At 33.5% G+C, this 72,089-nt stretch overlaps 4 protein-coding genes across 4 annotated transcripts; 3 read left to right on the top strand and 1 right to left on the bottom strand.

The window, feature by feature from the left end:
• Positions 1-499: 499 nt before the first annotated feature.
• Positions 500-1,441, bottom strand: LOC100917686 (olfactory receptor 958-like). The gene has a single exon (XM_003766927.1). The coding sequence runs from the start codon at positions 1,439-1,441 to the stop codon at positions 500-502; it is 942 nt and encodes a 313-aa protein (XP_003766975.1).
• Positions 1,442-37,797: 36,356 nt separating this feature from the next.
• Positions 37,798-46,928, top strand: LOC100917427 (olfactory receptor 148-like). The gene is made up of 3 exons (XM_003766926.3): positions 37,798-38,705; positions 40,433-40,562; positions 46,923-46,928. The coding sequence occupies exons 1-3, from the start codon at positions 37,798-37,800 to the stop codon at positions 46,926-46,928; spliced, it is 1,044 nt and encodes a 347-aa protein (XP_003766974.3).
• A 7-nt stretch (positions 46,929-46,935) lies between these two features.
• LOC116422573 (olfactory receptor 148-like) lies at positions 46,936-49,632 on the top strand. The gene is made up of 2 exons (XM_031961335.1): positions 46,936-47,843; positions 49,596-49,632. The coding sequence occupies exons 1-2, from the start codon at positions 46,936-46,938 to the stop codon at positions 49,630-49,632; spliced, it is 945 nt and encodes a 314-aa protein (XP_031817195.1).
• A 9,724-nt stretch (positions 49,633-59,356) lies between these two features.
• LOC100927762 (olfactory receptor 148-like) lies at positions 59,357-60,295 on the top strand. The gene has a single exon (XM_003764105.2). The coding sequence runs from the start codon at positions 59,357-59,359 to the stop codon at positions 60,293-60,295; it is 939 nt and encodes a 312-aa protein (XP_003764153.2).
• The last annotated feature ends 11,794 nt before the right edge of the window (positions 60,296-72,089 follow it).

Genomic DNA, 72,089 nt, shown 5'->3' with positions numbered 1-72,089 from the left:
CTGAGGGTTTTTAATGGAGATAGTCATTGTTAAATACAATCAGGTATGTATGGGATGAAATGGGTAAATCTTGGTTTTCTATGACATCAAAAAAAAGCTGTTCTATTTCTATTGGCATACATACTCCTTAGTGTTCCTATACTGCCTAGACCAAATACCACTTATGCTTAGAACATCTCCCTCTTCCATTTAGCCTAATTCAAATTTTTGTATCAAAGGACAATTTATAAAAACAAAATCTTTTTCAAACTTTAAAGCACTAAGTAAAAACATTGGTTTATTATTAATAAGCATTGCTATTAGCAATTGCCAACACTGGAAGGGGGTGGTGGTTCTCAGACCCACTATAGCTTTTAAGGAGAAGTTGGAAGGTATCAAAACTTAGTGTCATAAGGAATAGCTTAACTATCTTTGATATAAAAGCCTCTCCAATTATTTAATACAGACACTTGATTTAATTTCAATTTTAAACCATTAGGGGAGGAGAAATTTACATCAACTAGTGACCTCCCTCTGATGTGACTTGTCCCCCAGTCAGCTTCTTTAGAGCTCCCTTGACATCCTTGTTCCTAAGGGTATAGATTGTGGGACTAAGCATGGGAGTGACAACATTGCCAAAAATCTGAACAGGAGTAACTAGTACTTCACTCAGAGATGGTTGGGTATAAATGAGAGCACAGGGCCCAAAAAACAGAGTGACAACAGAGAGATGAGACACACAGGTAGATGCTGCTTTGCGCCGGCCCTCAGCTGAATGCATCTTCAGAATAGCGATGACGATGCGGATGTAAGAGGCCAAGATAAGGAGAAAGCAGGTCATAGGCACAAGACCAATATTAGTAAAGCTCACTGTCTCAATGATGAGGGTATTGCCACAAGCCAACTTGACCACAGGAAAGATGTCACAGAAGAAGTAGTCTACCACATTGGAACCACAGTAGGGCAGCTGGAAGGTTAATGTGGTAAGAATAGTGTCATGAAAGGAGCTGGTAAACCAGGTCCCAGCAGCCAGCACAGCACAAACCCGGCGGTTCATGATGATGGTGTAACGCAATGGGTGGCAGATGGCAGCAAATCGGTCATAGGCCATGACAGTGTAGAGGAGACACTCAGTACTGCCCAAGAAGTGGTAGAAGAAAACCTGGGACATACAACCACCCAGGGAAATGACCTGATTCCTCACCAAAAGGTTTGCCAGCATCTTGGGGGTGCTGACTGAGGAGAAGCCAATATCTAGCACAGATAAATTGCACAAGAAGAAATACATAGGAGTGTGAAGGCGGGAATCAGACATCACAGCCACAAGGATAAGAAGATTCCCCAGCAGGGTACAAAGGTAGAAGATTAAGAAGACACCAAAGAGCACTTGTTCCTGCCCTTCTGTGTGTGGGATGCCAAGCAAGATGAACTCAGTCACAACAGTGTGGTTTCTTATCTCCATAGACATCAGATTTGTTCCTTTAGAAGAGACATTAAAAATACATATAGAACAAACAAATGAATCTAGAAACTTAATTTCCTCTCTCATCACTTCATCCTGAATTCTTGCTATTATTTGGGTTGGAAGAGTTTAGGAGATGTGTGGAGAAAATTTACAATAAAAGATATAGTCCATTGACTTTACACAGAGATGAAGAAGCTTTGAGCCTAATTTCACGAAATAATCCAGGAAAGGCTAAAGGAGGAGCCTAGTGTCACTTTTATTTTTCCAAAAGTTATGTATAGGAAAGAGGAAACAACAGTGTCCTGAGTACCCAGAAACTCACTATTAGCATGACAGTATAAAATTTGTTCAATCTGATTTGCAAATAGAGCCATCTATGGTAGATTCTGCTAGTTCAAAAGTCCCCAGAAAATAAAATTCAAAGCCTTACCTGGTGGTCTGGAAAATCAATTATCTCTGATACAATCTGCTGCAACTCTTCTTTTGATTTCTTTGTTTTTTTAATAGGAATGGGGCTACAAAAAGCAGGATGATACTATTCCACTTAGAAGTCTTGCTCTGCTCTCCCATAAAATGGAAGCAGATAGCAGATTGGATTAAAAACCAGAATACAACAATATGTTGTTTATAAGAAACACATTTGAAATAGAGAGATACATAAAGGGCAAAGGTAAAAAGCTTGAGTAGAATACATTACGCTTCCACTGAAGAAAAAAAAATTAAGGTAGCAACTCAGATCTCAAAGAAAAAACAAAAACAGATCTAAATAAAAGAAATAAAGAGGGAAATTACATTTTATTAAAAGGTACCATAGACCATGCCAATAAATTTTGAATGGAAAATGCCATCAGCATTGATTTTTCACCTTTTTTTCTTCTATTTTTTCCTCCTAGTTTTTCCCTTTTATTCTTATTTTTCTCTTCCAAAAATGACTCATATGAAAATATGTAAAAAAAGAATGTACCTGTATAACCTAAATTTTTTTAAGTGAAGAAAAAAATCAGCCAGTGGGAAAAAAAGAAGTCTTATTCTACCTACATAGCGCCCAATTTTGCTCAAGGACTGCATCAACAATCATAGAAACTATCTTCCTTAAAGAGAAAGTGCAAATACAGATGAAAAGTAAGGTTTTTGGCTTTGGTTAGGACTCCTGAATTTATTATTCAGGGTTTGTTATAGAAAACCCCTAAACTTTCTATTCTTTTTCAAACAACCATAGTTGTAGTCAACTGAAGAAATTTTAAAACTTTAGTGCTTGTTACTACTGGGCTTATATCCCAGAGATCTCAAGGAAGGGAAAGAAACCTGTATGTGCAAGGATGTTTGTTGCAGCTCTCTTTGTAGTGGCCAGAAACTGGAAACTGAGTAAATGCCCATCAATTGGCGAATGGCTGAATAAATTTTGGTATATGAATATTATAGAATATTATTGTTCGGTAAGAAATGACCAACAAGGATGATTTCAGAAAGGCCTGGAGAGACTTACACGAACTGATGCTGAGTGAAACAAGCAGGGCCAGGAGATCATTATATACTTCAACAACAATACGATGTGATGATCAATTCTGATGAACCTGGCCATCCTCATCAATGAGATGAACCAAATCAGTTCCAATGGAGCAATAATGAACTGAACCAGCTACACCCAGCAAAAGAACTCTGGGAGATGACTAAGAACCATTACATTGAATTCACAATCCCTATATTTTTGTCCACCTGCATTTTTTGTTTTCCTTCACAGGCTAATTGTACAATATTTCAGAGTCCAATTCTTTTTGTACAGCAAAATAACAGTTTGGACATGTATACTTATTTTGTATTTAATTTATACTTTAATATATTTAACATGTATTGGTCATCCTACCATCTAGAGGAGTGGGTGAGGGGAAGGAGGGGAAAAATTGTCACAAAAGGTTGGCAATTGTCAATGCTGTAAAAATTACCCATGCATATAACTTGTAAATAAAAAGCTATTAATTTTAGTGTTTCTATATAATATATATTTATATGTGGTGCAGTGGTTTCCACAGAACTTGATGTCCAGGGACCCAGATTTGAATATTAGCTTTTCCATTTATTAGCTTTGCTTCTCACATATATATATTATAAAATAATGGGCTTGGGAGATATGATTTCTTTTAGTTCTAACACTCATGTAAACATTTGTTATATCTGGGGAGCTAAAGCACTCCTCTCAGAGAGAGTCTTACAACAGTCTTCATATCACAAGTATAAATGTGATAGTATCTGAACAATTATCTTCTAATTGAAGACCCAATCCTAAAGAAAGTTTAAGCCTGCCCATCCTATCTTCCATACCATGTATAGTTTAACAAGTATGCCATTACAATACAGAAAGCAGTCAGAAGAGAAAACATAAAATGTAATGTCTCTTTACAAAACAAAAGAGTACAGCAGAAAATTTTCTAGAGAAAAAAGCCATGTAGTCTTGTCCTTTATGAACTCTAGCGTTTTATCTGAGTCTGACTCTCTCTTCCAACCACAAAATCTACCTACAGGTATTAAGTTTATATCCAATCTACTTATTCTTAGGTAATAGTTAATGCCCTTCTATGCCTTTGAGTATGATCATCTACTCACTACTTCTACAGACTTTTAAGGAGATTCCTTATACTTCCAAGTAATTTCTCTAATCAAAAGTATCCTTTTGCTAATATGATTCCTTATCCTATATTTCCCACCCTTGGAAAGGGATATGATTTGCATTTCTTACATGTATCTAAAAGGAATTTGTTCAAATCAACAAAAGCATGAAATTTTCCCATTGTGCATTACTGTACAAAGTAATAGCTACTCCATTTGCTTCACCTTACTATATATTAGGTGGGGAATCTATATTTTCTTTCACAACATAACTTTTTAAAAACATTTTGCATAACTTTACATGCTTTCTTAATGTGAGCTGGAGGTGAAGAAAAAGGAGAGAATCTAAAACCCAATGTATTAAAAACAAATGTAAAGAAATTCTTTTAAATGTAACTGGAGAAAATAAAAATATTAATTTTTTAAAAAGAATTAATCACCTGGTCCAGAGTCTTTCCCCATTTCTAATTCCAAACACACTTCCCAGCAGCGAAATATTCAAAGTTGGGGATAACAGGCATTTCTAGAGCTGCCAGTTGCTAAAGCTTTAGAGCCAAATTATCTCAACTGAGACTCTCATTCTATCTCCAACATTCTAGCTTTTGTGAATATTTAGCCATTTCTTGGAATGCAGTTCACTCTCTACCTCCTATTAGAAGTTTATAGAAGCCCTCATTGACTTTCTCCTAGTGCTGTTAATGATTACATACATTTTTAGTTCCACAAGTTGAACTTAATAAATCACACATAATTCTGTGGATAAGATCTCCCAAAGATATTATCATTGAGCTAGAAGTTTAAGGGAACACGTTGTTAAGGAATATTTCCTTTAAATATGACTATACAGTCATTCCTTTTTTAGCAGTGAGGAAGAAGTAAAGCATCATTTAATTATCAGACCTTTATGTCACCTAAAATTAGAAAAATCTACATAAAAATAATTTAGTTTTCATGACTCCATGACAATGTTTATTGATCACTTATTCACACAACAAGACTGGATAAATTATATACTCCTCTATTACTATTCTCTGGGTCCCTGCAACCCTGTCCTTGCTCCAGTCCCTGCAAAGTGGAAAAAGTAAACAGCCTCCTGCCTAGGGCAGAATTGAGCTTAAATAGGACAATGAAAATCTGAATGAAGAAACAAATGGAAAAAGCATTAAATGCTTTTCATGACTTGAGAAACATGATTAAATTTTCACATAAGATTGATTTTCAGTAAGTTTCAAGAAGTTGGTATGCTAACGACAGTTAGATGCCCCAGTGAGCAGAGTGCTAGGCCTGGTGGAATCAGAAAGAGCTGAGTTCAAAACTTTTCCTCAGATACTTAACAGCTGTATTATCTTGGGCAAGCCACTTAGCACGTGTTTCTCTAGGAGGCAGTTAAGTGACTCAGTGGATAAAGTGGAGTCTGGAAGATCTGAATTTAAATTAAATCTCAGAAATTCATTGGTTATATTATCTTGGGTTAGTCACTTACCTTCAGTTTGTCTTAATCACTTGGAGAGGGAAATGGCAAGTGACTCCAATATTTTTGCCAAGAAAATGCTATAGACAGTCCATGGAGTCATCAAGTTTTAGACATGACTGAACAACAATATGGTGGGACAAGGAAAGATGGAATCACTAAGACACAATGAAAACAATACTGGATTAGAGTCAGAAGACCTAAATCTGAGATCAAATTCAAGTTCAAGTTTAAGTTCTTCCATTAATTTTCCATTTAAACTTGGACAATTTATTTTACATCCCTGACTCCAGTAAAATGCTAGTGCTACCTTATATGATCTCTAAGGTCCCTTCTAGCTATAAAAACTTACATGCCTAGACCCAGGACTCACTACTTTCCTGTTATCTCACCAATTTGTTGCTCCTCTGGGGGGCTATCAGGTCCTCACTCTGTTCCTAACCATGGTAAAATACCATTGAAGAATCAGAAATTATGTTAGGTGGCCCTAGATACAAACTTTAAGATATTTTTAATTGAAATTCTTTGAAGTTTTAATTCATTAATTCTCTAATTTTTCTATTCCTTGTTGGATTGGATTATTAATCACAAAAAGTGATTTGTTTTGCATAATTTTGAAAAGATAGTCTTACCCAAATCAATTCAACATTTATTAAAACCTATCATGTACAAGGCATTTTGCTAAGTGTGAGATAGGAGAGAACTGTAAGACTTAAAAAAAATTGTTGATGCGCTCAAGAAACATATTGTACTGGGATGAGAGATTAAATGTAAACCAAAAAATTATTATGCTTATTATTATTATAAGAAATTATTCTATTAATTATTATAAGAAATAATTTCCAGAGGGAGAGAATGCTTATGACTAAAGAGATAAAAAGAGGTCTTGTGTAAAAGATGTTCCCTGAGATATGATTGGAAGAAAGCTCAGAACTCTGGGTAGCAGAGCAAAGTAAAAATTATATTCCTAACATTGGGGAAATCATATTTCAAAAGCATAGAGGCAGAGCTTGGAATATTAGTTAGAAGGAACAGTTAGAATGTCACTTGGCTTGGAGGTGGGGAGAAACTATAGGAAAGGGAAAGTTGGAGCCAGACAGATAATTTGTTGACATGTGAATTTCTTCTTTTCAGAGACTAAAAATCATCATTTTATCATAAGATCTTCAAGGAGCCAAGAAAGAAACCTGAGAAAGAAAGGAGAAGAGAAAAAGAGAGGCAGATTAAAACAAGGAAAAACTAAAACAAAAATTAAAGAAAAACTAGATGCTTACGTCCTTCATTTGTATATGTCCAATAAGTCCCAATCCAGTAAAAAATTTCTGTTTCTTAGATGTAATAGCTCAAGGAGATGATCTTCTGAGTCACCTCATTGAAAGAGATTCTGAGTGATCAACTCTTGGAACTCTTCAAATTGGAAAATTTTCTGTTCTATAATCACAAGATAATCAGGAAGCTAACAACTAATATTCACACTTTTACTGTGCCCCGTGGAACCTCAGATCCTTCCAGAGGCTCTAAGCCTTCCAGGAGTTTGCATCAGAGGCCTAAATAGTATCATTGTTACTGAGAAACTAGGTCCCTTGAAACTTTCCCAGGATCCCAATGCTTGCATCATGTTTTGTCTAATCAGGTAGGTGATACTAAACATCAAAAGGGCATCAGGTGCCTGCTGTAGTAGAGTTTATAAATCACACGCCACCAGAAATTAATATGTTGAATATGATGAAACTCTTTCTCAGTACCATTTTGCAGAATCCTGCTCAGGGTATAGGTATACTGACAAATGAAAGGGATGTAAACTCTTAGAATTGGAGCAGGAAAGGCCATCTCATGGAACTCTTTTCATCTCATAGAACTCTTTTGTTTTTTAGATGAAGAAATTAAGGCCTAATGAAACTAATTTTTTTTTACCCAAGATACACTGATAATAAGGTAGAAATTATCCAGAGGTCTTCTGAATCTAGGGTCAGTTCTCTTTCCATTGAACCACACTGCCTCCATTTGAAATTTTATGTATCACTTTGGCTATTTTCACCTGAAAATCAAAGAAATGGGGGTAAATTTTTTTCATTCTTGGTCGATGCCCTTTCCCCCAATAGTTGAATCTAGTCATTTAATTCAAGACATATGAAATTCTTATCCTATACAAAAATCTATTCAAGATAGGAAACAATGCAAAAAAAAAAAAAAACCCAGAAAAGAGACTGCTCCTTTGTTATTAAAAATTTATAATCTACATGGAAAAAACTATAGCAATACTGGCTACCCAAAATCATGAAAATACTTCTTGTCCTCCACAAAAAGAAAAGTATTTTCTTGAAGAGGAATGAATTGGCACTTGAGGAACATTTGCTCTTTAATTAATTGATCCCACCCCATCCAATATTCACTTATTAAAGATCTATGGACTATATTTATTTAAAAAAAACAAAAAGCTATGTGCAAGGTCCTGTACTGGTCATTACAAATACAAAGACAACATGGAAAATATTCTTGACCCTGATAAAAATCTATTCTCTTCTGTAACTCTTAATTTTCCCAAAAGTGAAATAGTGCTTTCAGAACTACCAATTGAAGAAAGTTGGAAAATTTGTTACAATGGACTTTGTTGAATATTTGCAATTCTTTAAAAGAAAATTATTTTGATGTGGCTTCCACATATAATTTTATTCTTAATTCCTTGTGCCTAAAACAGTATGTCCCTATAACTTTATACAGATATACTTAATATATGAATATATATTGCTGGACAAGTCTCATGTTGTTGGACATGCATAGGTTGTCCAAATTTCAATAATTTCCTGTTGTTGTTTGAGGTAGTAGATAGTAAAATGGATTGGAGTTGGAGAACAAATAACAAAAGCAATCAATAAATTCATTAAAGAAAATTATAACAATGAGACATATCTAAATTTATGGCATGCAAAGCAGTACTTAGCAGAAATTTTATAACTCTAATTGATTATATCAATAAATCAGAAAAAGAGTAGATCAATGAATTGGGAATAGAACTAAAAAAAAAAACTGGGAAAAGAATAAATAAAATATTTTCAATTAAGCACCAAACTAGAAAATCTCCAAGTTAAAGGAGAAATTAATAAAAGCAAAAGTTAAAAAAAATTGAACTAATAAATAAAACGAAGCTGTATACAAAAACCAATAAAATATAGCGTTGGTTAATTTGATTTAAGAAAGGAAATTAGAAAGCCAAGTTATTAGTATCAAAAATGAAAGAGGGAATTTACCACCAATTAAGAGAAAATTAAGACAATTATCAGAAGCCATTTTGCCTAATTATATGGGAAGAAATGTATTGATCTAAATGAAATAAATGAAAATCTGCAAAAAGTATACAAAGAAAAATTAAAATACTTAAATAGTCTCAGTCTTAGCAAAGGAAACTGAGTAAGTCATCAATGAACTTCCAAAGGAAAAAAAAATCTCCAGGAACAGATAAATTCACAAGTGAATTCTACCAAATATTTAAAGAATAACTTATGTCAATACTAAATAAACTATTTGGAAAAATAGTGAAGAAAGAATTCATCCAAATTCCTTTTATGACACAAATACGGTGTTGAAAGCCAAATCAGGAAGAGCCAATACAGGGAAAGAAAATTACAGACCAATCTCCCTAATGTATATTGGTGCAAAATTTTTAAATAAAATACTAGCAAAGAGATCACAGTAACATATCACTAGGAACATACACTTTGACCAGATGAAATTTATACCAAAAATTCAAGATTGGTTCAATATTAGGAAAAAATACAAATAGAAAGAACAAACCCAATAGAAATCATGTGATTATCTCAATAGACATAGAAAAAAGTCTTTGACCATTCCTATTAAAAACCATAAGAAAATGTAAGACTAAGTGGAACTTATCTTAAAATTATAAATAATATTTGTCCAGAACCATGACTAAGCATTATCTGTAAAAAGGATAAATGAGAATATCATCAAGGATGAAGCAAGGATACCCATTTTCATCTCTATTATTTAATACTGTACTAGTAATGTTAGCTATAACAGTAAATGAAGAAAAAGAAATTAAATGAATTAAAACTTATAATTAAGAAATAAAACTATCATTCTTTTTTGTTATAGCTTTTTATTTACAAAACATATGCATGGGTAATTTTTCAACATTGACCCTTGCAAAACCTTCTGTTCCAACTTTTCCCCTTCTCCCCATCTCCTCCCCTAGATAGCAGGTAGTCCAATACATGTCAAATATATTAAAGTATATGTTAAATAAAACATATGTATACATATTTATACAGTTATCTTTCTGTACAAGAAAGATAGGCTCTAGAAAGAAGGTAAAAATATCTGAGAAGGAACACAAAAACAGTAACAGAAAGAGTAGAAATGCTATGATGTGGTCCACACTTATTTTCCATAGTTCTCTCTCTGGGTGTAGCTGATTCACTCCATTACTGAGCAGTTGGAACTGGTTTGGATCTTCTCATTGTAGAAGAGAGCCATGTCCATCAGAAATGATCATCATATAATACTGTTGTTGAAGTTTATAATGATCTCCTGGTCCTGCTCATTTATTTATTTATCTAATTATTTATCAATTTATTTTTGTTTATTTATTTATTTAAATTATACAATTTATTCAGCCATTCTCCAATTGATGAGCATCAATTCAGTTTCCAGTTTCTAGGCACTATAAAAAGGGCTGCCACAAATATTTTTCCACATTACAGGTCTCTTTCCCTTCTTTAAGATCTCTTTGGGATATAAACCCAGTAGTAACACTGCTGGATCAAAGGGTATGCACAATTTTATAACTTTTTGAGCATAGCTCCAAATTGCTCTCCAGAATGGTTGGATCTATTCACAATCCCACAACAATGTATCAGTGTCCCAGTTTTCCCACATTCCCTTCAATATTCAGCATTATCTTTTCCGGTCATCTTAGCCAATCTGAGAGGTGTGTAATGGTATCTCAGAGTTATCTTAATTTGCATTTCTCTGATCAATAATGATTTGGAGCACCTTTTCATATGATTAGAAATAGTTTCAATTTCTTCATCTGAAAATTGTCTATTCATATCTTTTGACCACTTATCAACTGGAGAATGGTTTGATTTCTTATAAAGTTGAGTCAATTCTCTATATATTTTGGAAATGAGGTCTTTATCAGAACCTTTGACTGTAAAAATGTTTTCCCAATGTATTGCTTCCCTTCTAATCTTGTCTGCATTAGTTTTGTTTGTACAAAAACTTTTTAACTTAATACAATCAAAATTTCCTATTTTGTGATCAATAATGATCTCTAGTTCTTCTTTTGTCACAAATTCCTTCCTTCTCCCCAAGTCTGAGAGGTAAACTATTGTATGTTCTAATTTATTTATAATCTCTTTCTTTATGCCTAAACTATGGACTCATTTTGACCTTATCTTAATATCCAGTGTTAGGTGTGAGTCAATGCCTAGTTTCTGCCATACTAGTTTCCAATTTTCCCAATAGTTTTTGTCAAATAGTGAATTCTCATCCCCAAAACTGGGGTCTTTGGGTTTGTCAAACATTAGATTGCTATAATTATTGATTATTTTGTCCTCTGATCCTAATCTATTCCACTGATCAACTATTCTACATCTTAGCCAATACCAAATGGTTTTGGTGACCGCTGCTTTATAATATAGTTTTAGATCAGGTAAAGTGAGGGCATCTTCATTTGATTTTTTTTTCATTAGTTCCCTTGAAATTCTTGACCTTTTGTTCTTCCAGATGAATTTTGTTATTATTTTTTCTAGGCCAATAAGATAGTTTCTTGGGAATTTGATTGGCATAGCACTAAATAAATAGATTAGGTAGTATTGTCATCTTTATTATATTTGCTTGACCTATCCAAAAGCACTTAATATTTTTCCAATTATTTAAATCTGACTTTATTTGTGTGGAAAGTGTTTTGTAGTTTTGCTCATATATTTCCTGACTTACTCTTGGCAGATAGATTCCCAAATATTTTATACTATCAATAATTATTTTAAATGGAATTTCTCTTTGTATTTCTTGCTGTTGAATTTTGTTAATCATGTATAAAAATGCTGATAATTTATGTGGATTTATTTTGTATCCTGCAACTTTGCTAAAATTGTGGATTATTTCTAATACCTTTTTAGTAGAATTTCTGGGGTTCTCCAAGTATACCATCATATCATCTGCAAAGAGTGATAATTTGGTTTCCTCATTACCTACTCTAATTCTTTTAATCTCTTTTTCATCTATTATTGCCAAAGCTAGCATTTCTAATACAATATTGAATAGTAATGGTGATAATGGGTAACCTTGTTTCATTCCTAATCTTATTGGGAATAGTTCCCATATATTCCCATTACATATGATGCTTACTGATAGTTTTAAATAGATGTTACTGACTATTTTAAGGAAAAGTCCATTTATTTCTATACTCTCTAGTGTTTTTAATAGGAATGTGTGTTGGATTTTATCATATGCTTTTTCTGAATCTATGAGATGATCATATGTTTTTTGTTAATTTGGTTATTGATATAGTCAATTATGCTAATAGTTTTCCTAATATTGAACCATCCCTGCATTCCTGGTATAAATCCTACTTTGTCATGGTATATTATCCTGGGGGTGATTTTTCTGTAATCTTTTTGCTAATATTTTATTTAAGATTTTTGCATCAATATTCATTAAGGAGATTGGTCTATAATTTTCTTTCTGTTTCCAACCTGCCTGGTTTATGTATCAGCACCATGTCTGTGTCATAAAAGGAATTTGGTAGGACTCCTTCATTCCCTATTTTTTCAAGTAATTTATATAGTATTGGAGTTAATTGTTCCTTAAATGTTTGGTAGAATTCACATATAAATCCATCTGGTCCTGGGGATTTTTTCCTTATGAAGTTGATTAATAGCTTGTTCTATTTATTTTTCTAAAATGGGACTGTTTAAACAATTTACTTCTTCTGTTAATCTGGGCAGCCTATATTTTTGAAGGTATTCATCCATTCCACTTAGGTTATCAAATATATTGACATAAAGTTGGGCAAAGTAACTCCTAATTATTGCTCTAATTTCCTCTTTATTAGTGGAGAGTTCTCCCTTGTTTTTAAGACTGACAATTTGATTTTCCTCTTTTCTTTTTCTAATCAAATTTACCAAAGGTTTATCTATTTTGTTGTTTTTTTTTTTTCATAAAACCAACTCTTAGTTTTATTTATTAATTCAATAGTTTTTTTTACTTTCAATTTTGTTAATTTCTCCTTTTAATTTTAGAATTTCGAGTTTAGTGTTTGATGGAGGTTTTTAATCTGCTCTTTTTCTAGCTTTTTTAGATGTAAGCTCAATTCATTGACCTTCTCTTTCTCTATTTTATTCAAGCAAGCCTCTAGAGATGTAAAATTTCCCCCATTACCACTTTGGCTGCATCCCATAAATTCTGGTATGTCATCTTGTTACTGTCATTCTCTCGGGTGAAATTATTAATGGTGTCTATGAGTTGCTGTTTCACCCATTCATTCTTTAGGATGAGCTTATTTAGTTTCCAATTACTTTTTTGTCCATTTCCCTCTGGCTTTTATTGAATGTAGTTTTTATTGCACTGTGATCTGAAAGGATGCATTTACTATTTCTGCCTTTCTGCATTTGAATTTGAGGTCTTTATGTACTAATATATGGCCAATTTTTATATAGGTTCCATGAACTGCTGAGATGAAAGTGTACTCCTTTCTGACTCCATTCAGTTTCTCCAAAAATCTTTCAGACCTAACTTTTCTAGTGTTCTATTTACCTCTTTAACTTCTGTCTTATTTATTTTTTGGTTTGATTTATCTAATTCTGAGAATGCAAGGTTGCGATCTCCCACTATTATAGTTTTGCTGTCCATTTCCTGTTGCAGATCTCTTAACTTCTCCTTTAGGAATTTAGATGTTATAGCACTTGGTGCATATGTTTAGTATTGATATTGCTTCATTATCTATGCTAGCAAGATATAGTTTTGTTATGAGCCAGAATTTGATACAAGGTGATAATTCACTGGAATTGATAGAAACAATGCTTGAGTTTACACCTTTGAGAATTCACACATTAGCTCACACCTTAGAGTTCACAAGTTCGGGAGATTCATAAGTCAGAAACCCACAATCACACTCTCTCAGAGGAGGAGTCAATCTTTGTGTTCACACCTTTAAGAGATCATATATAACAAACTCTTAGAGCTTCAGTCAGTCAGTTAGTTCAGAAGATTGACAGAGTCAGTTAAGTTGAAAAAGATTGAGAGGAGAGCGTCAGTTGGAGATTGAGGAGCTATGAGTCGGAGTTGAGCTAGAGGCAGAAGCTGGAAGAGCTAAAAGACAAGCTGCAAGAGCTCTTGGAGCCAAGGAGGGAGAGAGGCCTCTAAGAAAGCTAACTGGGCTTGGAAGGAGAAAATAAACATTTGGATTTTATCAGCTGGTTGCATTTGAAGTGATTGTTGCGGTGAACTGAAACTAAGGCCACCTCCAGAAAAGCTCCCCAAGAAACCTGCTCTCAGAAAGAACGATCATATATTATAAATAAGAAGAGAACAACACATAGTTTCCTTCCTTATCTCTTTTAATTAGATCAATTTTTGCTTTTGCTTTATCTGAGATCAGGATGGCTACCCCTGCTTTTTTGACTTCATCTGAAGCATAATAGATTCTGCTCCAGTCTTTTACCTTTATTCTGTATATATCATTGAGAGAAAAAATATATATTGTTTAAATACTAACTGAAGTATGTTATTTTTTCATTTTTTCTTATTTTTCTCTTTTGAGTCTCCTTGTACAAAATGATGAATATGAAAATGTTTTTGAATAATTTCTGCACATGTATAACCTAAATCTGATTGCTTATTGTCTCAGGGAGGGGTTTGGCTAGGGAGGGATAAAATTTGGAATTCAAACTTTTATATAAAATTTTTAAAAAATTTAACTGCTATTGGACAAAAAAAGTTATCAGTGGATTAGCTAGACATACCAGACATTACATCAAAATTACACAAAAAATTAATGTTTAATAAATCAATGCAAACTATAAAAAAATAAGAAAATTAAATACATCTTTTATCTCAATATATAATATATAACATGTGTATATATATATATATATATATATATATATACAGAGAGATATACAAATATACATGCATATCCATCTATACATGTTTTCTGTTCACTGCATTTATTATTATACTCACTCTGGTTTTTTTTTTTTATGTTATAGGCATAACATCAATATTTATTTTCTAGGTTTGGATCAAAGCTCATTATGTCATAAAAACCACAGTGGAGCAAAAATGTTTGTAGCATCTCTTTTTATGGTAGCAAAAATTGGAAAATTAATAGATGCCCATCAAATAGGAAATGGCTGAATAAGGTGTAGTATATGAAGGTAATTGAATATTATTGTTCAATAAAAATGAATAACAAGATGATTTTAGAAAGGCCTGGAAAAGTTTACATGAACTGATGCTGAGTGAAACAAGCAGAACCAGTAATACATTGTACATGATAACAGCCAGAATGTGTGATGATCATCTATGAAAGATTTGATTATTAGTGATTCAATGATCCAAGGCAATCCCAATGGACATTGGATAGAAAATGTGATCTGCATCCAGAAAGAAAACTATGAAGATTGAATGTAAATCAACACATGCAATGTTCTCTTCTTTTTCCATTTTTTCCCCCTCCCATGTTTTTTTTCTTTTGTTCTGATTTTTCTCTCCCAACCTGATTCATAAAGCAATGTGAATTATAAATAAATAAACTGAAAATAAAACAAAATTTAAAAAACACAGTGGAAGTCATAATAATATACATTTACATACAGCTTTGTGTTTATATCATTTTATTTTATTTTGACAACTATGCTAAAAGATAAATACCACATTTATCATAACCCGTTATAGAAAAGTAATTTGAGACTTAGAAAATGAAAGAAATTGTCCAAAATAGCATAGCTTAAATAAATAAACAAAAAAGTAAGAGCCAAAATTCAAAGCCATGTTTTCTTTAGGTTTATTCTAATATCAGGGCTCTTTGCAACAGTCTATTTAAACACTCATGCATTCTATGTTATTGAATTTCAAAAATACAAAAGTGAAAAAAAGAGAAAAGTTGTACTGTCATATAATGGATTATTCTCTTAACTCCTTGATTTCTAATGCAGTTGTGACAACCTATAATTAAGTGTTGTGACATTCTAGAGGAATCACCCGATAATGTAGTGGCTAATATTTCCTGAACTCCAGATGTCAGAATATCCTGTGTTTTTTCTATATCAGTCAGACAGTTATTTATGAAACACTTACTATTTACCACGCCCAGTGCTAAGCCCATAGGATACAAAGAAAGGCAAAAGACAGTCTGTTCTCAAGGAACTCACAGTCTAATGAGGGAGATTTACATTTATATGCATACATGCAAAGTACTATGTACTAAAATATATATAAATATAGTACAACAGAAGGAAAATTATAATAAAGGGATGAGAAAAGGCTTTCTGAAAGTGAGACTTTAACTGAGACTTGAAGAAAGTCAGGAAATATAGAAGAAAAGAATGGGGAGAAAGAGCATTTCAGATAGGTGGCATAACCAACAAAAACCTCCATTATTGGATTATGGAATTTGAAGAAAAACAAGGAGAGCTAGTATCATAAGATTACAAAATATGTTGTAGAAAGGGCAGGGTGAAGTAGGAAGTGGGGTGAGTTTGTAATAAAACTATAAAGTGATGAGAGCAGTTTATGAAGGATTTTGAACAATAAACAGGAATTTTACATAATAATAATTAAACTTTATATAGCCAAGCACTATGCTATGTTCTACACATTTATTATTTGGTCCTTACAACAATTCTGGGAATTAAGTGCTATTATTATCTCTGTTTTAGAGTTGAGGAAAAAAGCAGCCCATTTTTTTGGTAAGCCATTGCTCCTAACCTTCCTATTCTATAATCTTTTCTCTTTAAAATGCATCCATTATTTATTTCCTGGTCTTAAGTGATCTCATAGCATCTTGTCTTTTTTCCTCTCTTTGCTATGAAATTTTTTTCTTGGGAAAAAATCAGTTACCTATTATTTATACCTAATTTAGTTCAGAGGAGTAAGTTTTAGTCATTTTTCTTTCCATAAGAATTTAATTATAAGCTTCTTTTTTCACTGTGTAATGAAAGATTGTACATGTTATTGGTCTCAACAAGAGGAAAAGTTATTTATGGTAAAGACAGCTTTCCTGATATCATACTCCAGAGACAGGTATCTACTCTGTCCATGGGGAAGTTTAGTCTTGAATCATCACCACTTCCACTCTGGAGGACTTTCTTTTTTAAATAGAAAGAAAATTTAAATTGATATTATTTTGATGACATCTAGAGAGAGTGGGATGGGAATAAACAGGTTGTTGTTTTTTTTAGCACACCACAGTTAAAGAATCATTCAGGGGACACAGTGTAAACAACATTATGAAAGAAATCTCTAGTCCAAAATTAAGCAGCTAGGTGGTACATTAGATGGAGCATTGGCCCTGGAAGTAAATAGTTATGAGTTGAAATCCAATCTCAGATAGTTATATGATCTTGGATAAGTCACTTGTCCTTTGCTACCTTAATTTTCTCAACTGCAAAATGATAATAATGATAATGATAATTAACACCTACTTCAGAGGGTTGTTATTGTTGTTAGAAACAAATGAAGTAACAGTTGTATTTAGCACAGTGCCTTCCATATGGTAGGTATGGTAGGTGCTTAGTAAATACTTATGTTCTTCCTTGCAGAAAGATTTTTTTTTATAAAAAGAGGGCTAGAAGTAATCAATGTTTCTGTGTTCCTCTGTGTTCCTCTGGAATCTTTTGAATTGTTCAGAGAAAATAAAGAAAGCCTCCAAAACAGTTAATGCATCCTTTATGGTAATTCTGTAGGAGGAAATAAATGTCATACACATAGAATGAGCAAGCATGAATTAATTTTTTATATTCATCTAAATACTGGGAAACTTGAGGAAGACCCATATCAATGAGAGAACAGATATGAGTATTACAATGCTTTCTTAAGAATTTGAGAATAATTTTTTCACATCTTTGAAATTACTCTACTGTATCCTCTAAAGAATATTGTGAATCCTTGGTTAAGCCAATTACTAATCAGGTACAATAGGAGATTAGATGCTCGGAAAGACATAATGATATTCTCTAGACGCTAGGGAGACCAATATCTTCATATACCAACCCTCCCTGGGGCTGAAAACAATGGATCATAATTTTGGTTCACAAATATAGCTCAGGTTATTCCTGGGATAATTTCTACCAATATTCAGATTTATGTTATAGAATAACTGCATTTTGTCATTGTACAAATTCATTAATGACTTTTGGGGTGTCAAAACATTCTAACCCTCCAATATCCATTGGCACTCTCTATCTGGAATCCCTGATTTGTATATTCTTTTTTTTTTTTTTTTTTTTGCCTACTTCATTGTAAATTATTCAAACCCAATTATTCAAGAAGTGAGTGAAATGCATGTTTACTATTAACTCCCAATGATAACAATAGACCTGGGGAATTCCCAGACCTTATATATCAGTTTGCCTTTAATAAATAGGGCCTAATAAATGTTTCCTTTTTGGAAATAGCATTACATTATATTAGGAGTAATCAGCTAGGTCTTAGAGTCGCTAGAGAAATCAATGTGAACTTATTGGTGCAATCACATGTGTACCTGCTTATTCAGTATTTAGCAATGATAGTGAAGAAAACTACACATGTATAATACCCCACCACAAGCATTTTAACAAGGCCCAGTGCAATGTCTGATACAATTCCCTTGTTGAACAAGTCTCTTGGCCCATAGCTCACAATTAAAGACCTTGAATGAAGATATAAGAGAAGTTATAATGAGTCTCAGAAGTCATGTACTGATGAACAAGGACCTTAGAGATTCATTAACTGAAAAGTTGTGTTTTCTATAGGTACCGTAGAGAGAATTTACTGAGATGATGTAAGAGTGAAGAAAAGTTTTAATGACTTAATTTCATTTCTGTTACCCCATGTTAGGTCTACATAGTCATTTAAAATATATTTCATTTAAGTTATATTAAATAACCTTTTGGCTACTGCTCATTTGGTTGCTGCTATTTTGAAGATGTATTATCAGAGAAAGAAATTTCATCCTTAATCATTCAATATGATTAAGTTTCCTGTGATTGTCTTTATTTATGGCTGACTATATCTGTCATTGAAGCAAGTCCTACATCCTATTGCATCTTCTTCATCTCTGCTTAATCTAACAAAAATTAATCTTTTTCTTTTGTATTTTTGTGTGTTGACCCAAAGAAACCTTCTTTAATAATCAAAACTTATAATTATTAACATTTTATACAGTTCCTTGTTTATTGTTTAATTTTATTGTGTCAACTTAAGAACCAGGTATCATTCATCATTCATCCCCTTTTTTATCACAATCTAAAACTGATAAGATCATAGATTTTGTTATGGAAGAGAACTTAGAAGTCATTCATTCCAAGGCTTTTCATTTTATAAGCCAAGAAAAGTGACATGAATTTACCAACATCATACATATATTAAATAGGAAATTTGAACCCAAGTTCTCTGACTCCTAATCTAGCACCCCACTGTAACTAATGTTTTGTAAATATACCTCACTAAGGTTCTACAAATTTGTGTGATATGGATAAAATGAATTGTAGCTGTAGCATCAGCCAGTCACCATTGTAGGAAAAAAATATAAAGGTAAATGGACAAATTATGCAAGAATGTAAATAAATTCATGATTTCACTACCACATACTTCCCCAATCAAAATAGAACACATTTCATCCACATCTTAATATCTTCTGTTATTTGTTACCCACACTAACCTTCTTTATCTATAGTCTAAGTCTTTTTTCTATTGACTTTAATATTTTAGATATGCCAGTATAACATTTAATATGGCTAAATGGCATAGCACATCAAATGCTGGAATAAAAGTATGAAGTAAAGTCCTGAATTTTTATCCTGCTCACCAATAGTAATAACAACAACAAGCATTAATATAGCTCCTACTATGTTCCAGGCTCTAAAATGCTTAATATTTTACAAATATTATCTCATTTGATCCTTACAAAAATCCTGAGAGGTAAGTGCTATTACTATCCAAATTTTACACTTGAGAAAATTGAAACAAACAAGGTTTAGTGACATGCCCAATATCATACATCTAGTAAATATCTGAATCTTATTATATGAACTCAGATCTTACTGAGTCCAGTCCTCTAAACATCATCTAAATAACACACTTAAAACTAGTATGACTCTAAAGAAATCATTTAACTTCTCAGCTATGGTCTTTCTTATCTGAAAAATAAGGGAATTGGACTTGATGACCTTGCAAGTTATTCCTATTTCCAAATCTAAGATCTAAATCTAACTCTAAATCTAATTTTCTGTTGTTCCCTTCTTCAACTACATTACCATTCCACCTATGCTTTCAATTGTTAATGTCCTTGAGGATTTCTTTTTTTGTCATTTTTTTCACGCTCTTGACATTATTAGTAACATGCTAAAGTCTACTTATACTCATGCATCTTTTTTTCTTTTTAATAATTTGTAATTTCTTTCATCAAAAACCATAAGGTTTTGAACTTTGGAGTTTGATACAGAAAAAACTGAGATGATAATTACATAAATCTAATAAGAGATCTTGTTGGTGTCAGCATCAATGGATAAAGCCCCTGATCATTTTTTTTAAATTAAAAAGTATACAATTGTCAGATAAGATGGACCACAACCTGGCCATCTTCAGCAATGAGATGACCCAAATCAGTTCTAATGGAGCAGTAATGAAGTGAACCAGCTACACTCAGCAAAAGAACTCTGGGAGATAACTAAGAACCATTACAGTGAATTCCCAATCCCTATATTTTTGCCTGCCTGCATTTTTTTATTTCCTTCACAGGCTAATTGTACAATATTTCAGAGTCCAATTCTTTTTGTACAGCAAAATAACAGTTTGGACATGTATACTTATTTTGTATTTAATTTATACTTTAATATATTTAACATGTATTGGTCATCCTGTCACCTAGAGGAGGGGGGGGGAAAGGAGGGGGAAAAATTGAAACAAAAGGTTGGCAATTGTCAATGCTGTAAAATTACCCATGCATATAACTTGTAAATAAAAAGCTATTAAAAATTAAAAAAAAAGATGAACCACATATGAAGCTTCTTGTAATTATTAATTATTTCTTTAAATTTCTGACCTCATATAAGGATATCAATATGGTAAGTATTTTTTGCCTTTGCTTGGCATTATTATTTAACATAGCAAGATTTTACTTATAAATGTCTTATACAAATATATGGAATAGAGAAATTGAGAAAGCTGAAGGAATGTGAGCATGGAAAGATCAGATATGAAGTTATTGGAGGAAGATCCTACCGAATGATCACTTCCTGTTAATATTTTGATTATATATCTCTTTCTGGAAGCTCACTAGAATAACTTAAATATCCAAGTATGTAATCATTCCCTATGATGGCAATAACTGCATCTGTAGAGCAGATTTACTTGATTAAGAAGTAATATAAATCTGGAAAAAGCACTTCTGTAGGAAGTTCTTTATGGCTTACCAGACTTGATGAAATATGCAAGTGATTCCTTTGAGACCCTGGCTATATGTATCTCTTTGGAACTGAAGAAGACTCAGGAAGGATACACAGAGAAAGTTGTTGAAAGATTACTATGGGCATCTTTATGATAGTATTCTTTGTGTATCTTTGATCTTAGCCTTAGAAAGCAAAATTCCTGTATTCTGCATCATTAATTCAATATCTGTGTGTACACTGACACATGTCATAATAACCCTAATAATTAGGGTTATGATGTGAGATACGTCTGACCACTAGGGAATTGAATATTTTTAAAGACCTTTTAGGGCCTTTTGGATTACATTTGAAGAAGCATAAGGATAAGTGAAGGCCCTGTAGGTTAGAGTCTATGTAGCTAATATAGATATGTGATGCAGGCTATGATCCCAGTATTTTCCATGAAATGGTTCCATTTGAGGAATATTAATAAATGATCATTGCCATTATCATCAGCAAGTTATAATTAAAAGAGAGTTGGTCTTGGAGCCAGGAAGATCTAAATTAAGTCATGTTATCTGACATATTATCTTAGGTAAATTTTTTACTCTTGATTTAGGCAACTATAACTTGCTAAGAAGATGCCAATGTATATTTATGGAACCAGTTTCCTTATCTAGGAATTGTCGACACAAATGAATCACCAATCCAATTTTTATTCTATCCTAATGACTAGTGATCTGGAATTGTATCACTTATCTGAATCAGAGTGTTATGAACTTTCTTTATGTGAAGAAAAACCAGTGGACCCAGAATTTCTGAGCATATGTGTATTTGGGGGAAGAAGGGAAATGAAAATGAGTGGTCTGTAATACTTGTATTCTTAAAAATAATGTGAAGTGTTCCAAAAATAGCCCAATTCAATTTTTTCTTATTTAATTTTAAGCCTAGCTCATTGTTGACATGTAGTACAAGTACAAGATATTTCTATATTTCTCTATAGCTATTTTAATACTCTTCAAATCATAGTGTGTGGTTCAATGGATCGTTCATTAAGTGTGTGTGTGTATATATATATATATATATATACACACACACACACACACACACACACATATGCCTAGCTATGTCTATATATATATATATATATATATATATATATATTGATATATAGTCATAGATATAAGTAAAATGATAGGGATATAGAGACATACATTTATCACCTTACTTAATCATATCACCTTACCAACCATATACTATGAGATGAGCAGTATTAATTTTTATCTACTTGATACTTCCTATTTTTCTACTTTGATCACTTCTGAATAGCATCTCAAATTCTTCTTAGGGTTTCCTCACAAAGGTTCTAGAGTGTTCCATACATTGACACAATCAACACACATGCAAACAGTTTCTGGAGAATTCATAAATTATAGTGAACTTTCCTTGCATTACCTATTTTCAGAGGACTTCATGATACCAATAGCAACTTACTTCAAATATAAATCTTCCTGTTTTATGCCTCCCTTTATATTGATAATTGGGGTTTTTATGAATAAAATTATTTTTGTTGTCAAAAATATGAAAGAAATTAATTTGATCTTTACTTCTACATGTGAAATATCATGTTGAAATATTATCTTTAAATATATGTTTTCTTTACTTCTTAATCTATGAATAAAGTTCAGGATTTCTGTGTATATAACTGGGAAGTTTTAAAAACATATTTTCACTAAATTCCAATTAAAATTTGTCATTTTTTTTCAATTTTTCAAGAATAGTATTCTGAGATGGGGACCATAGGTTGCACCAAACTGTTGCAATGGAAAGTTTTAAAAACTCCTACTTCACTATTTGTAATAAATAGGAACAAATATCAGTTCATAGTTTCTATATCTTTCAGTCAATTGTGTGAATGTTAAAATATAATTTACTGTGGAAAAAGGTGAAAACAAAAATAAATAAAAATTTTCAACTTGTGAAGTAGAATAAAAATTTGAGAGAGGGGAATCTGAAAAGGTAATGTTGAAAAATACTTTAAATATCTTCACAATCATGAAAGAATTATTTTATGGGGAAAGGGAAATAGATTTTTGAAAAGTAAAATAGAAAAATATCTCATTTTAGTTAGACAAAAAATGTTGGGGGAGTTTGCTTGTTTTCAACATCAGATGTCCCATTTGACTTTGGTTGGGTAAGGGGATGAGGTTCGGGCAAAAAATCATGTGTGCTTTGCTCTTCTTAAACCATTTGTCAAAATGCTATTTTATTCAATTTTTTTATTCCTCATTATTTTAGGCAGCTTAGCTTAGGGGTTAGAGAACCAGACCTGATGTTAAAAAATCAGGGTTCAAGCTTTCCTACTAGAATATATGGGCTAGGTGAATTTTAGCAAGTTGCTCAATCTCTACCTAAAGAAAATTTTTTAAGGCAGATATTTCTTTGTGACAGAATTTCAGAGAATGTTTCAATCTGAATTATTAGAGACTTTCCTAATTTTGAGTAAACTCTTCCAATTATCCCAAATCACAGATTTGGTTCCATCCTATCACCATTCTCTATTTCAATTGCTTTTCAGAATTTTTCTCCTTTTAACAATAGATTTATCAAACCTTACTTCCTTGATGATGCTTTCTTAGGCTAAGCAGAAAAGAGTTGATAAAACTCTTGAATTTAACCAATCTAAATATTAAACCCCATGATCCTCTCCTCCTCACTGACCTATTAGAACAGTTGGTCTTTGACCAAATCTGTGATGTCCACATTGTATAAATATCAAATGTCATTTAAACTTATTTATTCTACATATTTTTCTCATAGTTTTTCATTCAAAGTAGCCCTTAATTCTGTGTTCCTATGATTTCTACCAGGGGAAGAAAAAAAAGGAATATAGGAGTTTTTAGACTATCTATTCATTCCTTCAATTTTTTGTTCAGTTTTAGACTATCTATAAGCTTTACTTTAAACTTAGTTTAAAAATGACATCCCAATCCGATGTTTGGAAAAATGATAGATATATAGTAGTTGATATTTATCCAATAAATGAAAGTTTAATGGATGAAATCCCCATCCCCATATTCTGGAAGAGAAAAATTAAAAGTTGAACAGAACTGATTTTGTGATACATGCACAAGCAATAAGAAACCTCTTAAAATGTTGAATGTGGGGAAGATTTTGTCCAATTATGATGTGCCTAAAACTTTTTATTCTAATAAGTTTATGACCATTTCAAGAGAGATTTGATCATCTTGCTTTGTAGTGTTTGAGGAAGGAGATTATCAAAGTGATTGCAGTTGAAGATTGGCAGGGTAGGAGGAGAAGAAGGACAATTGAATAAAGAGTTTAAGAATAGCTAGTGCATTGTTGATTAATTGGTGGTTGTTCTTTTCTTCTTGAAAGGGACCAAAATGACATCACTATGTTAGAGTTGAGTTGCAATATGTCCAACTGTGATTGATCAAACCAATATGAAGCTCAGAATGTTCTTCCACAGGTCAGACACAAATAGTCCATATGAATATTTGAGGTAATTTCTCTGATTTTGTACATCTCATGTTTCTTTTGAGTAATTCAATTCTGCTTTGCTCATAGAACTTAGCACCTTTTCTGATCAGGGTACACAGTGCTGGGAGATCCTATGCTAGTGTCTCCCCTGTCATACAATCAATTCTAAAGTTCTTAAAAGAGATCTTGAGAGTGCCCTTATATCACTTTTTCTGACCACTTTATGAATACTTGCCCTATGTGAGTTCTCCATGGAAGTGATAAATTTTCCTGGCATGGAGCTGATATGCTGTCCAGGTTTCACAGACATACAACAATGAGGTTAGCACAATGGCTCTGTAGACTTTCAGTTTGGTAGTCAGTCTAATACTTCTCCTCTCACATACTTTCATTCAGAACCTCTCAAACAGTGACCTTATTATCAATGTGGACACCTCTGGAAAGTATACTGCCAAGGTAAAAGAACTCATCCATTATTTACTGTGAATGATAGTTCCACATATGGATAGTGTGGCATTGGCTGATGGAAGACCTGTGTTTTCTTGATATTAATTGTTAGGTCAAAAGGAAAAAATATGTTTCTTAAAGGTTAAACAGTTTACATCCTAACATGGGAACATGATCCTTATGACTCTTGAGAATTGCAACTTTGTCAAGGCAGTTAGAATGAGTGTATATAGATAAAGGCTATAGATAAAAGTTGATTTTGATGGGATGATATAAAAAAGAAAAGAAGAGGTGGAAAAAGATTGTACAGGGAAAAGTGGAAAAGGGAGATAAAATGGAGTAGATTGCAATGCATGAAGAAGCTCAAATGACCTGCTACAGCAGAAGGAAGCATTTTTTGAGCCTCAATCTCATCATATTTGGCTCAAAAATGGAATAATGTACATATTTAGTTTTGTTTAGAAATTTGTCTTACCTTATGGATAAGCAGGAAGAGAAAGGGAAAAGAAAAGGAGGAGAGTGATAAAAGGAAAGGCAGAATAAGGGAGATGGGACTCAGAATTAAAACAGTAGTGAGTAGGTAAAGGTGAAACAAAATGGAAAAGGAAAAAAAAACAGAAAATAGAGTGGAGGGAAATACAGAGTTATTAATCTTACTGTAAATGTAAATGGGATAAATTCTCCCATAAAACAGAAGCAGATAGCAGAATGGATTAAAAGCCAGAAAACTACAATATATTGTTTACAATACATTTAAAGCAGAGAGATATACATAAAAATAAAGATTGGAGCAAAACATATTATGTTTCAGCTGATGGGGGAAAAATGGAGGGTAGTGATCCTGATCTCAGACCAAGCAAAAGCAAAAAGAGATCCAATTAAAAGAGATAAGGAAGGAAATTATATCTTGCTAAAGAATATAGATAAGATAATAATACTAAATACATGTGCACCAAGTGTTATAGCATCCACATTTTTAGAGAAGTTAAGTGAGTTAAAAAAAATAGACAGCAAAACTGTATTAACAGGGTATTTCAAACTCCTTCTCTCAGAACTAGATAAATTGGACTACAAAATAAACAAGAAAGAAGTTGAGGCAAATAAAATTATGGAAAAGTTACGCATGATAGAACTTTGAGAAAATGGAATGAGGATAGAAAAAAATATATTTTTTTCTCAGCAATGAATGGAATGTACACAAAAACTGGCTATATATTAAGGCACAAAAACCTTGCATTCAAATGCAGAAAGGAAGAAATATTAAATGCATCCTATTCAGACCATGATGCAAAAAAATAACATGTAATAAAGGGCCATGGAAAAACAAACCAAAAATTTAATTAAAGACTCAATAATCTAATCTTATAGAATATGGGGGTCAAACAAGTGATAGAAACAATAATTTCATTCAAGAGAAAGAAAATAATGAGATAACATAACAAAATTTATGGGAAGCAACAAAAGTAATTATTTTTTTAAAAATTGCAATTTTAATTTTTGTTCAATTAAAATATAATTCATGAAATACAATTGGTTAATATAAAGTGTTTTAAGTCAATGTCAATGATTGAGTTCTGCAATTTTGTTGTTTTAAACTAACCTATTGTCCTAATCCCAATTGTTTACTTTTTTATTTTTCCCTTCTTCTTTCTTCTTTTTCTCTTTCTTTTCCCCCTTCCTTTCTTTCTTTTTCTCTTTATTTTTCTTCCTTCCTTCTTTCTTTCCTTCTTTCCCTCCTTCCTTCCTTCCTTTGTTTCTTTCTTTTTTCTTTCTTTCTTTTCCTTTTTTTCTTTCTTTCTTTCTTTCTTTCTTTCTTTCTTTCTTTCTTTCTTTTCATTTGTTTTTTTGAGATTTTTGAGTTCTAGATTCTCTCCTTTATCCTCACCCACAATTAAGAAACCACATGTGAAGCTATGCAAAACATTTCCGTAAAAATCAAGTTGAGGGAGAAAAAAAACCCATAGATTTCTCACCCTAAGGAAAATAAAACTCCACAAGAAAAATTAAGTTTTAAAGAAAGAGAGATAGAGCAGGAAATAAAGAATGCTTCAATCGATATTCAGATATAATCAGTTTCTTTTCTGGATATATCGATAGATTTTTTTCATCACAAGCCCTTTAGAGTAGTTGTGGATGATTATACTACTAAAAATAACAAAGTCATTTACAGCTGGTCATTCCAGAACAATGCTATTACTTTGTATATAGTATATTTCACGATATTCATGGAAGACTTTCTAGGTTTATTTTTTTTTCTGAGAGCATTCTGCTCATTTCATGTAGAACAATAATATTCTATCACAAACATATACCACAATTTATTAAGCCATTGCCCAATTGATAGGCAGCCCTTTAATTTCTGGGTTTTTTTGTCCTGAAAAGGGAGCTGCATATGTATTCATATGAATATATAGATTATTTTCTTTTTTCTGTTTTTTTTCTAAATCTCTTTTGGTATTCATGCTTAGTAATGATATTGTTAGGTCAAAGGATATGCATGAATTTGCAGCCCTTTGGAACATATAATATCTTTTGATACTTATCAATTGGGACATGGCTCTTACTTTTTATAAATTCGATTCAATTCTCTCTATGTTTGAGAATTGGGGCCTTATCAGAGAAACTTGCTTTGAATTTTTTTTTTAACAATTGCTATTGCTAATTGTATTCCTCTCCATTTATTTCCTCTCTCTTTTCACCCTGTGTTCTCAAAAGTGTTTTGCTACTGAGTACTTCTTCCCCCAATATGGTGTCTCTTTTATCATCCACCTCCCTTCCCATATTCATTCCCCTTCATTTTCCTGCAAGGTAGTGAGCTTTCAATGATCAGAACCTTTTTGTTTGTTTGTTTTCTGCTTATTTTCTTTTTTCTTTTCTTTTCTTTTTTTCCTTTTTTTTCTTTCTTTTTTGCTGAAGTAATTGGGGTTAAGTGACTTGCCCAGGGTCAAGCAGTCAGGAAGTCTTAAGTATCTGAGGTCAGATTTGAACCCAGGTCCTCCTGACTTCAGGGCTGGTGCTCTATTCACTGCACCACCTAGCTGCCCCTTCTGCTTATTTTCTTAGCCTATTACTCTGCTTTTAACTCTTTGTTAAAGTGGGGCTCTGTTTCCAGGGTGGAGGGTATACTATCCCAAGCTTCAGAAGTTTCCTTCTAAGATTATGACCACAATCACTCTTTTCTGCCCTGGAGTTATTAGATGTTCCCCTGCCCCCATGTAGCTGTAAAATCTAGGGTGCTGACCAGGGGCCATATTAGGAATAGACATCAGACTCCCACCTATTGCCCCAGATGCTCTTCACTGACTTTCTGAATCCAATCTGCTGTCCCCAGTCTGAGAGGTCCAGGAGCCTCCAGCACTGTTGCTGATTCAGAGATCTTGCCTTGCTGATATTTGGGTCCAGCCCAAGCTGGGGCCAGGCCCAGGCCTTTGCTGGGATTGCAGATTGGGCTCCCACTCTGGTTCCACCATTTCTGCTAATCTTCCACATCCTCTTTGGTGTCTCTGAGCTGAGAGGTTTGGGAGCTAATACTACTGTTGGTGATTAAGAGGTTAGGCCAGGCCAGGGCTGAGGTTGGGACTAAGGCTGGGGCTGTGCCAGCAACTTCTACTCTGATGTCACAAATCTTTTCTGCTGAGGTTCTAAATTGCCTTTGGCTGGAATATATTCTGCTCCATCTTTTTAGGTGTTCTGATGCTCTAAAGTTTGTTTAGAGTCATTATTTAAAGGAATTTGGAGTAGTTTGAGGAAGAGATTGGTCAAGTTCCTGAGTTTACTCTGTCATCTTGGCTCCACTTCCCCTAAAGTAGTTCTTAAGGGAAATGATACATCACTAGATGCTTACATAAATAAAATAGAGAAAGAAAAGATAAATGAATTTGGTATTCAACTAAAAAGGGTAGAAAAAGAGCAAATAAAAAACTTTCAATTAAATACCAAATTAGAAATTTTGAAAATGAGAGATTAATAAAATTGAAACTAATAAAGCTATAGAAGTAATAAAAAACTAATAGTTTTATTAAAAAAAACAAAATAGATGAACTTTTGGTTAATTTAATTTAAAAAAAGGAAAGAAGAAAGTCAAATTAACAGTATCAAAAATAAAAAGGGGGTAAACTTACCACTAGTGAAGAGGAAATTAAAGTAATAATTAGGAACTATTTTGCCCAATTTTATGCTAATAAATCTGACAATCTAAGTGAAATGGAAGAATATTTACAAAATATAGATTGCCCAAATTAATAAAAAAGAAAGTAAAATATTTAAACAGCCTCATTTAAAAAAAAATTGGACAAGGCATTAATAGATTCCCTAAAAAAAAATCTCCAGAGCCAGATGGATGTATCAGTGAATTTTATCAAATATTAAAAGAACAATTAATTCCAATACAATATAAACTATTTGAGAATTTAGGCAAAGAAGGAGTTCTATCAAATTTCTTCTATGATTGAGATAATGATGCTGATACCTAAACCAGGAAGTGCCAAAATAAAATTTTGAAAAGAAAGAAAATTATAGACCAATCTCCCTACTTCATATTGATGCCAAAATTTTAAAATATATTAGCAAAAGGATTACAACAATTACCAGGATAATTTACTATAATCGAGTGAGATTTATACTAAGACTAAAATATAGGGGAACACTATCAATGTAAGTGACCATATCAATAACAAAACTAATAGAAATCATGATTTTCTCATTAGATGGAGAGAAGTAATTTGACAAAATATAGCATTCATTCCTAATCTTGAAAAGACAACCTACACAGCATAGGAATAAATGGAGTTTTCCTTTTATTTATTTATTTGACTGAGGCAATTAGGGTTAAGTGATTTGTCTAGAGTCACACAGCTAGTAAATGTTAAGTGTCTGAAGTCAGGTCTTCTTGACTTCAGGGCAGGGACACTGTCTACCGCATCATACAGATACCTCTGAAGTTTTTTTTAAAATGATATCTAAAACCATCATCAAACATTATATGTGAGTGAAATAAGCTAGAAACATTCCCAATAAGATCATGAGTGAAACAAGGATGTTCATTATCAACATTATAGCAATAAGAAAAGCAAAATAAATGGAAATAACTAGAGGAGGCAATGAGGAAACAAAACTATCACTCTTTGCAGAAGATATGATGGTATATTAAAAGAATCTAAAAAATCAGCTAAAAACTACTCCAAATAATTAACAACTTTAGCAAAGTTACAGGATATAAAATAAATGCACATAAATTATTGACATTTTTTATTAACTACAAAATCTGACAATAAGAGATAGAAAGAAAATTCCCATTCCCATTTAAAATAACTACATACAATACAAAATATCTGAGTCTACCTGCCAAGACAAAGATAGGAAATATATGAACACAATCACAAAACCATTTTCACCCAAAGATTCAAATCTAAACAACTAGAAAAATATCAATTGCTCATGGGTAGACTGAGCTAATATAATAAACATCACAATTCTAACAAATTGATCTATTTATTCAGTGTCATATCAATAAAACTGGCAAAAATTAGTTTATAGACCTAGAAAAAATAATAGCAAAATTCATTTGAAAGAACAAAAAAAATTAATGGAAAAAATTCAAAAGGAGGTGATCTAAGTGTACAAGAGCTAGAACTAAAATTATTTTATAAAGTGTTGGTCATCAAAACTTTTTGGTATAGTTAAAAATTTGAGATCCATTGATCATTAGAATAGGTGAGTCACACAAAGTCAATGTCTATAGTAATCTACTATTTAATAAAACTGAAGACTCCAGTTTCTGGAATAAGAACTCATAATTTGACAAAAATTGCAGGAGAAATTGGAAGATATTGTGACAGAAATTAAGAATTGGCTAACATTTTACATGCTACACCAAGATAAGATCAAAATGGTTTCATGATTTAGATATAAAGAGTAATTCCATAATCAAATTATTAGAGCAAGGAATAACATACCTGGCAGATCTGTAGAGAAAGGAGAAGTTTTTGGCCATTTTGAACATTATTAAATGCAAAATGAATAATCTTGGTTACAATAAACTTTTTCAAATTGTGTTTAAAAAAAAAAAACACCAATGCATGTTTGCTGACATGGCAAGGGGGAAAGAGAAGGAGAATAAAAAAATTAAAACTCAAAATGTTACAAAAATGAATGCTGAAAACTATCTTTGTGTTTATTTTGAAAAACAAAATACTACTGGAAAAAAACAAAGAGAGAATTGAGACAAATTTAAAGAATATAAGTCATTCTCCAATTGATAGTAGGTCAAATGATATGAACAGGCATTTTTCAACTGAGAAATCAAAGTTATCTATAGGCATAGGAAGAATTGCTCTAAATCACTTTTTATTAGATAAATGCAAATTAAAAGCAGAAAGCATGGAAATTCTTTTGTATCATTTTTCAAATATATAGAGAACTGAATCAAATTAAAAAAGAATACAAGTTATTCCCCAGTTTATAAATGGTCAAAAGATATGAAAGACAATTTTCAAATGAAAAAATTAAAGGCATCTATAATCAAATGAAAAAATACTCTAAATCACTACTGATTAGAGAAATGGAAATTAAGACAATTCTGAGGTACCACATCATACCTCTCAAATTTGCCAAAATGACAGGAAAAGATAATGATAAATGATGGTGGGGATGTGGGAAAACTGATTCATTATTGGTGGAGTTGTTAACTGATCCAACAGTTCTGGAGAGCAATGGGGAACTATGCCCAAAGGGTTATAAAACTATGCATACGCTTTGAAATTGAGTGGATGGTCATCAATTGGGCAATAGCTGATTAAGTTTGGTACATAAATATAATGTAATAATATTGTTCTATAAGAAAGATGGGCAGGCTAATTTCAGAAAAGCCTGGAAGACTTACATGAACTAGATGCTGAGTGAAGTAAGCAGAACCAAGAGAACACTACACAATAATGGCAAGATTATGTGATGATCATCTGTGATAGGCTTGACTCTTCTCAGCAATGTGGTGACTCAATACAATTATATTAGATTTGATATGGAAAATTCCATCCCCATCCAGAGAGGAAACTATGGAGATTGAGTGTAGGAAAAAACATTTTGCATTTTCACAATTGTTTGATTATTTGTTTCTTTGCATTTTCTTGCTCGTATTTTTACCCGTTTAGTCTGATCTTTCTAGTACACATGACAAAGAAGGAAATATGTTTAAAAGGATTGTACATGTTTAATCTAAATCAGATTGCTTGCTGGTGCGGGGGGGGAAGGGAAGGAGAGCAAGAAATTTATAACTCAAAATCTTACAAAAATAAATGTTGAAAAATATCTTTGTGTGTTTTTGGAAAAATAAAATACTATTAAGAATGAAAAAATAAAACAGAGTGAATTGAGTCAAATTTATAAGAAAAGTCATTCTCCAATTGATAAATGGTCAAAGAATATGAACAGGTCAAAGAATATGAATATGAAGAATATTCTTCAGCTGAAGAAATAAAACTTATCCATAGGCATATGAAGAAGTGCTCTAATTTTTATTAGATAAATGCGATTTAAAACAACTTTGACAAACCACCTTCTACCTATTAGATTTTTAAAAGTGGCAAAAATGGAAAGTGGTAAATAGGGGAGAGGATATGAGAAAATTGAGATACTAATGTATTGTTGATGGAGTTGTGAACTGGCTCAACCATTCTGGACAGATATAGAACTAGGATCAAAGGGCAACCAAATTGTGCATATCCTTTGACCCAACAATATCACTACTTGGCCTATATAACAAAGAGATAATAAAAAAAGAAAAGAATGTGTATGTACAAATGTATTTATTTATAGCAATTTTTGTGGTTGCAAGGAAGTGGAAATTGGGAAGATTCAGCCATTAATGGCTGAAAAAGCTGTGGTATATGGATGTAATGGAATACTTTTATGCGATAAGAAATGATGAACAGGTAGATTTCAGAAAATTATGTAAAGACTTATACAAAATGCTGCAAAGCTAAATGAGCAGAACCAGAAAACCATTGTATCAGCATCATTGGTTGATAACCAGCCATGATTGATTAAGCTCTTCTCAGCAACACAATGATTCAAGAGAAGTACAAAGGACATTAGAAAGGAAATACTATGCAAAATCAAAGAACTGATGCATTCTGAATGTAGATTGAAGCATAGTTTTCATTTTATCCTTATGTGTTTTTTTTTTCTTTTTATCAGTTTCTTCTTCTGTAACTGTGAGTACTATGTAAATGTGTTTTACATGATATCACAGGTATAAAATATATCAGATTGCCTACCAACTTCAGAAGAGGAGAGAAGGTAGGCGGAAAGAAAGTATTTGAAACTCAAAAAATTGTAAAATCAAATGCCACAAAAATCATTTTTGAAACCTATAGAAAAATATAATTCTATTTTAAAAATAGAAATTGGAAAATCTGGTAATTCTCCACATTGCAAATGCATATTAATTGGTGACTACTAATTCATTGAAATGGTATGAGTGACAATTTGTTGGAATCTGTTTAGGAAGGGAACAGAAAAGTCCAGGACCTCATAACTTTTGAGAAGGGAAAATAGGACTAAAGACTGAAGAGAAATAGGAACTTTTACCTTAAATGGATTCCCATGGATGGGAATCAGAATTCAGTGTCCAGAAAAGTACAGAATAGCATTATCTAGGCCACATATTATGACAATAAACAGTACTATTCTGTTTATTGGAAGTATAATGATACATTCTTTATATTTGGAATTGCCATAGAAAGACAGTTGTGACAAAAGACTTTGCTCCTTCAGAAGAAAAAATTCCTACCTTTGGTATTACTCAAATAAATGCATTATTGATGTACAATGCCATTGAGAAGTCTTAATAATAAAGTGAATACTCATTAAGTAAAAAGATCTCATATTTACAACCATAACACAGATCTGGAATTCTCAAAATGAATCTTAGGTCACTCCTTTCTCAAGCTCAGATCTATTCTAACTGGGAAATATGTCTTTTGAATTTTTCACATTATATTGAATATTAATTACAATTTACTTGGGAGGGGGAGGTCAAGCAACAAACCTAGAGAAGGATTTGTGAACTTTTAACTCTCTGGAAATTTTTTTTTATCAAAAAAAGTAAGTAAATGTGTGTGTGTGTGTGTGTGTGTGTGTGTGTGTGTGTGTGATGAAATTCTACTCCATCAAGCAGCTGTCCCATTTCTAAAGCCTTAAAACACCCAAGGTCTAATTGCTCTCCCAGCTCAAGAGATTTCTTGAGTTTATGATTTATCCTAAGATGATATCCCAAGGGGAAACCAAGGCAAATTAAAAAGGCTCTTTTCACAGACACCCAGTACAAGGCCTGGGGCTATTGAAGACTAGGAAAGAATCAAGGCAGTCCTGCATTGATTAATTTGGATAATTTGGTCTCATTATTATGAGAAAAATTCAGGATTGCCAGATACATACACTGGCCTAACTTCATGATGCCTAAAATAGAAGGTATGGGGGGGAGGGGAGGAATTCCCATCTTCCCTTCATGAGAGACTGAAGAAAAGGAAGAAAGATTTGTCATTCCCAGTCAACTAAGTTCTCTCATGGACATGTAAGTTCACCCAATTTTGATCTATCAGTGCTACTGATGCTAACAACAGAATGGGGAACTATAAGTTGATTGGTATTATTGAATAATTCCCAAGGTTAGGGGTCATCTTCCTATAGGAGTCTCCAGAGCACTATATGTAAGGAGAAAAGTATAATGGGTCTTCAGCGTGTAGGGATGGTTGGCTGTGTTCCTTGAACCTCGGGAGCAATTTTTACCTAACTATACAGACACAAAACATGGAGACTCAAAAGATGGTATCATACTTTATTAAGGAATCACCTTAATTGTTTCTATGAGGAAATCTCTGTTGATTATGGAAAACTCAGTGACAGACTGGGTGGGGTCCTTGTCTTGTGGTAAAGATGTCCAGTATCCAAATCTAGCTTCTGATACACAAGTTCTGCAACTATCAGCAAATTACTTTTCATCTTTGAGACTCTGTTTCCTTATCTATAAATAGATAGCATAATATTTATGGAATCTGTTTAGCAGTTTTGTTGAAAAGTTCAATGAGATAATGGCAGAAAAGTTTTTTATAAACATTTAAGTCTAGACAGCTGCCGTAATTGTTATCCATGATATGGTGATAAATGAGTTAATACCTGAAGAAGTGTTTATTATGAATTTTTGAAGATTTGAGTCCCAGTTCAAATCTTCAGCTTCATTTTAGAACTTAAAGTTCTAGGAGTGCTACTTGATAAAAATGAATTATCTTTGTATCCCTATAAGGATTACATTTAAGTCAATATAATCAAATGATTTTTCCACTTAGTAAGGGCATGTTTTCCTGAACTATGTCCCCCTTCTACCATATGTTTTGGCTGTGAATTTCATAAGTCACTATCAAAGATGCTCTAATATTTGTTTTCTAATATCTAATTTCTAAGCAGGTACCCAGGATTGAAAAACTTTTCATTCATAGCAATGATAAAAGCAGTCAGCATAAAATAGGAGCAAGGACCCAAGGCTAGGGATCATTTTAACATTCCTTTTTTGCTTTTCCCATTTCTTATGATGGACATTTTTTCTCCAATTTCAAATGCTTATTGAATAGCATGTCTTTGAATAATAATAATATCAATTAATAATATTTGCAATGTTTTTCAATAATAAAGGTCAGAAAGAATGTAAGAAAATTAGAAGAGTAATGCATTGTTGTCACAGTTGTGAACTTATCCAACCCTTCTGAAGAGCAATTTGGAATGATGCCCAAAGGGATATGAAACTATGCATACTTTTTGATCAAGCAATACCACAACTAGGTTTGTATGCAAAAGGGATCTTTAAAAATAGAAAAAGACCCATATGTACAAAAATGTTTATAAAAGCTATAGTTTCTGGTGCTAAAGAAGTGAAAATAAAGGGGATGACTATCAATTAGGGAATGGCTGAACGAATTGTGACATATGAACATAATGGAATACTATTCTATAAGGAATGATGAGTTGCTATTGGGTCTGTATCTCACAGAAATCATGAAAAAGGGAAAAGGATCCACATGTGCAAAAATGTTTGTAGCATCTCTTTTTGTAGTGGCAATTAACTGGAAATTGAGTGATTGCCCCTCATTTGGGGAATGGCTGAATAAGTTATGGTATATGGATGTAAGGGAATATTATTATTCTATAAGAAATGATAAGCAGGCTGATTTCAGTAAGGATTGAAAAGACTTACATGAATTGATGATGCATGAAGACAGCAAAAGCAAGAGAACATTGTACACAACAACAAAAAGATCATGTGATGATTCACTGTGATAAATTTGGCTCTTTGCAACAATGAGGAGATTCAAGACAATTTCAATAGACTTGATGGATAATGCCATCCACACCCAGAGAGACTACTATGGAGAATATAAGTGCGGATTGACACATAGTATTTTCACTTTTTGTTGATGTTCTTGTTTGTTTGCTTGTTTCTTTTTTTTCTTTTCTTGTCTTTTTCCCTCTTGATCTGATTTTTTTTTGCACAGTATAAGAATATGGAAATATAATTAGAATAATTGCCCATGTTTTACCTATATCAGATTGATTGATTGCTAGCTGTTGGGGTTGGAAAAGGAAGGGAGAGGAACACAAAGTTTTGCAAAGGTGAATATTGAAAACTATCTTTGTATGTATTTGGAAAATTAGAATACTATTAAAAGCAATTTTTAAAAATATGAACAGGCAAATTTCAGGGGGAAAATTGAGAAATACTTAACATTAACTGATATAGAATGAAGTAGCCAGAACCAGGAGAACTCTATTTAATGCAGCTCAGTTTTTACATTAATTTTTTTTGGATGGCTCATTGTATCGATTGATTCATATTAAGCCTGTAAACATTAAAAGCTTCATGTATTTTTCAGAATTCCTTTTTAACCATTCCTTCCCAATCTTGGGTCATTTAAACCTTAACATTTTTGAACATTTTACTGAAATGTGCCATACTGCAGTGGCAAAAACATTGTATAGGATAACAGCAACATCGTGTGGAAGATCAACTTTGATAGACTTTGCTCTTCTCAGCCAGAAAATGATCTAAGTAAATTCGAAGAGATGGAAAATGCTATCCATAGTCAGAAACAGAACTATGGAGTCTGAATGAAAATCAAAGCATACTACTCCCGATTTTTGTTGCTTTTTCTATCTTATCCTTCCTTCCTTTTGTTCTTCTTTTACACTATGACTAATATGGAAATCTGTCTAATATGGTTTTATCTGTAAAAACTATATTAGATTTCTTGCTCTCTTGGGGAAGGAAAAGGGGAGAGAAGTACAAAGGAAGAAAAAAGCAAATCAAAACCTGATGAAAAGTAAATGTTGAAATTTAATAAATAATTTTTTAAAAAACTTAATAAAAAATCTATGAAATGGGAAGAAATAGCAGGCATTCAATTCTATTCATTTCTTTGAAATACCTTAATGTTAGGTACTTCAGAGCTCCATTTCATTACAGTCATGGTAATTAAAAGTTGTAACTAACAGTCTCCAGTGAAAAAAGGATAGACTTTTTTCTAATATGTTCCAGTCTTCCCAATTGGGTTGAAAAGATTTCAATAAAGAACATAAAATGGTGATCAAAGATGAATTTGTATCAAGCCAAACCAACTCAAATTTTGTGTTTGATGTCTCTATTCATCTTCTGCTTTCATTTGTCTTTCCCCAGAGTTGACTTTCCCATGAAGATCAAGAATTACACAGAGGTGACTGAGTTCATCCTCCTGGGAATCCCTCATACAGAAGGACTGGAGACTATGCTCTTTGTCATTTTCTTATTCATCTACATCTTCACCCTGCTGGGGAACTTCCTCATCCTCTTGGCCATCATCTCCTCCTCTCGCCTTCATACACCCATGTATTTCTTCTTGGGACTCTTATCTACCTTTGACATATTTTTTCCTTCAGTGAGTTGTCCTAAAATGCTGGTTTTTCTCTCTGGAAGGAGCAGAGCCATCTCTTATAGGGGATGTGCCACCCAGCTCTTCTTCTACCATTTTATAGGATGTGCTGAAGGTGTTCTCTACTCTGTGATGTCATATGACCATTTTATTGCCATCTGTCATCCACTGCGCTACACAGTCATTATGAACCCCAGACTTTGTGTGGTCCTTGCCATTTGTACCTCATTGATAGGATGTATCCATGCCACTGTATTGATATCACTCACCTTTCAGTTGCCTTACTGTGGTCCCAATGAAATAAGCTATTACTTCTGTGACATTCCTGTTATTTTACCTTTGGCCTGTGCTGACAACTCACTGGCCCAGAGGGTGGGTTTCACTAATGTTGGCCTTCTGGCTTTAGCATTATTTTTCACCATTATTGTCTCCTATACCCACATTGGAATAGCTATTTTGAGAATCCGTTCAGCTGAAGGCAGGAGCAAAGCTTTCTCTACCTGCAGTGCCCACCTCACTGCAATCATGTGTGCCTATGGACCAGTTATCATCATCTACTTTCAGTCTACACCTAATCCTTTCCTTGATGCTGTAGTTCAAATTTTGAATAACATTGTTTCACCTATGCTGAACTCTTTAATTTATTCTCTGAGAAACAAGGAAGTAAAAAGGGCCCTGAAAAGAGTTTTGTGTGACTCTAACTTTAATAGCCTAAATTAGGAAACCTGACTTTCTCTGGTCAGTTCCCTGTTTCTAGCTTAGTGTGGATATAGGTTATGAGATTTCTCTCCTTCATTGAATGGTAACCATGGTTTTGCCCTATTTTTATGTCAGTCTTCCATCTTTTCCACAGTGCATGCAAACAGAAAAAAAAGTTGATTTTTTTTTCTCTGAAAAGGTTTTTTTTAAAAATTGGGATTCATTTTCATCTCACTGTTCATGAAGTGTCTGTGACAAGAAAGAAGGTGTCTGTCTAATACTTCATTTGAAATAATTATTTTAAAAGAAACTCATTTTTAATGTACCTGTCTTTCTCTTGGTAGTTGTTTTGAAATAGTGTTTCTTGGTGAAAGTAAGTGACAGTTTAGAACTATGATTTCATTGGTTTAAAGAGTTACTATTAAATTTTCTTTTCCCATTATTTTAAATCACCAGATCTCTTTGACAGTATATCCCATTCACTCCTCCTTTACTCTGGTGTGTTGAAAAGGTGACCCTTCTCCTTACCAAGGCATTGTACCATTATTCTCATCCAATCTTCTTTTCTCTTCTGGCAAATTGTCCTTTTTGGATAATTTTGAATATTTATCTGCTGCCTCTATTCCTGATTTCACCCCAAATCTAAAAATATATTCTCCATAAATCTTTTAAAAATCACTTTTTCCACTCTTACTACTTTTTCATCCTTAATTCTACTCCCTTGATGACTAAATTCTGACAAAGAGTGGTCTACATTTTCTCTTTCACTAACTTTTTAGACCCATGAAGACTGGCTTATACCTATACCCTTTAGTTTTCATCCTTAACGTTAGTGTATTTTTATTTGCTAACAGCCGTGTTTTAAAATATAATCAGACAATATAGAAGCCTTTTGAGAAATTTGTTAAGTTGAGGTTAAGCATAGTAAATAATGATGAAAAATTGAAAGAAAGAGGGAAAATATGGGAAAACATGAATGAAATGATAGAGTGAATTAAACAGAACCAAAAGATAAAGATAAAAAAACTCTATTTGCCTTGTTTTAGAGTTTCATATTTGGTAAGACACTGCTGTTGCATAAAATGTTTTTACTTTTTATAAGGGAGGTTAAAGAGATAAATTATTAGAATAGGAATATAATTTTTAAAAAGACTAGTTAATTGAAGACAAGACTGTACAGTTTATTGGTATCCATTCAATGTCAAGAGATTTCAAAACAAGTTCTTAGCATATCAGCTGAGTACCCTTTAAAAGACTAACAAGGAGAACATGGACAAGAAAAAATGCAGAATAGGTAGTCATGGATGGGCTATGATCCTCATTATGAGAAGGAGTATCCATAATAATTATTTCACAGATCCAATGAAAGATCTAAGAATAAAAGTTTTTACTCTCTTATGAAAAAATAAATAAGGATTCAAAAGGAAAATATGACCAAAAGATCTGATGGTAAAGTTAAGTTGACTGGACTCTTCAATAAAAAAGTTAATAGATTAAAATGAAAAATCCAGATGTTTCTACACACCTCTCAGATTGCTAAGATGATAAGAAAAGATAATAATAAATATTGGAGGGGATGTAGAAAAACTAGGATTTCTATCAATGTTCAGTGTTGGTCATTGGTGGGGGAGTTGTGATCTGATCTAACCATTCTGGAGAGCAATGGGTAACTATGCCCAAAGGGTTATAAAACTGTGCATATACTCTGATTCAGTAGGCTCACTATTGGGTATTTATCTCAAAGAGATCATAAAACAGGTGAAAGAACCCACATGTATGAAGATGTTTCCAATAGCTCTTTCTGTATTGTCAAAGAATTAGGAATTGAGTGGATGTTCATCAGTTGGGCAATAGTTGAATAAGTTATATGAATATAATGTAATATTATTATTCTGTAGGAAATGATGGATAGACTGATTTCAGAAAAGCTTGGAAAAACTTACATAAACTGGATGCTGAGTGAAATGAGTAGAACCAAGAGCACACTATGCAATAATGGCAAGATTATGCGATGATCAACTGTGATGGGTTTAGCTCTTCTCAGCAATGTGGTGACTCAATACAATTATGTTAGACTTGGGATGGAAAATTACATCCACATCCAGAGAGGGAACTATGGAGGCTGTGTAGAAAACAGCATTTTGTATTCTCAGGCTTTTTATTTATTTCTTTGTTTGTATTTTCTTTCTTGTGTTATTTCCCTTTTGGTCTGATCTTTTTTGTACAACATGACAAATACGGAAATAATTTAAAAAGATTGTTTATGTTTAACCTAAATCGGATTGCTTGTGGTCATGGTGAGGGGAAGGAAATTAAGGAGAAGAGAGCAAGAAATTTAAAAATCAAAATCTTACAAAAATGAATGTTGAAAATTATTTTTGTGTGTCTTTGGAAAAATAAAATACTATTAAAAAAATAAAGTCAGAATTGAGTGAAATTTATAAGAAGACTAATTATTTTCCAGTTTATAAATGGAAAAAATACAAACAAGCAATTTTCAGCTGAAGAAATCAAAGTTATCTATAGGTGCATGAAGAATTGCTCTAAATTGCTCTAAATAATAATATTTAGCTGTAATAAATAAATATGAATTTTAAAAAATGTGAGAAACCATCTCCTACTTATCAGATTTTCCAAAATGACAAAAATGGAATGTGACAAATAATGAAGAGGATATGGGACAATTGAGACACTAATGCTTTGTTGATGGAGTTGTAAACTGAACCATCCACTCTAGACAGTAATTTGGAATTAAGATCAAAGGGCAACCAAATTGTGCATATCCTTTGACACAACAATACCACTACTTGGTCTGTATAACAAAGAGATAATAAAAAAGAAAAGGATGTATATGTACAAATGCATTTATAGCAATTTTTGTGGTGGCAAGGAACTGGGGAGATTCAGCCATTAAGGAATGATTGAAAAAGCTGTGGTATATGGATGTAATGGAATGCTTTCATACAATATGAAATGATGAACAGAGAGATTTCAGAAAAATCCATAAAGACGTGTACAAAATGCTGCAAAGCAAAATGATCAGAACCACAAAACTATTGTACATAGTCTCAGCATCTTTGGTTGATGACCAGCCATGATTGATTAAGCTCTTCTCAGAAACACAATGATTCAAGACAAGTACAAAGGACATGAGAAGGGAAATGCTATGCAAAATCAGACAAAGAACTAATACATTCTGAAGATTGATGCATATTGTTTTCATTTTATTCTTGTGGGTTTTTTCTTTTGATCTGTTCTTTCACATCTGTTCTTCTTTCACAACTGTGAGTACTATGGAAATGTGTTTTACATGATATCACAAGTATAAAATAAATCAAATTGCCTACCAACTTCAGAAGAGGAGAAAGGAAGGTGAGGGGAGAAAAACTGAAACTCAAAATCTTATAAAAATAAATGCTATACACTATAGAATACAGGCTACTGGAGGGTTTCAGGGTCAGCCAGAGTCAGGATAAATGAAATTCCTTGGTCTTTAGGGGGAGAAGTAAAGGAGGCAGGCAAACTGCCACGAGGCTTGCCAAAAATGTCTCCTGGATTCTGGAGCCCAGAATCACCAGCCTCTCTCCTCCTCATCCTGCCACCAAGTGCCTCTCTTGCCCTTCACCAACAGTGAGAAGAGCCATTTATCCAACCATGTGCTAATAAAGTCATTGTCTCACATTGAATAGGTAATTAGCTTTAAGTGCTCCGTTGTCTAATTCAAGCATACCTTTTTGGAGTATCAGCCCTCTCCAACACACAAAAAAGTCTTTTTGAAATCTATGAAAAAATCAAATCCTACTTTTAAAAAATACAAATTGAAAAATCTGGTGATTCTCCACATTGCCAAATGCATATTAATTGGTGACTCCTAATTTATTGAAGGGGTATGAGTGACAATTTGGTTGAATCAGTTTAGGAAGGGAACAGAAAGATCCAGGACTTCAAAACATTTTGGAAGGGAAAATAGGACTAAGCATTGAAGAGAAATTGGAATTCCCACCTTAATGGACTCCCATGAGTAGGAATCAGAATTCAATATCCAGAAGACATTCTTGTGGCATTATTGAGGTCACGAGTTATGGTAGTAAAGCAGTATTATTCTGTTATTGGAAATGTAGTGATACAGTCTTTATATTTGAAATTGCCATGGAAAGGCACTTTTAACAAAAAGACTTTGCTCCACCAGAAGAAAAAATTCCTAACTTTGGCATTACTCAAATAATTGCACTATTAATCTACAATGCTATTGAGAAAGTATTATTAATGAAGTGAATATTCATTAACTGAGAAGATCTCATGCTTTACAACCACAACATAGATCTAGAATTCCCAAATTTAGTCTGAGGTCACTCCTTTCTCAAGTTCATTTCTTTTCTAATTTGAAGATAAGTGTCTTGAATTTTTCATTCTATATTTATAATTAATTACAATTTAGTTGGGTGGGGGAGACAAACCAACAAATCTAGAGAAAGATTTGTGAACCTTTAACTTTCTGGAACTTGTTTTACCAAAAAAGGAAGCAAGTAAGAAAGTAAACACACACACATATGTATATATGTATATGTATATGTATACATATATGTATATATATGTATATATACACACACACACACACGTGTGTGTGTGTGTGTGTGTGTGTGTGTGTGATGAGATGAGATTCTATTCCACCAAACAGTTGTCCCTGTTCTAAAATCTCAAAACACCTCAGGTCTAATTGCTCCCCCAGCTCCAGAGGTTTCTTGAATTTGTGATGAATCCTAAGAAGATATCCCAAGGGAAAATTGAGGCAAATTAAAAAGGCTCTTTTCACACACCCTCAACCCAAAATCTGAGGCTATTGAAGTCTAGGAAAGAATCAAGGCAGTCCTGTGTTGATCAATTTGGATAATATGGTCTAATAATGAGAAGAATTCAGGATTGTCAGATACATATACTGGCCTAACCCCATGGGACCTAAAATAGAAGTTATGGGGGAGAAACTCAAATCTTCCCTTCCTAAGAGACTGAAGAAAAGGAGGAAAGATTTTTCATCTCCAGTCAACATGTTATCGCTTGAACATGTAAGTTCACATCAATATTTATCTATCACTGCTTTTGATGTTGACAAGAGAATGGGGAGCTATAAGTTGGTTGGCACTATTGAATAATTCCCAAGCATGGAGACCAGCTTCTTATAAGAATCTCCAGAACAGTAAATGTAAGGAGAAAAGTATATTGGGCCATTAGCATCTAGGGATGGTTGGCTTTGTTCCTTGAACCTAGGGAATTCAGCAATTATTACCTAGCTATACAGACACAAAAAGTAGACGCTCAAAAGATGGCATCATACATTATTAAGGAATCACCTTAACTTCTTCTAGGAGGAAAATATTGCTGATTGTGGATAACTCAGTGATAGGTTGGGTAGGCTCCTTGTCTTGGGGTAAAGATGTCCAAATTGTGTATCCAAATCTAGCTTCTGATACACAAGTTTTGCAACTAACAGCAAAACACTTGTCCTCTTTGAGACTCTGTTTCTTTATCTGTAAATGGATACAATAATACCCATGGCACCTGCCTAACAGGTTTATTGAGAAGCTCAATGAGATGATATAGGAAAAGTATTTTATAAACATTTAAGTCCTATATGTAGCTGTCATGATTGTTCTCCATGATATGATGATAAAGGAGTCAATACCTGAAGAAGTGTTTATTATGAAATTTTGAAGATTTGAGTTCCAGATCAAGTCTTCAACTTCATTTTTTAACTTAAATTTCCAGGAGGGGTACTTAATAAAGTGAAGTGGGGTTTTTTTTTGCCTGTAAGGATTACATTTATGTCAAGAAAATCAAATGATTTTTCCACTTAATGAAGGCATATTCTCTTCAACTATACCCCTACTCTGTCCTATGTCTTGGCTGTGAATTTCACAAATCACTGTCAAAGTTACTCTAATATCTGTGACTTTTTAATTTCTAAGTGGGTATCCAGGATTAATAATTAATAATGTAATTAATAATTATTCCATAGGAATAATAAAGAAAGTCAGCAAAAAATAGGAGCAAAGATCCAAGGCTAGTAGTTCATTCTAACATTCCTTTTTTGCTTTTCTCATTTCTTATTATGGACATTCAAATGATTTTTCCACTTAAGTGAGGGCATATTCTCCTCAACTATACCCCCTACTCTGTCCTATGTCTTGGCTGTGAATTTCACAAATCACTGTCAAAGTTACTCTAATATCTGTGACTTTTTAATTTCTAAGCGGGTATCCAGGATTAATAATTTTCTCATCCATAGGAATAATAAAGAAAGTCAGCAAAAAATAGGAGCAAAGATCCAAGGCTAGTGTTCATTCTAACATTCCTTTTTTGCTTTTCTCATTTCTTATTATGGACATTTTTTCTCCAATTTCAAATGCTTATTGAATAACATGTCTTTGAATAATAGCAAATAATAATATTTGAAACTTTTTCAATAATAAATGTCAGAAAGAATGTAAGAAAATTGGAAGAGCAATGCATTGTTGTGGAGTTGTGGACTGATCCAACCATTCTGGAGAATAATTTGAAATACCCAAATTATATAAATCTGTGAATAATTTTTGATCCAGTAGTACTACTACTAGGTCTATATGCAAAATAGATCTTAAAAAATAGGAAAAGACTCACATGTACAGAAATGTTTATAGCAGCTATAGTTGTGGTTGTAAAAATTGTAGACATAGAGGGAATGCCCATCAATTAAGGAAGGGCTGAACAAGTTGTGATATATGAATGTAATGGAATACTATTTTATAAGAAATGATGAGTAACTACTGGGTCTGTATCCCAACAAGATCATGAAAGCGGGAAAAGGACCTACGTGTGTAAAAATGTCCATAATAGCCATTTTGTAGGAGCAAAAAACTAGAAACTAAGTGGATGCCTCTCAGTTGGGGAATGGATAAATCAAATATGGATGTAATGGAATATTATTATTCTATAAGAAATGATAAGCAGGCTGATTTCAGTAAAGCCTAAATAGGCTTATATGAATTGATGGTGATTAAAGAAAGCAAAACCAAGAGAACATTGTACATAACAACAACAAGATTATATGATGATTCACTGTTATAGAGTTGGCTCTTTGCAACAATGAGGTTATTCAAGGCATTTACAATATTGTGATGGAAAGTGTCATCCACATCCAGAATATTTTGGAGAATATATTTGGATCAAAGCATAATATTTTCACTTTTTGTTGATGTTCTTGTTTATTTGTTTCTGTTTTTCTTTCATGAGTTTTGTCCCTTTTGATCTATTTTTTTACATATCATGAAGGATATGAAAATGTTTAGAAGAATTGTACATGTTTTACCTATATCAGATTGCTTCCTGTCTTGGGATGGGGGGAGAAAGGAGGAGGAGCAAAAGGTTTTACAAAGGTTAATGTTGAAAATATTTTTGTATGTATTTGGAAAAATAAAATATTATTAAAAACAATTTTTTAAATTTCTGATGCAGAATAAAGTAGCCAAAACTAAGAGAACATTGTATAGAGTAACAGCAACATTGTGTGGATGATCAACTTTGATAGACTTTGCTCTTCTCAGACATACAAAGATTGAAGAAAATTCCAAAACCCTCAATGTTGGAAAATGCTATCCACAGTAAAGAGAAAGAATTGTGTAGTCTGAATGAAAACCAAAACATTCTATTCTCAATTTTTGTTGCTTTTTCTTTCCTTTTGTTCTGATTCTTCTTTTACAATATGACTAACGCTGAAATGTGTCTACTATGTACATGTATAATTTATAGCAGATTTCTTACTCTCTTGGGGAAAGAAAAGGAGAAAGGAAGGGCAAAGGGGGCAAAATAGAAATCAAAATCTTATAAAAGTAAATGTTGAAAGTTAATAAAAAATTTAAAAATTAAAAAATATCTAGCAAGTGGGAAGGAATAGCAGTCATTCAATTCTATTCATTTGTTTGAAATGCCTTAATATTATGTACCTCAGAGCTTCATTTCATTAAAGTCATGGCAATTAAAAGTTTAAAGTAACAGTCTCAAATGAAAAAGGCTAGACTTTCTTCTAATCTGCTCCAGTTTTCCAATTGGGTTGTAAAGGTTTCAATAAAGAATATAAAATAGGGATCAAAAATGAATTTGTATCATGCCAAATCAATTCATATTTTGTGGTTGATATCTCAGTGCACTCTCTGCTTTCTTTTCTCTTCCCCCAGGACTGACTCTCCCATGAAGATCAAGAATTACACAGAGGTGACTGAGTTCATCCTCCTGGGAATCCCTCATACAGAAGGACTGGAGACTATGCTCTTTGTCATTTTCTTATTCATCTACATCTTCACCCTGCTGGGGAACTTCCTCATCCTCTTGGCCATCATCTCCTCCTCTCGCCTTCATACACCCATGTATTTCTTCTTGGGACTCTTATCTACCTTTGACATATTTTTTCCTTCAGTGAGTTGTCCTAAAATGCTGGTTTTTCTCTCTGGAAGGAGCAGAGCCATTTCTTATAGGGGATGTGCCACCCAGCTCTTCTTCTACCATTTTATAGGATGTGCTGAAGGTGTTCTCTACTCTGTGATGTCATATGACCGTTTTGTTGCCATCTGTCATCCACTGCGCTACACAATCATTATGAACCCCAGACTTTGTGTGGTTTTTGCCATTTGTACCTCATTGATTAGCTGCATCCATGCCACTGTATTGACATCACTCACCTTCCAGTTGCCTTACTGTGGTCCCAATGAAATAGACTATTACTTCTGTGACATTCCTGTTATTTTACCTTTGGCTTGTGCTGACAGTTCACTGGCCCAGAGGGTGGGTTTCACTAATGTTGGTCTTTGGACTTTAGCATTATTTTCCACCATTATTGCCTCCTACACCCGCATTGGAATAGCCATTTTGAGAATCCGTTCAGCTGAAGGCAGGAGCAAAGCTTTCTCTACCTGCAGTGCTCACCTCACTGCAATCCTGTGTGCCTGGGGACCAATTATCATTATCTATTTTCAGTCTACACCTAATCCTTTGCTTGGTGCTATAGTTCAAATTTTGAATAACATTGTTTCACCTATGCTGAATTCTTTAATTTATTCTCTGAGAAACAAGGAAGTAAAAAGAGCCTTGAAAAGAGTTTTGTGTGGTTCTAACTTTAAAGACCTAAATTAGGAGACCTCAATTTCTCTACTCTGTTTCCCGTTTCCATTTTAATGTGGACATAAGTGAGGAGATTCCTCTCCTTCACTGCATGGTAATCATGGTATTGCCTTCTTTCTATGTCTACTTTCCATATTTTCTGTCCAGTGAACAGAAAAACATAGCTAATTGAGTTCTTTTTTCTCTTAAAAGGTTTTTTCATTGGGATTCACTTTCATCTCACAGTTCATGAAGTGTCTGTGATGAGAAAGATGTTGCCCATCTATTACTTTGTTTTAAATAATTATCTTAAAAAACTCATTTTTGAATACACCTGTCTTTCTCTTGGTAGTAGTTTTGAATAGTATTTGCTGATGGAAGTTAGGGACAGTTTAGACCTATGATTTCATTGGTGTAGAGAGTTACTGATGAACTCCCTTTTCCCACTGTTTTAAATCACCAAATCCCTCTGACAGCACATCCCATTCATTCTTCCTTTGTCTGGTTGGCTCTTCTCCTTACCAAGGCTTTGTATTTCTACCTTTGATCTCATCCAATCCTCTTGTTTCTTTGACAGATTATCCTTTTGGGTAATCTTCAATTTTTATCTGCTGGATCAATCCCTGATTTCATCCCAAACCCAAAAACATATCCTCCACCAAACTTTAAAAAGTAATTTTTTTATCTTACTTGTTTTTCATCCTGAATTCTCCTCCCTTGATGGCTAAATTCTAATAAATAGTGATCTACATTTTCTCTTTTACTTACTTTTCAGACCATTGAAAACTGACTTCTACCCTTTAGGGAAACCCTGTAGGTTACATCCTTAAAATTAGTGTGCTTTTATTTCCTAACAGAAGTGTTTTTAAATCTACAGTTATACAATATAGAAGACTTTTGAGAATTTTGTTAAGCTTAATCATAGTAAAAAGATTTTTAATTTTTAGTAAACAAGAATGCAAACAGGAATCACATAAGAACAGCAATATAAAGTGTGTCATTATAGATATCTTTGACTATAAACAAACAAAAAATTGGACTAATGTGAATTGTCATAACATAATAATTGTCATTATTCAATGAGGAGTAATTTGAAACTATGTGAGAATAATGTCTATATAATTCATATCTTTTAAGTGAGAGATTGTAGAAGGTCACAGATACTGGAGAACCCTGGGCAAGGTATAAGACCCTTTAGTCCAGTAGAACTCTGCTGTATCTAATTTGGCCTTTTATCATACCTAAGTGCATCTTGGTCTTCCTCAAAAGTCAAGGGATGTGACAACTTGTGTTGTAATTAACCCAGAGGTGTACTAAAGTGGCAAGGAAACATCTGCATACAATAGCAAGTTGTTTATGTGGTCCTGCATGCCCAGTATATAGTTAGCACATGTGCAGTGAACTATAGCTTCGTAAGGCTGAGAGAATTTTGAGTAAATGGACTCCTGTTTTGACCATCTTTAAGAGTTTCACTCCTTCACACATCACCCATGATCAGGATTTGGGCTGGTACTGAAATCCTCTAGTGAGCAGGTCCAGACAATTGGCACCCAATGTGAATCTCTGGAGAGCAAGTTACACAGCAGTTTAACTGACCAAATTCAGCTGAAGAGTCTCTGTGACCCAGGAACAAAGTAAGTTTAAAAAAAAAAAAAAAAGCAAGTGGAAGATTTGGTAAGGACTAATCTAGTCATTTTCATTTTTCAGTTGAAATGATACAAGTTCTAATAAAAATACCTCCCTCTCAAGGGAAGTATGAAAAAATGCTTACTTAGGTTGATAAAGAAGTAAAGTTTGTTTGTGACTCAAAAGCAGATCGCTGAGTTTTTGGATGTTGTGGCGTATACATCTCCAAAAGGTAGTGAGAGAACAATTTACTGAAAAATTGGCTTTAAGAAATTACATATAAAAGAAAAAGCAAGCTTTAGTGTGTGGTGTCAAACAAGTAAACATGAGGAGAATAAATCAAGGGATGATGCCCACAGCCCTGGAGGGTATGGTGTGTGGCAGAGACAGAGATAAGGAGTTTGATGGGCATGGCGCTTCTCTATTTCTCAACCAGCTTTCCCTTCTGCCTATATCCAAGTATGTACCCTTGGCATATCCTCTCCTTTCTGATCCTTCTCCCTCAATTCTGTCTTCATGGACAGGAGAAGAAAGAGTAGGATGGATGGTGACAACATTGCCACCAGCAGCCCTCCTTCTATGTCCCAATTATAAGAGGCATTAGTCAAACCAAAGGAGAAGGTATGAGATACATTTGGAATGAGATGGAAATTTGAAGATAAAATGGGAGTTTTTACTCCTTTTGTAGTAAAAAAAAATCCCCATCAATCTGGGGGGAAGTGATATTTTACAGCAGTTGGGATTACAATTGAGCATTTTGGCTTTTTAGGCAGGTTACTCTTAAAGGCCTGGCAGCCCTTACACCTGTCCCCATCCAATGGGAAATTAACCAGTGTGAGTGGAACAATGGCCCTTAACCAGTGAAAAAATTCAGGCCTTATTAGATATACTAAAGGAGAAACTTAACCAAGGACACCTACAACCTTCTCTAAGTCCTTGGAATTCCCTGTATTTGCTATGAAAAAAGAAATCTGGAAAATTGAGTATATTGACTGATTTGAGCAAAGTGAATGAACAAATGAACAATGGGAACTCTTCAGCCTGGGCTTCCATTTCCTACTCAACTGCCTAGAGAATGGCCTCTTTGGTTTGTAGACATTAAGGATTGTTTCTGCTTTATCCTTCTGGATAGGGAGGATATGAAAAGATTTGCCTTTTCAGTGCCAGAAATAATGTTGTTACCTGAGCCTTATAAAAAAATTTGAATGGACAGTTTTGCCACAGGGAATGAAAAACAACTCTACCATGTGTCAGATGAATGTGGTTACTACTCTTATTCCAGTAAGAAAAGCATTTCCATCATATGAAAAGATGCTCCAAGTCATTATTAATCAGAGAAATGCAAATTAAGACAACTCTAAGATACCACTACACACCTGTCAGATTGGCTAAGATGACAGGAAAAAATAATGATGATTGTTGGAGGGGATGAGGGAAAACTGGGACATTGATGCATTGTTGGTGGAGTTGTGAACGAATCCAACCATTTTGGAGAGTAGTTTGGAACTATGCTCAAAAAGTTATCAAACTGTGCATACCCTTTGATCCAGCAGCATTACTACTGGGCTTATATCCCAAAGAGATCATAAAGAAGGGAAAGGGACCTGTATGTGCACGAATGTTTGTGGCAGCCCTTTTTGTAGTGGCTAGAAACTGGAAACTGAATGGATGTCCATCAGTTGGAGAATGGCTGAATAAATTGTGGTATATGAATATTATGGAATATTACTGTTCTGTAAGAAATGACCAACAGGATGATTTCAGAAAGGCCTGGAGAGACTTACACGAACTGATGCTGAGTGAAATGAGCAGGACCAGGAGATCATTATATACTTCAACAACAATATTATATGATGACCAGTTCTGATGGACCTGGCCATCCTCAGCAACAAGATCAACCAAATCATTTCCAATGGAGCAGTAATGAACTGAACCAGCTACGCCCAGAGAAAGAACTCTGGGAGATGACTAAAAACCATTACATTGAATTCCAATCCCTATATTTATGCCCACCTGCATTTTTGATTTCCTTCACAAGCTAATTGTACAATATTTCAAAGTCTGATTCTTTTTGTACAGCAAAATAACGTTTTGGTCATGTATACTTATTGTGTATCTAATTTATATTTATAATGTATTTAACATCTACTGGTCATCCTGCCATCTAGGGGGGGGGGGGGGTAAGAGGTGAAAAATTGGAACAAGAGGTTTGGCAATTGTTAATGCTGTAAAGTTACCCATGCATATAACCTGTAAATAAAAGGCTATTAAATAAATAAAAAAGAAAGAAAGAAAAAGAAAAGCATTTCCAAAAGTTGTTTTTACACTACATGGATGATATATTGGGGTATGCTCCTGAGGAGCAAATGTTGGAAGTATGCCTACAAAAGACATTAGAAATACTAAGAAACTACCAATTATATATAGTCCCACATTGAGAGTCAAATGTCCAGACCCACTCACTTCAGTACCAATCTGAACCCTGATGATGGATAAGGAGTAAAGGGGTGGAACCCTTGAAGGTAGTCAAGACAAGCATCTGTTTATTTAAAATTCACTAAGCTTTATATACTCTAATATATTTACATAACCATAGTTCACTGCACATGAGGGACTACATAAACAACTTGCTTTTGTGTGCAGATGTCTCCTTGCTACTTTAGTATATAACTCTGCTTTAATTACAGTACACTTTGTCATGTGTCCTGACTTCTCAAGAAGGCCAAGATACTATTACAGGTGATGTGGAGCCAAACTAGTCACATTAGCAGAGTTCCATTGGATTAAAGGGTCTTATACCTCACCCAATGTTCTCCACTATCTGTGAGCTTCTACAAGAGATCACACTATTGGCCATAGGTACTCAAGTTGTCAAAGACTATATATATATATATATATATATATATATATATATGCCACTACAAAGACAGACTATATATATATATATATATATATATATAGTCTGTCTTTGTAGTGGCATTTTATTTTGTAGGAATAAATAATTCAAAACAAACTTTTGAAGTGGTTCAACAAATTGTGGCATATGAATTTGGCATAACATTGTTGAATAGTAAATGGTGAATATGAAAAATTGAAAGATAGAAGAAAATATGGGAAAACTTGAATGAAGTGATAGTGAAGTAAACAAAACCAAAAGATATTTGTCTTGTCTTAGTGTTTTATACTTGGTAAAACACTGCTGTTGTATAAATTTTTTCACTTGTTACAGGGGAGGGTTCAAAGCTGAAATATAGGAAGAAGGTTATAACCAAAAAGGGCTAGCTAACTGATGGCCAGACTGCACAGTTTATTGGTATCCATTCAATGTCAAAAGATTTCAAAACAAGTTCTTAGCATGTCAGCTGAGTACTTTTTAAAAGATTGAGGAGAACATAGATAAGAAACATTCAGAATAGATACTCATGGATGAGCTATGTTCTACATTATCAGGAGTATCCACACTGATGATTTGATTTGATGATTTGAACACAGGTTCAACAAAAGATCTAACCATAATAGTTTTTATTCTCTAATGAAAAATTAAATAAATATTCAAAAAAGAAAAATATGATCATGAAGTCTGATGGTAAAGTTAATTTGACTTTCAAGAAATATATGCTGAGTAGATTAAAATTAATCTAGATGTTTCTACTCACCTTTCAGATTAGCTAAGATGACAGGAAAAGATAATGATGAATGTTGGAGGCAATGTAGGAAAACAAGGTCACAGATACATTGTTGGTAGGGTTGTGAACTGATCCAGCCATCCTGGAGAGCAATGGGAAACTAAGCCCAAAGGGTTATAAAACTGTGTATACACTCTGATTCAGTAATCTCACTATTGGGTCTATATCTCAAAGAGATCATAAAACAGAGGAAAGAACCCACATGCACAAAGATGTTTCCAAAAGCTCTTTCTATACTGTCAAGGAATTGGAAATTGAGTGGATGGCCATCAATTGGGCAATGGCTGAATAAGTTATGGCATATGAATATGTGATAATATTGTTCTATAGGAAATGATGAACAAACTGATTTCAGAAAAGCCTGGAAAGACTTACATGAAATGGATGCTGAGTGAAGTGAACAGAACCAAGAGAACACTAAATAATAATGGCAAGATAATGTGATGATCAATTGTGATGGGCAAGGCTCTTCTCAGCTATGTGTTGACTCAAGACAATTATATTAGACTTGGGATGGAAAATGCCATCCACATCCAGAGAGGAAACTATAGAGACTGAGTGTAGAAAAAACACTTTATATTTTCAACCTTTTTTGTTTGATTATTCTTATTCTTTCTTGTATTTTTTTCATTTTAATCTGATCTGTCTTATAAAAAATGTAAATGTGGAAATAGTTGAAAAGAATTGTACATGTTTAACCTAAATCAGATTGCTTACTGTCATGGTGAGAGGGGAAGTAAGGAAAGGAGAGCAAGAAATTTAAAATTCAAAATCTTACAAAAATCAATGTTGAAAATGATCTTTGTGTGTATTTGGAAAAATAAAATATTATTGAGAAAAAACTAACAAAATAAAGACAGAATTGAGTCAAATTTATAAGAATACAAGTCATTCCCCTATTGATTAATGATCAAAGAATATGAGAAGACAATTTTCAGCTGAAGAAATCATAGTTATCCATAGGCATATGAAGAAGTACTCTAAACAATTTTTAATAAATAAATGCAAATAAAAACAACTTTGAGAAACCACCTCCTACATATCAGATTTTTGAAAATTATAAAAATGGAAAGGGATAAATATTGGCAAAGATGTGGGATAATTGAGACACTAATGCATTGTTGATAGAATTGTGAGTTGGTCCAACCATTCTGGACAGCAATTTAGAAGTAGGACCAAAGGGCAACCAAACTTTGGATATCCTTTGAACCAGTAATACCATTACTTGGTCTGTATACCAAAGAGATAATAAAAAGAAAAGAAAAGGACGTAAATGTACAAATGTATTTACAGCAAGGAATTGGAAATTGGGCAGATTGAACCATTAAGGAATGGCTGAAAAATTCTGGTATATAGATTAATGGAATACTTTCATGCAAAAAAAATTAATGAACAAGCAGATTTCAGAAAAACATTGAAAGACTTGTACAAAAAGCTACAAATCTAAATGTGCATAACCAGAAAAACATTATACATAATATCAGCAACATTGTTTGATGACCAACCATGATTGATTAAGCTCTTCTCAGCCACACAGTGATTCAAGAGAAGTACAAAGTTCTTTGGAAGGGAAATGCTATGCATAATCAGACAAAGAACTGATGCATTCTGAATGAAGATTGAAGTATATTTTTTCATTTTTTCTGATTTTTTTCTTTCAGTCTGTGTCTTCTTTCACAACTGTGACTAATATGGAACTATGTTTTACATGATAGTACAAGCATAGAGTATGTCAAATTGTCTATTATCTTCAGAAGAAGAGAGAGGAAGATAGGAGGGAGAAAATTTAAAACTCAAAATCTTGTAAAAATAAATGCCACAAAAAATCTTTTTTTCAATCTATGGAAAAAATCAAAACATACTTTAAAAACAAATTGCAAAATCTGGTCATTCTCCACATTGCAAATGTATATTAATTGATGACTCCTAATTCATTGAAGGAATATGAGTGACAATTTGGTGGAATCAATTTAGAAGGGGAACAGAAAGGTCCAGGACTTTATAATTTTGAGGAAGGGAAAATGGGACTAAGGATTGAAGAGAAATAGGAACTCCCACCTTAATGGTTTCCTATGGGTGGGAATAAGACTTCAGTGTCCAGAAAAGTTCAGAGTGACATTATAGAAGCTAGAAATTATGACAGTAAAGCAGTTTTATCCTGATTATTGGAGGTGTAATGATACATTCTTTATATTTGGAATTGCCATGGAAAGACACTTCTGACAAAAGTGACTTCTGACTTTGCTCCATCAGAAGAAAAATATCCTACCTTTGTCATTACTTAGATAATTGCACTATTGATCTGCAATGCTATTGAGAAGGTCTTATAATAAATATTCATTAAGTGAGAATATCTCATGCTTTACAATGAAAACACAGATCTGTAATTCCCAAATTGCATCTGAGGTCACACCTTTCTCAAGCTCATTTCTATTCTAATTGAAAGATGTGTTGAATTTTTCACAATATATTTACAATAAATTACAATTTAGGAGGGAAGGGAAGGTAAAGCTACAAACTTAGAGAAGGATTTGTGAACCTTTAACACTTTGCAACTTGCTTTATCAAAAAAAAAAAAAGGAAGTAAATGTGTGTGTGTGTGTGTGTGTGTGTGTGTGTGTGTGTGATGAGATTCTGCTCCACCAAGCAGTTGTCCCTTTTCTAAAGTCTCAAAACACTCAAGGTCTAATTGTTCCCCCAGCTCCAGAGATTTCTTGAATTTGGGCTGTATCCTAAGATAAGATCCCAAGGGGAAATAAAGGCAAATTATAAAGGCTCTTTGCACACAACCCCAGGAGTTGGGTTGGAACTTGGTTTATGAAAAAAGTAAGCAAATAAACAAATGTGTGTGTGTGTGTGTGTCTATGTGTGTGCCATGAGATTCTACTCCACCAAGCAGTTGTCCCTTTTCCAAAGCCTCAAAACACCCAGGGTCTAATTGCTCACACAGCTCAAGAGATTTCTTGAATTTTGGATGTATCCAAGATAAAATCCCAAGGGGACATCAAGGCAAACTACAAAGGCTTTTTGCACACAACACAACTCAAGTCCTGGGGCTATTGAAGTCTAGGAGAGAGTCAAGGTAGTAGTGGCTGTTTAATTTGGATAATTTGGTCTAATAATGAGAAGAATTCAGAGTTGCCAAATACAGACTGGCTTAATTTCATGGAACCTAAAATAGAAGGTTTGGGGGAGAAAATTCCCATCTTCCCTTCATGAGAAACTTGAGAAAAGGAGGAAAGATTTCTCATCCCCAGTCAACTATGTTCTCTCATGGACATGTAAGTTCACCCAATTTTGATCTATCATCTCTTTTGATGTTGACAACAGGATGGGGAACTATAAGTTGGTTCGCACTATTTAATAATTCCCAAGGTTAGAGATCATGATCCTGTAAGACTTTCTAGAACAGAAAGAAAGGAAAAAATATATTGGGTCATCAGTATCTAGGGGTTGTTGGCTATGTTCTTTGAACCTAAGGAATTCAGCAATTTTGGCGTAGCTATACAGACACAAAAAGTGGAGACAACAGATGGTATCATACTCTAATAAGGAATCACTTTAATTTTTTCTAAGAGGAAATCTCTGTTGATTGCGGAAAACTCAGTGACAGACTGGAGAGGTTCCTTGGCTTGGGGCAAAGACATCATGTGTCCTAATCTAGTCTCTGATACACAAACTCTGTAATTATCAGCAAGTCACTTGTTCTATTTGAGACTGTTTCCTTATTTGTAAATAGATATAATACCTATGGAATCTGCCTAGCAGGTTTGTTGAGAAAGTCAATGAGCTAATGTAAAGAAAAAATTTTATAAACATTTTAAGTCATATATATAACAGCTGTCATGACCATTATCCATGAAGTGTTTGACCATTATCTATGAAATATCCAGAAGAAGTATTTATTATGAATTTTTGAAAACTTGAATTTCAGGTCAAGCCTTCAACTAAATTTTTCATCTTAAATTTCTAGGACTGCTACTTGAAGTGATATATCTTGGTATCTCTGTGATGATTACAGATAATCAAATGATTTTTCCACTTAGCAAGGACATATTCTGCTCAACTATGTCCCTACTGTTCCTATGTCTTGGCTATGTATTTCAAAAGGCACTATCAAAGTTGCTGAATATTTGTGATTTTTAATTTCTAAGCAATTATCCAGGATTGATAACTTTCTCATTCATAGGAATGAAAAAGAAAGTCAGCATAAAATAGGAGCAAGGACTCAAGGCGGGTCATTCATTCTAATATTCCTTTTCTGTTTTTCTCATTTCTTACGATGTACCTTTTTTTTGTTTACAATTTCAAATGTTTATTGAGCATGTCTTTAAATAATAGCAAACAATAATATTTGAAATATTTTTCAATGATAAAGATCAGAAAGGATGTAAGCAAATTGGAAGAATAATGAATTATTGATGGAGTTGTGTGATTTAATGCTTCTGGAGAGCAATTTGAAATGATGTCCAAATCATATAAAACTGTGCCTATTTTTTGATTCAGTAATACCACTACTAGATCTGTATCCTAAAGATATATTAAAAAAGAGAAAAGGACTGATATGCATAAAAATGTGTATAGCAGCTATAGTTGGGTTGGTAAAGCAGTAGAAATAGAAAGGATGTCCATCAATTAGGGGATGGCTGAACAAACTGTGACATATTAATTTATTGGAATACTATTCTATAAGAAATGATAAGCAGCTATTAGGTCTGTATCCTAAAGACATCATCAAAGAGGGAAAAGGACCCACATGTGCAAAAATGTTCAGCAGTCCTTTTGGTAGTAGCAAAGAGCTGGAAACTGAGTGGATCCCCCTCAGATGGGGAATGACTAAATAAGTTATGGTATATGGATGTAATGTAATAGTATTCTTCCATAAGAAATGGTGAGCAGGGTGATTTGAGTAAGGTCTGAAAATACTTACATGAATTAATGCTGAATGAAGACAGCAAAACCAAGAGAACATTGTACACAACAACAAAAAGATTATGTGATGATTCACTGTGATGGATTTAGCTCTTTGCAACAATGAGGAGATTCAAGGCAATTTCAATAGACTTGTGATGGAAAGTGCCATGCACACCCAGAGAGAATGCTATGGAGACTATAAGTGGATTGACACATAGTATTTTCACTTTTTGTTGATGTTTTTGTTTGTTTGCTTGTTTCTTTTTTTCCTTTTTTTGTTTTGTCCCTTTTGATCTGATTTTTTTGCACAGCATGAAGAATATGGAAATATATTCAGAAGAATTGTACATGTTTTACCTATGTCACATTATTTGCTATATTGGGATGGGGGGAGGGAAGAAGAGGAACACAAGGTTTTGCAAAGGTGAATTTTGAAAACTAGTTTTGTATGCATTTGGAAAAATAAAATATTGTTAAAAACATTTTTTTAATGATTAACAGCCAGATTCTAGGAGGAAAATTGAGAAATGCTTACATGAACTGATACAGAATGAAGTAGCCAGAAACAGCAGAACATTGTACAGAATAACAGCAACAGTGTGTGGATGATTACCCTTGATAGACTTTGCTCTTCTCAGCCATACAATAATTGAAGAAAATTCCAAAAGACTCAATGATGCAAAATGCAATCCATAATCAAGAGAGAGAACTATGGAGCTGAAATGAAAAGCAAAGCATACTATTCTTGATTTTTGTTGCTTTTTTTCTGTCTTTTTGTTCTTCTTCTTTTACAATATGACTAATGCTGAAATATGTCTAATATGGCTGTATAACTATGACCTGTATCAGATTACTGACTGTTTTGGGAAAGGAAAGGGGGAAAGAGATGGACAAAGGGAAGGGAAAAATAGAAATCAAAATCTGATAAAAGTAAATGTTTAAAGTTAATTTTTAAAAAATGTTTAAAAATATATCTCTCAAATGGGAAGAAATAGCAGTCATTCCATTCTATTCATTTGTTTGAGATGCCTTAATATCATGTACCTCAGAGGTCCATTTCATTACAGTCATGGTAATTAAAAGTTGTTACTAGCAGTCTCAAGTGAAAAAAGGATAGACTTTCTTCTATTATGTTCTGTCTTCCCAATTGAGTTATAAAGGTTTCCATGAAGAACATAAAATGGTCATCAAAGATGAATTTGTATCAAGCCAAACCAACTCACATTTTGTATTTGATGTCTCTATGCACTCTCTGCTTTCATTTGTCTTCCCCCAGGGCTGACTCTCCCATGAAGATCAAGAATTACACAGAGGTGACTGAGTTCATCCTCCTGGGAATCCCTCATACAGAAGGACTGGAGACTATGCTCTTTGTCATTTTCTTATTCATCTACATCTTCACCCTGCTGGGGAACTTCCTCATCCTCTTGGCCATCATCTCCTCCTCTCGCCTTCATACACCCATGTATTTCTTTTTGGGACTCTTATCTACTTTTGACATATATTTTCCTTCAGTTAGTTGTCTTAAAATGCTGATATTTCTCTCTGGAAGGAGCAGAGCCATCTCTTATAGGGGATGTGCCACCCAGCTCTTCTTCTACCATTTTATAGGATGTGCTGAAGGTGTTCTCTACTCTGTGATGTCATATGACCGTTTTGTTGCCATCTGTCATCCACTGCGCTACACAGTCATTATGAACCCCAGAGTTTGTGTGGTTTTTGCCATTTGTACCTCATTGATTAGCTGCATCCATGCCACTGTATTGACATCACTCACCTTCCAGTTGCCTTACTGTGGTCCCAGTGAAATAGACTATTACTTCTGTGACATTCCTGTTATTTTACCTTTGGCCTGTGCTGACAGCTCACTGGCCCAGAGAGTGGGTTTCACTAATGTTGGTCTTTGGACTTTAGCATTATTTTCCACTATTATTGCCTCCTACACCCGCATTGGAATAGCCATTTTGAGAATCCGTTCAGCTGAAGGCAGGAACAAAGCTTTCTCTACCTGCAGTGCTCACCTCACTGCAATCATGTGTGCCTTTGGACCAGTTATCATCATCTATTTTCAGTCTACACCTAACCCTTTGCTTGGTGCTGTAGTTCAAATTTTGAATAACATTGTTTCACCTATGCTGAACTCTTTAATTTATTCTCTAAGAAACAAGGAAGTAAAAAGGGCCTTGAAAAGAGTTTTTTGTGGCTCTAACTTTAATGGCCTAAATTAGGAAACCTGATTTTCTCTGGTCAGTTCCCTGTTTCTTGTGGATAAAGGTTATGAGATTCCTCTCATTCATTGAATGGGAACCATGGTTTTGCCCTCTCTTATTCCATTTTTTCTCTACAGTGCATGCAAACAGAAAAAATTAACTAGTTGAGTTCTTTTTTTTACATAATGGGTTTTTCATTGGGATTCAGATTAATCTTGCTATTCATGAAGCATCTGTAATGAGAAAGAAGGTGACTAATACTTCACTTGAAATAATTATCTTAAAAGAAACTCATTTTTAATGTACCTTTCTTTCTCCTGGTAGTAGTTTTGAATAGTGTTTCTTGATGGTAGTAAAAAAAAAGTTTAGAGGTATGTTTAGACCCTTTCCCCACTATTTTAAATCATCAAATCCCTTTAACAGCATATCCCATTCACTCCTCCTTTACTCTAGACTGTTGAAAAGGTAGCCCTTCTCCTTACCAAGGTTTTCTATTTATATCTTTGATCTTATCCAATCCTCTTGTCTCAGCTGGCAAGTTATCATTTTGTGTAATCTTCAGTTTTTATCTGCTGGATCAATCCCTGATGTCACCCCAAACCCAAAAATATATCTTCCACCAATCTTTAAAAAATCATTTTTTTAATCTCACTAGTTTTTCATTCTTAATTCCCTTGATGGCTAAATTATGATAAAGAAGGGTCTACATTTTCTCTTTTACTAATTGTAATTTATTGAATTAAATAAGGATTCAAAAAAGAAAAATATAACCAAAAAGTATGATAGTAAAGTTGTTGACTGAACTCTCCATTTAAAAAAACAAAATGAATAGAATAAAATTAAGAATCCAGATTTTCCTACACACCTCTCAGATTGGCTAAGATGACAGGAAAAGATGATGATGAATGTTGGAAGGGATGTGAAAAAACTGAGACTGACACATTTTTGGTGGAGTTGTGAACTGATCCAATAATTCCATATAGAAATGTGAAGTTATGCCCAAAGGGCTATCAGACTAAGCATTCTGTTTGATCCAGCAGTGTCTCTATGGGCCTATATCCCAAAAAGATCATAAAAAGGGCAAAAGATCTATGTGTGCAAAAATGTTTGTAGCAGCCTTTTTGTAGTAGCAAAAACCTGCAACCTGAATAAATATTCATCAATTAGAGAATGGCTGATTAAGTTATGGTATATAGATATAATGGGCTATTATTGTTCCATAAGAAACAGTCAGCAGGATGATTTCAGAAAGGCCTGGAGAGATTTATATAAACTGATGCTAAGTGAAGTGAATAGAACCAGGAGAACATTATGTACAGAAACAGCAAGATTATATTATGATCAATTGTGATGGAGTTGATTCTTTTCAACAGCAAAGTGGTTTGGGTCAGTTACAATGGACATGTTATGAAGAGAGCCACCTACACCCAGAGAGAAGACTGGGGGATTGAGTGTGGATTACCACATAGCATTTTCACTCTTTTTGTTGTTTGCTTCCATTTTGTTTTCTTTCTTTTTTTTCCTTTTTGATCTGATTTTTCTTGTGCATCATGATAATTGTGGAAATATGTATAGAAAAATTGCTTGTGTTTAACAATCCAATGATTGCTTGGCATCTAGGGAAGAGGGTGGAGGGAAAGGAAAAAATTGAAACACAAAGTTTGCAAAGCTGAATGTTGAAAATTAATTATGTATATATTTTGAAAAAATCTTTAATCAAAAAAAGAAAATTATGCATATGTTTTGAAAATAAAAATTTTTAATAAAAATAAAAGAGGAAAAAAGGAGAAAAACAAAGAATCCTGGTGTTTTCAGGAAACATTCTCTCTGGGTCTTCATGTTAAGGACACCTCCCTCTTACTCTTCTCTTTGTACTATTAGGCACACTCTGTTTCACAGTCTAAGGCCAGCAAGCAAACTTTGCCCTGAGCTTGGCATAACAACAATTCTTCTCACTCCTTCCTCTATGTATAAATTCAGCTGCAGCAAATTCCCAAAATTATTTCATACCAGACTCAGATGGTCCTTGAGCTTGGACAAGCCCCAAAAGATCCACATTCCAGTCATGAAGCATGATATGAATCAAACTTCTTTTATTGTTGAAGTTAGCCCTCATTGTCAAAGCTATAACTCACTGCATACCCATTACTATATTTATTAAGATTTGCCATACTTAAATGGTCTCCTACTAGAGGAGTGTCTAGTTTCCCTCCTCCAAGAGAATAAGAAAAGCTTTTGCTTATGCTTTCATTGTGTCATCAAATTCTGTGGCATGACATAAGGGTTAAAGGGATAAAATGGTATGATAAAAAGAAAAATTTAGTAAGTACATCTGACCAACAATATGAAAGTAAATACTATTAAATTTGTCTATTTTGTCAAGAATTGATACATATGATGTAAGTATCATGAAGAATGTTTAGAATAGGGATAATATTTGGGGGAGATAAAGGAGGGGTAGACTAAGCTAAAGCATTAGAAGGGGTTTATGTAAATATTGCAATTGCCTACAAAACCTCTCTCCAAAATTTCTAATATTTGGGATCAAATTCCTTATTATGGACCAATCTAATTGTTTGGTGGTGGATTTTTCCAAAAGATTACAAGATAATTTTCAACTTTCAAAGTCATATGATTATACATCTCACTTAGAGATGAAATTTTTTTATAATTAAATACAATTCTGAGAATTCAAGTTGGCAAAAAGATGTGATATCATACTCATTGATATAGCTATTAAGTTTTACCCACACTCAAGTGGGTCTACTACTAAACTAACTTCTTTCTTTGGTACTTAATTTTAAATGATTTTTCTTTTAGTATCTAAAGACCAAATGAATTATTCTTTGGAAAAATTTAGTTTTTTTAAAGAAGGATTTATATTCCCTTTGGTATTCTTTTGTTGATGAAGAACTTTCAGATAGACTTTCATTTTCTTTAATAAAGTTATATTTTTCTTTAGTAAAGTAATTAAGGAAGAGAAAAGGAGCTTTGCCAATGGGTAAAATGTCTGTCAATAGAATTTTTATCTCTTTGTCAATGAAAAAGATAGAAATTAGCATTAGTTCCTAATTTATTAACTGAAATTGTACACTATTCAGTAACAAGTTCAGATGTCTTCTTGCTTCTTCCTATTCTTCTTCCCACAGTTGCCTTTCAAGCATTGACCTCCTGTAGGTGTCCAGAGTCTGTATCTCTCTTTCTCCCATCCTCTTTCCATTAAGAGTATACTTTGAGCTATTTGTCTTGAGAACAAAAATTCTTTGTGTATGAAAAGAAGAAGGTGGGGAGATAGAAATAAATGACTGGAAAAGGTTACTCTGATTCCCCAAATTCTATTGCTATTAAACATTATTCAAAATTAAATTCAGACTATTTCTCTTCTCCTTCCCTCACTGCCACCAAAAGACAACACCCCTGCCCCCAAAAATCCTTCTTCATTGTTCCTTAAGGCCAACAAGCATATATTAAACATATAAAACATTTTCTATATCTTCATGGTATAGAGGACCATATGTAACCAAGAAATGTTTAACAAAAATACATAAAAATACAACATAGGTAATATTAACTTGTGATTTTTCAACTAAATATGGCCTACAAGTTATTTGTATTTGGCAACACTGTTTTAGGAGACAAGAAAATGCTTTTTAAATTATAAAGCACAATAAAAATGAGAGATATAGAATGCCAGCCTCAAATCAAGAAACTCCTGTTTTCATTTGTGCTTTTTGACACTTTTAGCTGTGTGAATCTTGAAGAGTCAGTTCACATTTGAGTACCCTGGGGGATAAGGAGTAGGGGGATAGAAAAGAGAGAAGACTGGGGAAAGAGGTAATCAGTATCAAAACTTTTGTGCAAGGACAGGGTGAAAGGAGAAAAAATAGAATAAATGGAGAACGGATTCAGTTAGCAAGAGTAATTGTGGGGAAAAAAATAAGAGAAGGAGTCTGGAAAGACTGCAAAGCAGGCCAGTAAATTTCAAGTTCTCCAAATTGGTGCCTCAGGGCAAACATAGATTGGTGAAATACAAAGAAAATTTGGGGTAGAACAGAGTACACCTGAGTCAACCCCTAGAAGACCCAAAGAAAGATCCTGTATGAAATTCAAACACCTCAAAGCTAGCTTCATAGAAACACCAAGTGGGGACTTCTGGCACTAACTGGGTTTGGCTGGAGCTGCAGCAGGAACCACAGAAATTTTCACCTTCTGAACTGTGAGGAGTTGGGGACCTGAGTCCAAGAAGACTGAATGAATCTTGGCTGATTAGAAGCAGCAAGCCCAGCTGTACTGCAGAGATGTTTTCCTGGGCTAGAAGGAATCGGCAGAGCTAGGAAGTACAGAAGCAGTAGGGCAGGGATGCTGCTGGCTGTGGGAACTTAGAAGAGGGGAAGTTTTTGGTTTGAGGTTCCAGGTCAGAGGGGAAAGCTGAAGTGAAGCTAGAGGAACCATTTCCCACAATTAGAGTGCTTACATTAACATTTCTCATTTAAAAAATGCATCAGCAAAGAAGAACCCAACTGTAGACATTTATTATGGAAATGGGGAAGACCAGGGTTCATATTCAGAAGGACAGTGAAGTTTCAAAAAAATCCTCTTCTCCCTTAAAGAGGAATGTTAAATGGCTCTTTCTCCAGAGAGAATTTATAGAAGAATTCAAAAAAGAATTTAAAAATCAAATAAGAGAGATTGAGGAATAATAAATAATAGATGAACAAATAAGTAAATAAAGAGTATCCAAGAAAAACAAGATGATTATGAAAAAAATAGCCAATAGAAAAAGAAAAAGAGTCTCAAAGAAAAATAATTCTTTGAAAATTAGAACTGGGCAGGGGGAAGATAGTGAAGCTATAAGAGACCAAGAAATAACAAAACAAAATATAAAGAATGAAAAAATAAATCTGAAACCACTTATAAAAAACAGATCTGGAGAGTAGATCAAGAGGAGAAAATATAGGAATAATTGGACTACCTGTAAGCTGTGACAAAAAAAAGAACTTTGACATAATAATACAAGAAATAATCCAAGAAAATTGTCCTGGAGTGATAAAACATAAGTAGAAAGTAGAAATAGAAAAAAAATCCACTGATTACCACCCCAACGAGGTCCTTTGTGAAAAACACATAGGAATATTATTTTGTCAAATTTTAAACCCCCAGATCAAAGAGAAAATTTTTCAAGAAAACAGTAAAAAACAATTCAAATATGCTGGAGCTACAATTAGAATTGTACAGGATTTATCAACAGCCATAATGAAAGATCACAAGTCCTGATACCATATATACTAGCAATCAAAAGAACTAGGCCTGTGGCCAAAAATATCATATCCAGCAAAATTATCCATAATATTGAATGAAAAAAATAGACATTCAATGAAGTTGCACATTTTCAGGACTTTCTTTCAACCAAACCCAAACTTAATAGAAAATTTAACATAAGAGCCAATTTCTGTGGTGTTCTTGTTTGGTTTTCTGGAGGTCTCTGGAACAGCCTTCTTTTAATCAGAGTAATCACCACAAGAATAGCCAGGTATTAAAGTCCAAATTCTTTATTATCTCCTTCACAATCTAGTTTCCTTGCCTGGGGCCCAGATAACTTTCTTGAGAGCCTTTCAGGACTCTTGGTTTCAGTGGAGAAGCAAAGGAGGAGAGCCTGCCATCACGGTGATGTGAGATGGAGTAAATGAATCTCTCTCTCAGTCACCCGGGAGAGCCACCAGGAGCCTGACTGAAGATGGAATGAATCTCTCTTCTTGGCTCCCAGAGCTTGAGCTCCTGCCTCGAGTCCTTTGTCTTCTCTGGCTCTGAATCTGGCTGAGTTTGTGACAACTTTATATGCTCTATTTTGAGTATAAACCAATCATTATATCACTAGGAAACCATTATTTATTCTAAGATGAAATCAATCACACTGAACTTAGAGAACGATTGATCACCATGCTAAACTAGATAACCATTGTCTCATCAATTCCAGTGAATTAGCATCTTGTAATAATTCTTGTTTCAAGCTCAGAGTTCTGGCCCATAACAAATTTCAAAGATTAATTTCAAAGAACTTAACATGGACAAATTGTTTATTTTTTTACATGGAAATGTATATATGTTGTGTTTAAGAGTGACATCAGTAATCAGTAGCTCAAAAGAAAGAGGGGGGTAGAGTTGAGTATAATCTGACTAAAAAACAAAATTATGTAGGTAAAGTTAAAAATAGTAATTATTTTTCACAAATGAGATACAGAGGGAAAATAAACACCGAGTCATTAGGGAGAGAGGAGCTTGTAGTGCTGAAAACCTACTCACATTGGGAATGGGTTTAAAGAGGTAATACTATATATATATATATATATATATATATATATATATATATATATATAAAGGATATAGCATCTTCCAAAATCTGTAAAGAAATAAAGGGGGAAGGATGAAAGCAAGAAATAGGATAAGGTGAGATATAGAATTATGCATCAATGGCAGTGGGACAAGGTGTGTAAATTATTAGGAAAAGGATAAAGGGGAAAAGGATAGCATGAAATAAGGTGGGGGTGCAAAAGGATGTTTAGATTAATTGGAGTGGGATAAGGTATAAAGATTAATGGGAATGGAATGAAAAGGGAAAGAAAGGGTGGGAGAAGAAGACAAGGGGAGGATCCATAATTGGAGGTGGTTAAATAATAGCAAGGCAAGTTTAAAAGAAATTGAAGCAAGTTTCTCTGATAAAAGTATCATTAATACTTTTGTATCAGTTCTATAGAGAACTGAGGCAAATTTATAAAAATAAGATTCATTCTCCATTTGATAAAAAGATCAAAAGATAAGAACAGTTTTCAGATGAAGTAATCAAAACTATCTATAGCAGGGGTCCGCCCTCAGACTGTTGGAGGGCTGAACTATAGTAAAAAAAAAAACTTTGTTTTGTGGGCCTTTAAATAAAGAAACTTCATAGCTCTGGGTGAGGGGGATAAACATCTTCAGCTGCTGCATCTGGCCCGCGGGCAGTAATTTGAAGACCCCTGATCTATAGCCTTATTTTAAAATGCTTTAACTCACTATAATTGAAGAAATACAAATTAAAATAATTCTGAAGTATTACCACATACCTAGTAGGCTGGCTAATGGGACAGAAGACCCAAAAATTACAAATATTGATGGGAATGTGGGGGAAATGAGACATTAATGCACTGATAGTGAAGTTGTGAGCTGATACAACTATTCTATAGTGCAATTTGCAGTGGTGCCCAAAAGGCTATAAAAAACCATGCAAGGCATATAAAACCCTTGATTTAGAAATACCATTATTGGATCTGTATCTGAAAAGAAATCTTAAAGGAAACAAAAAATATTTATAGCATCTCTTTTCTGAGGATTAAAAATTGGAAATTGAGGGGAAATCTGTCAATTGGGGAGTAACAATAAATTGTGATATAATTTTGATGAAATACTATGTGCTAAAAGAAATGATGACTAGGATGCTCTCAGAAAATTCTGGAAAGGCTTATATGAACTGCTACAAAGTAAAGTGTACTATGTACAAAGTAACAGCAACATTGTAAAAAGATCAGCTATGAATTACATAGACATTCTCAGCAATACAATGATTCAAGGTAACTCTGAAGAACTTATGATGAAAAATGCTATCCAGATAAAAAACTGATGGACTCTGGATACCAAGCATATTTTTTTCACTTTATTCTTTCTCATGATTTTTTTCTTTTGATCTGTTTCTTCTTTCACAACTGTGACTAATATGTAAATGTGTTTTACATGATAGCATATGCATATAAACTAGATCAAACTGCCTGCCTTCTTCAGAAGAGAGGAGGGGAAGGAGGGAAGAAGGGAGAAAAATTTAAAACTCATAATATCTTGAAAATGAATGTTAAAAACTTTCTTATAATGTGTCTGGGGAAAAAATAAAAGTATCATAGGAAGAAAAAAAATGAAAACATGGAAATATTTCCACAAATAATGAAGAGGGAAATGAGAAAAACTAAGAAAACACTGTGTATAACAGCAACAGTTTCAAGAACAACTTTGAGTGAATAATTTGTTTTGATTATTATAAATACCCAAATTAAACTATAAATGATATGTGAAGATGTTATTTGCAATCAGAGGAAAAAAGTGATAAATAGAAGTATTTATAGGATAATTTTATGTGTTTGTGTATGTGTGTATTCAATGGTGCCATGCATAGGGTGAAGTGGGAGGAAGAAAGAAAAAAAAAGAAAAATTTATATAATTTTGTTCTGTAAAATAGGTAAATTTGTATTTTAAAGGAATAGCAAATTGTACATAATGGTTGTCAAGTTTCACATGTAATAATTTTTGTACTGTTATGGAAGTACTTCTTTTATTCCACAAATTAAAACAAAATTTAAAAAGAAGTGGTAATTGAGTAAAGACTTGAAGCAAGCTTGAGATTTTAAGTGACATAGGTGAGAAAAGAATATATTCCAAGCATGTGGGGCAAAGAACAAGGGCTATGTATGTATATGTTTATATGTGTGTGTTCTAAAATTTGTTTCCCCACTACTTTGTACATCGTAAGAGATTAATGTGTGCTAAATTGAATTGAATTGTGGCCCAAGATAGAGGTGTATATGAAACCTGGGGAAAACATTAGGCTTCCACAGGATCAAGTGAAGAGATATGGAGAATGATGCTACCATGTTATATGGGGTAACTCAAAAACACAGTTAATATGGTTGAGAATCTGCATTTATGGAATTAGTCAGAAGGACAGAGAAAGGTTCAGGTGTCATGAGTAGCTACACTATGTAGAAAATAAGAGTATTGGATCTGAATCATGAAGAAATGAATTATTTCAGTCTCATTTACGGCACAGTCACAAGTTAAATTACAACTTCTCTCTGCCTCCATGTCTTCATTTGTAAAATTGGTAAAATGATAGCACTCCTGTCTCTCAGGATTTTTATGGTGATTGAACAAGATAATATTTGTAAAGTGCTTTGCAAGCTTTAATTGCTCTACAAATACTAGCTAAAAGAATGGTGGGTAAAAGATGATTCAATTCAATTCAAATAGCCTTTATTAAGCACTTATTATATATAGTACATCATTAAGCACTGAAAGATACAAAGACAAAACAAAATAGTCCTTATTGTCAAGGAGTTTACTTCTACTTGGGGAAAAATAATGTACGCTAATAAATGAATAGAGTATATACAAATAAGTACAATTTTATTTCAGAAGGGAGAGATCAATATGTTTATCAGCCACCTCTCTGATTATACATACACACACACACACACACACACACACACACAAACATGTATTATGTTATGTGTTTTAACACACATAGGCATGTTTATATGACAATTTAATTAGAATTAAGATTTTTTTATTACTTTTTTAAGTCTATATAAGTAGCACAACAATAAATAAAGCTCTCATTTGTAATGTTTCATGATTTCCAAGGTGTAAATGCACAGATTTTTTAGCAATCAGTTCTATTACTGATTCAAGCCAATTGCAGCATATATCTGTTAGATATGGATGAATAGCAAAAAACCTTATATAAAAATAGCATTTAAAATGAATTTTAAAGGAAATTAGGAGTACGGGAAAAGGGAGTATAATCCAACAATGGAAGACTAATTTTGTTTCCTTAGACCACAGAAGGAAGAACTAGGATGAATGGATAGAAATTTCAGAGACAGATAATAGCTTGGAATAAAGGAAAACTTCATAACAAAAAAAAAAAGGCTGTTATGAAAAATAGTAGATTTCCCTATTTCTAGCTATATGAAAAGATGCTCCAAGTCATTATTAATCAGAGCAATGCAAATTAAGACAACTCTGAGATACCACTACACACCTGTCAGATTGGCTAGAATGACAGGGAAAGATAATGCGGAATGTTGGAGGGGATGTGGGAAAACAAGGACACTAATACATTGTTGCTGGAATTGTAAACACATCCAGCCATTCTGGAGAGCAATTTGGAACTATGCTCAAAAAGTTTTCAAACTGTACATACCCTTTGATCCAGCAGTGTTTCTAATAGGCTTATATCCCAAAGAAATCTTAAAGAAGGGAAAGGGACCTGCATGTGCAAGAATGTTTGTGGCAGTTCTCTTTGTAGTGGCCAGAAACCGGAAACTGAGTGGATGCCCATCAATTGGAGAATGGCTGAATAAATTGTGGTATATGAACATTATGGAATATTATTGTTCGGTAAGAAATGACCAGCAGGCTTGGAAAGACTTACATGAACTGATGCGAGTGAAATGAGTAGGACCAGGAGATCATTATATACTTCAACAACAATACTATATGATGATCAATTCTTGTTGGAATCTTTACAAATTGTTAAACTATTGGAGTTGATTTGATCTTAGAAGAAAATATTTTGGGCCAGAACTTGAAACTAGGTACTAAGTACAACTGATGGAAACAATGCTTGTGTTCACACCTTTAGAGAGCTCATAAGTATCTAAGTACTCAATGGAGTTCACATGTTTGGGAGATTTCAGAGAGCATGCTGGGAGATATCCCACAATCTCACTCTCAGAGAAGTAGCATAAACACAGTTCCAGTGAGCCACTCAAGAGAGTTTTGGGGGAACATCACCTGGGGTGGGAGACAGAACACTCTGGGAGATACAGAAGCCTACTTGCCTCAGTTGGAGATTGAGAAGCCACGAGTTGTAATTGAGCTGGAGGCGATAAAGGACAAAGCTGCAAGATCTCTTGGAACCAAGCAAAGAGTTAGGCCTCAACTAACTGGGCTATTTTGGAAGGAGAAATAAACGTTTGCATTTTTACCAGCTGGCTGCGATTTTGGAATAATTATTTATTTCAACTGAAACTAAGGCTGCCTCCAGAAAACCTTCACAAATTCTGATGGACGTGGCCATCTCTAGCAATGAGATGAATCAGATCAGTTCCAATAGAGCAGTAATGAATTGAACCAGCTACACCCAGCGAAAGATCTCTGGGAGATGAATATGAACCATTACATAGAATTTCCAATCACTCTATTTTTGTCCGCCTGCATTTTCAATTTCCTTCACAGGCTAATAGTATACTATTTCAAAGTCCAATTCTTTTTGTACAGCAAAATAACTGTTAGGACATGTATACTTATATTCTATTTAATTTATACTTTAACATATTTAACATGTATTGGTCAATCTGCCATCAGGGGTAGGGGATAGGGGGAAGGAGGGGAAAAATTGGAACAAATGGTTTCGCAATTGTCAATGCTGTAAAATTACCCATTCATATAACTTGTAAATAAAAAGCTATAATAATAAAAGAGAATTAAAAAAAAAGAAAAATAGTAGGTTTCCTTGCATTAGAATATTTCAAGCAAAAGCCTTCATGTTCTCCTATTAGATTTGTGATAGAGAAGATTCTTGTTCAGGTTTGTGTTCAGAAAGCTCTCTGACATTGAAAATTGACAGATGCTTAGTTTATTGTTTGCTGATTGTCTAGACTTATGAAAGTAATAGAAAAAATATGTGTATCTTGAATACATTTTTCACACAAAACCAGTTATGAAGCATTTATCAATACATCCCTGAACCAGAACACATACAGTCAATACATTTCTTATCAGTACTCATTTGGGCACTTTGCCTTTTAATACTTACTTCCAGAAAGTGAACCCAGGCACATTGCTAAAGGTGTGAAAAAAGAAAAGATATAGGCTAGGACATCAACACATCTAAGAATGATTTCATGGATTTTCTCCAAGGGAATAAACCTAAAACTGAAAAAAGCAGAAAGCTGAAAATTAAAATAGCCTGCCAACTAAACACATAATAGAAAGACTGCCAACTAAATAC

This window comes from Sarcophilus harrisii, chromosome 3 (genome assembly GCF_902635505.1).
Source record: "Sarcophilus harrisii chromosome 3, mSarHar1.11, whole genome shotgun sequence".
Lineage (NCBI taxonomy): Eukaryota > Metazoa > Chordata > Mammalia > Dasyuromorphia > Dasyuridae > Sarcophilus > Sarcophilus harrisii.
The sequence above is the reverse complement of the archived record's forward strand: the minus strand, read 5'-3'. Positions and strand labels throughout refer to the sequence as shown.

What these genes read in the sequence shown, in the direction of transcription:
- LOC100917686 (XM_003766927.1), bottom strand. Translation starts at nt 1,441, where the DNA reads ATGGAGATAAGAAACCACACTGTTGTGACTGAGTTCATCTTGCTTGGC.
- LOC100927762 (XM_003764105.2), top strand. Translation starts at nt 59,357, where the DNA reads ATGAAGATCAAGAATTACACAGAGGTGACTGAGTTCATCCTCCTGGGA.
- LOC100917427 (XM_003766926.3), top strand. Translation starts at nt 37,798, where the DNA reads ATGAAGATCAAGAATTACACAGAGGTGACTGAGTTCATCCTCCTGGGA. An exon ending in AGGGCCCTGAAAAGAGTTTT is followed by an intron (nt 38,706 to 40,432) that starts GTGTGACTCTAA and finishes CTGATTCAGTAG; the next exon opens with GCTCACTATTGGGTATTTAT.
- LOC116422573 (XM_031961335.1), top strand. Translation starts at nt 46,936, where the DNA reads ATGAAGATCAAGAATTACACAGAGGTGACTGAGTTCATCCTCCTGGGA. An exon ending in AGAGCCTTGAAAAGAGTTTT is followed by an intron (nt 47,844 to 49,595) that starts GTGTGGTTCTAA and finishes TCTCAAGGGAAG; the next exon opens with TATGAAAAAATGCTTACTTA.